General features: G+C 43.9%; 3 protein-coding genes and 1 pseudogene across 4 annotated transcripts; 2 read left to right on the top strand and 2 right to left on the bottom strand.

The window, feature by feature from the left end:
• Positions 1-3,788: 3,788 nt before the first annotated feature.
• Positions 3,789-5,046, top strand: LOC136150152 (small ribosomal subunit protein uS8-like; annotated as a pseudogene).
• A 13,951-nt stretch (positions 5,047-18,997) lies between these two features.
• On the bottom strand, positions 18,998-37,270 carry SCO1 (synthesis of cytochrome C oxidase 1). Its single transcript, XM_065910184.1, has 6 exons — positions 36,945-37,270; positions 35,647-35,737; positions 32,838-33,035; positions 32,021-32,113; positions 27,303-27,418; positions 18,998-22,065 (listed from the first exon to the last, which is right to left on the bottom strand). Exons 1-6 carry the CDS (start codon positions 37,227-37,229, stop codon positions 21,928-21,930), a joined length of 921 nt encoding a protein of 306 aa, XP_065766256.1. The 5' UTR covers positions 37,230-37,270; the 3' UTR covers positions 18,998-21,927.
• Positions 37,271-37,317: 47 nt separating this feature from the next.
• Positions 37,318-45,995, top strand: ADPRM (ADP-ribose/CDP-alcohol diphosphatase, manganese dependent). 2 transcript variants are annotated; one of them, XM_065909586.1, is made up of 4 exons: positions 37,318-37,390; positions 39,404-40,021; positions 40,879-40,995; positions 44,038-45,995. In XM_065909586.1, exons 2-4 carry the CDS (start codon positions 39,421-39,423, stop codon positions 44,331-44,333), a joined length of 1,014 nt encoding a protein of 337 aa, XP_065765658.1. In that variant the 5' UTR covers positions 37,318-37,390; positions 39,404-39,420; the 3' UTR covers positions 44,334-45,995. The 2 variants fall into 2 exon arrangements, with proteins under 2 accessions (XP_065765658.1, XP_065765659.1); XM_065909587.1 differs by lacking the exon at positions 37,318-37,390 and adding an exon at positions 37,790-37,891.
• A 240-nt stretch (positions 45,996-46,235) lies between these two features.
• On the bottom strand, positions 46,236-62,780 carry TMEM220 (transmembrane protein 220). The gene is made up of 6 exons (XM_065909588.1): positions 62,655-62,780; positions 61,946-61,975; positions 57,729-57,789; positions 55,485-55,608; positions 54,080-54,139; positions 46,236-47,420 (listed from the first exon to the last, which is right to left on the bottom strand). The coding sequence occupies exons 1-6, from the start codon at positions 62,745-62,747 to the stop codon at positions 47,285-47,287; spliced, it is 504 nt and encodes a 167-aa protein (XP_065765660.1). The 5' UTR covers positions 62,748-62,780; the 3' UTR covers positions 46,236-47,284.
• Positions 62,781-71,256: the final 8,476 nt, after the last annotated feature.

The following is a 71,256-nucleotide window of genomic DNA, read 5'->3' as shown; positions in this document are numbered from 1 at the left end:
AGATGGCCAACAGGCACATAAAAAGATGTTCAACACCACTAATTACTAGAGAAATGCAAATCAGAACTCCAATGAGGTATCACCTCACACTGGTCAGAATGGCCATCATCAAAAAGTCTACAAATAACAAATGTTGGAGATGGTGTGGAGAAAAGAGGACCCTACTACACTGTTAGTAGGAAAGTAAGCAGGTGCAGCCAATATGGAGAACAATATGGAGGATCCTCAAAATACTGAAAACAGAGCTACCATATGATCCACCAATCCTACTCCTAGACATGTATCTGAACAAAACTGGGATTCAGAAAGATACATGCTCTTCAGTGTTCACAACAGCGCTATTTACAGTAGCCAAGACATGGAAGCAACTGAAGTGTCCACTGACAGACAAATGGATAAGGAAGATGCAGCATATTATGCACGATGGATTATTAGCCATACAAAGAATGAAATAGTGCCATTTGCAGCAAAACGGATGGACCTAGAGATTATCATAGTAAGTGAAGTAAGTTAGACAAATATCATATAATATCACTTATATGTGGCATCTAAAAAAAAATGATACCAATGAACTTATTTACAAAACAGAAAAAGACTCATATACATAGAAAACAAACCTATGGTTATCAATGGAGAGAGGTGGGGGAGGAATAACTTAGGAGTTTAGGATTAATAGATACACACTACTCTAAATAAACAACAAGGACCTACTGTATAGCATGATATTTTCAGTATCACAGTATTCAGTATCTTGTACTAACCTATAATGGAAAAGAATCTGAAAAACATGTGTGTATGTGTATGTATATCTGAATCACTTTGCTGTACATCTGAAACTAACAACATTCTAAATCAACTACACCTCAATAAATAAAAAATAGAGTTGTGCTTCTCAAATTTGGCTGTACCTTAGAATCATACAAGGAACTGTTCAAAAAAAATAAATTTTGCATAACCAATTGGAAGATATGACCTCCTATGGAAGAAATGACTTCTTTAGCAGTAAATAAAATACTAAAGAACAAATTTAACAAGATATGGGCTAAACCTTAAAATTATACAAAAAGACAAATGTGTAGGTCTTCCTTGCTATTGGATAGGATAATTCAACATCATAAAGATTCCAGTTACATCCAAATTAATATATGAATTTAATGCAATCTCAATAAAAAATACCAACTTTTTTTCTGGAGCTATATAGTTAATTCTAAATTTCATGCATACAAATTAAAGAAAACGAAAACTCTGAAAACAGAAAAGTAAAAGGCAGGACATCCTACCAGATATTAAAACATACATGATAAAGTCTACAAAATGCAGAAGGTTGTACTGATGCTTGAAGAGACAGACTGATCAAAGGAACATACTAGAAAGGCCAGTAAGAGGCCCGAATACATTTGGAAATTTGATCCAGGATGAAGGGGGCATCTCAAGTCATCAAAGATAGATTCCTTAATAAGTGGTGGAGTGACAACTGGATGGCCATTTGGAAAAAGATAAATTTGGATCCATACCTTATACCACACACATACCACATATTAAACAACAAATGTATCACACCCAAGTGTAAAGAAATGAAACGAGTACTGAAAGAAAACATGGGTGAATTCCTTTCCAATTTTGGGGTGGGAGAGGCCAACTCTGACTCAAAATTCAGAGCTGTAAAAAAAATAAATAAATAAAGACAACATCATAGCAAGGAACAGAACTCCATGGGAAAAAACAAAAATTAACAGAGGACAAATTGGGAGAAAATATTTGCAATTTGCATCACAAAGGGCCAGTGTCTTTAATATATAAATGATTTTTAAAAGCTAAGAAAAGGATTTTTAAAAAACCCTCAGATAGAAATAAGTGGCAAAAAAAAAAGAAATAAGTGGCAAGTAAACAAGTAGAAAATTCACACAAAAGATACACAGGTGGTCTTTAAATGTGTGAAAAAATGCTCATCGTTATTTCAAGAGAAAAGCATATTAAAACCACAATTTCTCACTAATTAGAATGGAACAAATCCAAAAATGCTACACAAAACATTCTGTTGGCAAGCAGTGATAAAACACACACTCTCATAGTTTTCTAGTGGGTAAAAAATTGCATAGCAACTGCTGTGGAGGGGAATATGGGGGAGGGGGGACTAAATATGCAGTTTCCCTTTGACTTATCAAACCACTTCTAGGAATCAACTCCTAAGATGTATGTCCACAAATACTAAAACACTGCAAGTGCTGGGTTATCTACTGCGGTACTGTTATTACAGCAAAAGATTAAAAGTAGCCCCAGTATTGATCAGTAGAAAGTTTATTGAACACATTATGCTCTATCCATATGGTAGAATATGTGGCTTTACGGAGAGGCAACCATGTAAAAGAAGAACTTCCCTGGTGGGCCAGTGGTTAAGAATCCACCTGCCGATGCAGGGGACGCAGGTTCAATGTCTGATTTGGGAAGATTCCACATTCTGCAGAGCAACGAAACCCGAGAGCAGGAACTACTGAGCCCATGTGCTGCAACGAGAGAAGGAGCAGTGCCCTGCAACTAGAGCAGGGCCCCCCTCGCCGCAGCTAGAGAAAGTCCACACACAGCAGTGAAGACCCAACACCGCCAAAAGTAATTTTTTAATGAGTTAAAAAAAAATTAGAATGAACTCTATAAGCTGAGATGGAGACATTTCTAGGATATATTGTCCGTGAAAAAAGAAAGGTCTAGAACATTGTATACAGAATTCTAACTTTTCGTGTAAGAAAGCAGATATAAGAATATCTATATATATTTGCTCAATTTTGCAAAAAGAAACCTAAGAAAGATAAACCAGAAACTAAGAAAACAATTCCCCACACTCCATAGAATATGAATGGAAACCATGAGAGTTATGCCTTCTTACATGGTTCTGACTTTTAAACCAAGCCAATGACTTATTCAAAAATAATTTTTAAGAAAAAGGAAGGAAAAAGGCAATTCCTAAAATCAAATTTATAAAAGTACAAATAAACCCAATGCATATCAAATTAATAACCACACTTAGAAAAGAATAATTCCTGTCAATTTTGAAACGTACTCTGTACATTCTTCATAAGATGTATTCAAAGCATACAGAGAAGTATTAATTGGGAATCTTTCCCAGCAGGTTAATTGTTAGTTGCAATCTGGGTTAAAATTGGAACAACTGTATGTTTTTTAGATAATGCAAATGACTAAATAAATATATTCATCTTATAAGAACCAAGATTTTCACCCTAAGAGGGAAAAAAAAAATAAAGATGTGAGTGTAAAATAAAAGAAGAAAACCCCCATGTTAATTTGAACTGGACCTGTTCATCTGAATCAATTTGAGCATCTGAAAGAATGACCTTATTGAAATACCAACACATTGAATAAGAAATAATCTGTGAGTCCCGAGGTGAGACAGGGTTGGGGGGGGTGGGGCAGCAAGGAAGAAAAGCTCTTCCTCTTTAAAGAAGAATGCCGGTCATATATGTAGACAGAATGAGAGACAGAGGGACATTATCACCTTGCCACTGCTAATAAAATAAATGCTGCAGGCAAGGATCATCAGTGATGCTAAAACCACTGGGGAAAAGGGTTTTAGGGAAGAAGACAGTCACTGTTTTCACCAGGCAAGGAAGCAGCACCAGTAACACTGGATAGTCGGCCAGCCTGCAACAAGAAGATGCAGATGCACTACCCAGGAGCACCCCCTGGGAATGGACCTGCCGGAGGTCTCACCGGTGTCCATTCAAGCCTCTGTCCACAACTGCAGAAAGTAGAGACAGAAACAAGCGAGTGATACCATGAAGAAGCAATCAGTCAAGTCCAGAAAGTGGGATTCTCTAAGGACTGGCCTAGATAGTTCAAAGTGAATCAAATTTTTTTTTAAATGTGTTTTAGTGGAAAAGAGACATCAGAGATAGAACCGAATGTAACTCATGGGCCTTGGTTAGATCCTAGAATGGAAAAGAGAACAGAAGGGAGGGAAGGGAGAAAGAACAAACCCGAAGAGGGGACAAACTGAGAACATCCAAACATAAACTGGATGCTAGGTGTTACTTAAGGAATTACTGCTATTTTGCTTAGGTGTGAAAATGTGATTTTGGCTATGCAGAAAAAAATGATCTTATTTCTAGATATTTCATGCTGAAATATTTAGGGAGATAGAATCTTACACAGGAACTTCAAATGGTTCAGTCAAAAAAAGAAATGTATACTCACAGGTAAAGCAAATACAGCAAAGATGTAACAATACTGGTCCAGTGGTCTGATATTGGGTGAGAATCCAGTGGTGGTCCAGTGGGTAAGAATCCGCCTGCCAACGCAGGGGACAAGAGTTCAATCCCAGGTCCAGGAAGATTCCACGCCACAGAGCAACTAAAGCCCATGCTTAGCCACCAAGTCCACACGCCCTAGAACCGGTGCTTTACAACGGCAGAAGCCACCCCCACAAGAAGCCCGCGCACTGCAATGAAGAGTAGACTCCCCCTTTGCCACAACTAGACAAAGCCTGTGCACAGCAACAAAGACCCAGCGCAACCAAATAAACTAAATTTTTAAAGTAACAATAGGTTCGCTCTAAGGAAAGGGTAAATCTGCATTCTCTGAGTTTGAAAATGTTCAAATGAAAAGCGAGGAGAGCTTGTTCCGCCATCTTTCTGTGCCGCCAGAAAGGTGCGCACGTGTGTCCTGGCTGATGCTCTCGAGTATCAACAATGCCGAAAAGAGAGGCAAACAGCAGGACCTTTTAGGCTGTACTCCAAAGTCATCGTCAGGTTTCCAGCTGTGATGATGAAGCATGGTTACACTGGCGAATTTGAAATCATTGATGATCACAGGGCTGGGAAAATTGTTGTGAACCTCACAGGCAGGCCAAATAAGTGTGGAGTGATCAGCCCCAGATTTGATGTGCAACTCAAAGATCTAGAAAAATGGCAGAATAACCTGCTCTCATCCTGTCAATTTGGTTTCACTGTACTGACAACCTCAGCTGGCATCATGGACCATAAAGAAGCAAGACAAAAATGCATAGGAGGGAAAATCCTTGGATTCTTTTTCTAGGGATGTAAGTGAAAGTGAAGTCAGTCAGTCCTGTCCAACTCTTTGCAACCCCATGGACTGTAGCCTACCATGTTCCTCCGTCCATGGGATTTTCCAGGCAAGAGTACTGGAGTGGGTTGCCATTTCCTTCTCCAGAGGATCTTCCCGACCCAGGGACTTGAACCCCAGTCTCCTGCATTATAGGGAGATGGTTTACCATCTGAGCCACCAGGGAAGCCTGGGGATGTAAGACATACAAATAAAATGCCTCAGAGGTGGGGGAAAAAAATAGCAAGGGGAGAATGTAAAAACCAACAAGAAAAGGTCCCAGCCTTGCCCCTGCCCCAGACCAATCAAATGTCTAGGCTTGAGTACCATCTGTGAGGCTCCCCCATCTAGCGCACCCCAGATTCTAATGAAAACCTGCATGTGAGTACTAACCATTCAGAGTTCCAGGGGGTAAGGGAAAGAATCTAGAGTGATAGAATTTTGAAGTGAAGAGATGGATCTGAGTGCACACAGATATTCCCAGAACAGTGACTGAAAAGAGCAAGAAGAGGATGCAGAGCCAGCAGGTGTGGGTGGGTGTATGTGTCGAGGGAGGGGTGGCCCTGGAGGGAATGAGGAGCCTCTCAAAGAGCAGTGACTGGAGCTGCAGCCAGGGGCCCAGGCATGCTCAAACACTTCTCATAAAGTAGCTGGTCTAGCTGAGGTTTCTTAACCCAGACCCCATTAAGTCAGAATCTCTGGGGGCTGGACTTGGGCATGTGGGCTTCCTAAGGCTCTCCAGGTCATGCTGAGGAAGGCCTCTGGGTAGGAACTACTGTCAGACCAAGTTCTTAGCTGCTTCCAACCCTGACGGACCTGATTCCCAAATCTGGGAGGGCTGGGCGGCCCCACCCCTAACTGACCAGCTCTTTCCTTAGGAGGTGACACCCTTTCCCTAGGGAATCCAGAAGCCCTGGGGAAAAGCAGGTGGCAGGGTTGTCCTCTTCCACAGGCCCCAATGTTGTATCTAGACTCTAACACCTGCGGGGGGTGTGGAGCAGAGGTGTGGGTGCAGGACAAAACACTAGGAGTTTCGGTCAAACGTCTTAGCTTCCTGGGCGGGCGAGAGGTCAGGGCGGAGGTTGGGGGGAGGCAGGTAAGAGGAGCGAGTCAGATAGCCTTGACCTGAGACTTTGGCTCATTTTTCTCCTTACCGGACCTCAGCCCCCTCATCTGAGAAACAGGTCTCTCTGATTTCCTAGGTCCCCAAGCTCCCCTCCTTTCTCTGATTTTACCATTCTCGTTAAAGGGAAGCATGGACATGCCCTAAAAAGAATGAGGTGGGCTCTGATGTCTCACAGTATTCACTCTACCTTCATAGTAACGTGGGCAGGAGGCAGTGGATGCCGGGCACACCCCACTGGGTAGCCACCCCACAGTGGTAGCCCCTGGCCAGTGCTGTCTCCCTGCGAGACTGCCCTTGTGGAGCAGGTACCGACTTCCCGACTACAGGGAAAGGCAGAGAAGTAATTGCCACTATTTCTTCTTAACAGATTCTGACTTTGTTTACAAATGTCCACTTCCACCAGAGGAGAAAACTAAATTCTGTCACTTCACGGTAACTGAGTGGATTCCAGAAATGTTCTATCGTTTGGGAAACGGTCCATTCAGGGTACTGCCCCCTTCTCCTTCCTGTATCCCCAAACCTGCCCTCCACATGGTGGGGGGCACCTTAAGTTTCATCCTGGGGGTGGGAGAGGAGCTCTGATCTACAGTCGCCATCGTCTGGCAGGGGTCACCGCAGGGAAGGGGCCCTGTCCCTGCTCCTCCAGTCCCCGCGGCCTCCAGACTTCAGGTCAACTGACACACTCTCCAGCCCCCACCCAAAACAGAGGCCCCCACAGATTGCCGGGCCTGTGCCAGGCAGCCAGAGCCAACTGGTGAACCAGACGGACCCGAAACAGACAGTGCAACTGAGGGATGAATTCCACACCTCTGATCCTTGTGGGCTGGCTCGTGCTCAGAGGGGAGTGCAGGGAGCTCAGGAAGGAGCTGGGCGAGGCAGGAGACCTCCCTGCTCTGGCGCTTCAGGGACACCTCTGTCAGCTGCAGTGCAAAACTTCAGCCCTCACCTGTTGTGCACAAGCAACTCAGCTGCAGGGAGCGTCCCATGGTTTGTGTGAATCTCAGGGACATGGGAGGGGGAGGGGGCATCACCTTCCTCCACGTTACCGCCTCTCCTTCCAGATTCCCCTCACCACCCTCCAGCCTGGGAGCCTGAGCTCCTCCTCTCTTGGCTGGGGAGCTCGCTCAATCTCTCAGACCTGGACACAAGCCCACCTGGGGCCTTGCCCCCCACCCACCCCACCCAGGAGGGTTAGTAAACGTCCTTCCAGGCAGTTTCAAGACATCTCACGCATATCCCTACCCCCTCACCAATAACACTCCCTCCATTCCAGGGCATTCTCACCCACACCCATCTGTCTCTTATACCAGGTGGGGCTATAAGTGCCACCACCCAGCCCTCTGGCAGCAAAAGTCAGCCTCCCCCTGCCTTGACCCTCCTGTCACCAAGTCACCCATCCATTCCCTCACGGGGCCTAAGGGAGGCCCTTCCCTCCCTAGTTTCTCTTCCCGAAGTGTGAAAGCTTTCTCATCCCTGGGAGGGGCCTGGGCTGTGGACTCTGTGGAAACATGAGTCAGGCCAGGGATCATCCCCTGAGCAGAACAGCCAACTCTAGAAAAGCAAGCCGTGGGCTCTTCAGGAAACTGGGAATGACAATGAGTGAAGAGTTAATATAGAAATGATTTGGGGGACTTCCCTGGTGGTCCAGTGGTTAAGAATCCACCTACCAACGCAGGGGACACAGACTTGAACCCTGGTCCCGGAAGATGCCACATGCTGCGGGGCCCATGTGCCACAACCACTGAGCCCGCTTGCTGCAACTACTGAAGCCCGAGCACCCCCAGAGCCCGTGCTCTGCAACAAGAGAAGCCACTGCAGTGAAAAGCCTGCAGACTGCAGCTGGAGAGTAGCCCCTGCTCTCTGCAACCAGAGAAAGCCCGCACGCAGTAATGAAGGCCCAGCACAGCCAAAAAAATTATTAAAAAAAAATGGTTTGCCCTAGCCAGAGCTTGTGGGAAAATGCTCCCTTCCCCAATGTTTTCTTCTGATTGTAAAATTAATATTCATACAAAAATTTAAATTAAGGAAATAGTAGATGAAGGCAAATCATAACCTCCCACTCAGAGCTTAGTCACTAATGTTATATACTGCTTCCAAACATTGTATTTGTCTTTTCAAAATAAAAAGGTGTGACTTTTATGTATTTTTATTAAAGCAACACATGCTCACTGTAAAACCAAAATTGTTATTGCAGAAATGTAATTGCAACCACCTTTGCTTTTATTTGACAGACTGTGGACATCCTTCCTTGTCAGGGACTTTAGATTCATATCATCATTTTTTAAAATTATTTATTTGGCTGTGCTGGGTCTTGGGGGCAGTATGTGGGATCTAGTTCCCTGACCAGGGATAGAACCCAGGCCCTCTGCATTGGGAGCACAGGGTCTTAAGCCACTGGACCACCAGGGATGTCCCCATATCATTTTCAATAGGGCCACACAATTCCATTATGCAGAGGTACCATAATTTAACAAAGCTCACCTTTGAAAATATCATAGTGAGGAACACCCTTACCTCTTCGAACATTTATCCAGTTATTTCTTTAGGATAAACTTCCAAAAATAGGATTACTGAATCTAATGCTTTTGACACATATAGACATAGTAATCTGAAGGACTATATCCATTTACAGTCCCCCACTCCAACTGTGGAGGGCTCACTTCCTGTCTCCACAAAATCTGGGTATCATCACTTATTCAGGCCAGTTTTATAAGTGAACAAAGTGACTTACTGATGCTTTGCTTTCATCATGAGGCTGAATCCCACTTGCTGCTGCCGGTCATTTGTTGTTCTATGAAGAGTCTTCATGTCTTTTGTCCTTTTTCTTTCAAAACGTTAATCATTTTCTATTTCAAGAACTTTCATATATCAGAGATTTTAGTAATCTCTCATGTATATTGCAAATGTTTTCCCCATTTGTTCCTCATCTCATGTGAGCCTCACAACAATCCTGGGGGGAGGGGACTGGCAGAGCAGGTGGAATTGTCCCCACTTAATTGATGTGGAGACTGTGACTCAGTGAGGGATGCTGGCTGGTGGCGAGAGGCCCCTGGGTGGACCATGGTTTCCTTGCTGAGTCTGGTGGCACCAAGCTGTCCTGCTGCTCCAGGGGGGGCTCTGACAGCATCCTTTAGTGTTATGGGGGCAGGAGGAGGGCTGAGTTGTCCTTCTCCACGTATGGGGTGTAGGGTGAATGTCCACGATGGCATGTGACTGGGAGCCTTTGCTCCCCGGACTTCCCCAGGTGGGAATCCAGAGCTGGATCCTGGCCATGTCTCTCCTCAGACAGGTCGAACCCAAGGAAACACTGATAAGCCCCAGCGTCTCCAGGTCTTGGCTGGCTGCCACACTTTCTATTCCGCCAGCTCTATGTGAGGATCCATTTCTCCTGAGCCTCCTCCTTATTGGGCAACATTCTTTTTAGTGTTTTGTCAACCTGAGAGATAATACCTCCACTGATTTAATTTGCATTATTTGAGCACTATTGTTTTTTTGTTGGCTTTTTTTTTGTAGGTATGGCTGTTAACTATTTGATATTCTTTTCTGAACTTTTTATGTCCTTTGCCCAGCTCTCGTGGAGTGCTCATCTTCTACTTCCATATGGATTTGTAAACATTCCTTTCATATTAGTGATAGTAACTCTGTTGTATGATTTTGATTAAGTCTAGCAATGACTTACTCTATGCTTTTTGCCTTTATTGTCATGTCTACAAAAGCTTTCACTACTATTTTAGTCTGCCTTTTATGGTTGAAGTAAAACAGAAGCTCATGAAGAAACTCCGGAGAGAGGGACTGGGGTGGGGAGGGCAGGAACTTTAAGAATGGGCATAGGTGGGATCTAAACCCGGGACGCCACGGACTCCAAAGCACTCCTCTCCAGACTCGGGAGCACATGCAACAGGGGGTGTGGGAGGAAAATATTAGCCCTTCTACTTATGTGCATATAAAGATTTTACAGGAAAGCAGAACATACATAAGGTGTACAAAAATGCATTCCATTTATAGAGTACTCCTCAGGTATCCATCCCCTGGGCTAATAACACCATTTACTTGCTGTCTTGTCCTCTCAAGTTTCTTTTCCCATATGCCACCCCTGACAACCACTTGCCAAATATGTTTGCGCAGTAGACAATGAAAGTGAAAGTCACCCAGTTGTGTCCAACTCTTTGCGACCCATGGGATTCTCCAGGCCAGAATTACTAGAGTGGGTAGCCTTTCCCTTCTCCAGGGGATCTTCCCAACCCAGGGATCAAACCCAGGTCTCTCGCATTACAGGTGGATTTTTTACCAGCTGAGCCACAGGGGAAGCCCAAGAATACTGGAGTGGGTAGACTATCCTTTCTTCAGCAGATCTTCCCAACCAAGGAATCTGGGTCTCCCCAGGAAGCCAGGGTCTCCTGCATTGCAGGCAGATTCTCCACCAACTGAGCTATCAGGGAAGCCACACATATAATATATAAATCAGTAAATGTGCATACATTAGATGAGGCAGGTCAGGCTTTTGACTTTCAGTGACCGCCCCCCAACCCCCATCCCCAATCTCTGCCTGTTGGCTTCTTGCTCCACCCACAGGCTTCCTTTGCTGCCAGGTTTGCACCCAGTGCTTCAATTTGCATATGGCTGGTGGAGGCTGCTCTGGCCTCCTTTCTTTTCACTGCTGATTGGCAGGGCCTTCTTCTTCTGTCCATGTTTCAGGGCTGGCTCCGGGCTGCGGTGGTGGCGACCCTGTGGTGCAGTGGGCAGCACTGCCCCCGGGGGACCCGCATATGTGGGCTGCTGCCTTCCTGCGTGTTCATTTTAAAAGAGGATGTAGCACTGGGATTCCTTTTTTCATTTCATTAAGTTCACTAAGTTGCAGTAATCATTTTTAATCATCTTCACCAGTACAATATACCTACCACCTTTGTTATATAGTCATTTGATAAACCATGTATCTGTTTCCATACTTTTGTGATTTGATCCATCTGTTGAATGGGTATTAAGTCATCATGGCTTTGTAATGTATTTTAATAATGGTAGACAAGTCCTTTCTCCTTGCTGTTATTTTTACTGTCTTATTTTGCCTGTATCTTGAACTGTTTTTCACATTTACTTTTCCAGATTAATTTCAGAATCTTTTTGTTGAGCTCTTAAAAAACACTGCTGCAAAGTTTTAGTTTACTGAGGAGTGTATCATGTGTGTACCAAGTTACATACTCCATGCTTGGCCCTGTCAAGGGTGGGAGTTAATTCTTGCTGGGCTCCATAGCCCGCCTCTTCTGTAACTCAGCCTTTCTGAGTCTGAGCTGACCAGGAGATGAGCAGATTTAGCCTCTCCCAGCTTCATTTAATCCCATCAGCCGTTCTCATCAGCCTGACTGCACAAGGGCACGCTGACAGTCAAATGGTCCTCATCTGGTTTCAAATCAATATTTAACAATGCTCAAATGGAAACATTGCAATTAACCCTACAAAACCTCACAGGCTAACTAAATAGCATATCTCTGTTTTTTGCTGGAATTACAGGAAGTCAGTGGAGAAACCCCTGGTATCCTAAGGCTGAACAGAAGTTTCTGACAGGGAATGATGTATGTCTTTGATTAAATTTTTAAATGGAGTGATCAGTTACCAGAAAATGGAATCTGTTTACTTGAGAGATGCTTTCAAATTATGTGTTTCATGGAAGCAAAATTAATTAAAGAGCTTCCTGGTCAGGGTAAGATGAATTACTTCATTATTCCTTACTTTTCTCCGTTGGAGGAAAGTTGGTAGGCCCTGTGGTGTGGAGGTGGAAAGCTGACGTGTTGCAGAGCAGTGGCTCTCAAACAGTAATGTGCACAAGAATCACATGGGATCTCGTTAAACTACAGCTTCTGACTCGGGACACCTGCGTGGAGCCTGACTGCATTTCTGGTCAGCTCCCAGGTGACGCTGCAGGTACAGGACCACGTCTCGGTAGCCAGGTTGTAGACAGACTCACAGAAGGGTCCCCCCAGCCCTTCCTTCTTACACACCAAGGACAGACGGGATGGTCTCTACCACGTCTGATACGTGGTGACACCATGTCCTCCAGGTCACCACAGAGACCTGGGAGCCCAGCAGATGCAGAGCCCAGGGCCCTCGAGACAGGGGGGCTTGCACACTGACTACAAAGTTCAGCGTGGCCTCATACCTCTGAGTCATCCTGAAGGGAGACTGGATAGGGGCCCCCAGCTGCAGACCGCCCCCACCAGGAGTGCTTCACATGGCCCAAGTGTAGGGGCAGCGCCCAGGATCAGCAAGCACACAGACCACCAGCCCCGCAGCAAGACTGACAATGACCTGGTGCCGCTCGCTGCCCCTGCAGGGAACCTGCCTGCTCTGTCCTCTGGTTTGTCCCCGCTTGGCGTCTCGGGTCCCAGAAAGCCCCCGAAGCCTCAGGGCAAATGGCTCTGCCTCTGAGAGCAGGACTAGAGTTTGCTCCGACCTCCGTCTGCTCTCCAGCAACTCTGAGTGGGGCTGAGGAGCCCTCGTCTGACGGCCCGTTTCCCCTCCCAGTCCCAACCCATCTCTGCTTCGTCAGAGCTCTCGGAGGGTCTCCATTCACCCCCTTCTTACCTGCGACCTGGTGGTGCTGGGAGTTCGAGATCTGGTCCAGGCTGTTGCAGCGAGGGCGAGTGATGGCCGACTCCGTCTCCACCTCGCGGTGTTCTCTCTCAGCCTGGCCTTCAGGACAGCTCTTTGTCCCTTCCACCATTTTTTTTTTTTTTTTTTTTTGAGCTATAAACAATCAAATGCATACATCTCAAGTTTATACTTAACACCTCTTAGGCTACACGAGTCACTACCCAGTTCCAGCTCCGAGCACTTTCACGGCTCCTGGAAGGCCTCAGCGCCCTTCAGTCCCTGCCCACCTCCTGCCACAGATGAGCACAGTTCAGGTCTCATCACAACCTTCCATTAGTCTTCCCTGTTCTTAGGGTCTCATCTCGTCCTCTGTTTTTCCTGTTCTACAAACAACAAACCCAAGACAAGTGAGCTGGTCTTTCTGACCTGGTCCTGTAACTGAGAAGGACTCTGTGACCTTCTCAGAACAGATTACCCTTCCCCCGTGCATATCCCCACTCTGCCTCCTGTTTACAGAAGAGCTTCTGCCTCCTTGGCCTTCCCCAAGTTCCAAGGAGTAAAATTAATCCGAGAAGTGAGGACACACAGAAAAAAAGGAAAATAGTCAAGTAAGACAAAATAAGAGTTTAGCCATTAAGAAAGTTAAGGTCCTTCAGTTGCTCCTCAAGGGTGACAGATAATATTTTGAGCCATTTCCTTTGCTTTGCAGATACTGAAACCCCCAAAGGTGGAAGAAGCTGACTGCATGTTGATCACAAGCACACAGACCCCAGAGTAGTTGAAGCCAGGTTGATGGAGTTGACCCCTGATTACCTCACCACCAACCAATCAGAACAATGTCCTCCAGCAGATCACACAACCCACAACACCTTCTCCCTCGCCATGTCGCCATGTCTTTAAAAACCTTTCTCGGAAATTTATCAGAAGTTTGGGCCTGTAGAGCACGAGCTACCTGGACTCCCTGTTCAGTGCCGTGATAAACGCTGCACTTCCCTTCACCACCAGAGGGTATCAGTAGACCAGCTTTACTGCATGTGGATGAGCATTTCTGCTTTACTGACTGTGCCAAAGCCTTTGACTGTGTGGATCACAACAAACTGTGGAAAATCCTGAAAGAGATGGGAATACCAGATCACCTGACCTGCCTCTTGAGAAATCTGTATGCAGGTCAGGAAGCAACAGTTAGAAATGAACATGGAACTAACTGGTTCCAAACAGGAAAGGAGTACGTCAAGGCTGTATATTGTCACCCTGCATATTTAACTTATATGTAGAGTACATCATGAGAAACGCTGGGCTGGATGAAGCACAAGCTGGAATCAAGATTGCCAGGAGAAATATCAATAACCTCAGATATGCAGATGACACCACCCTTATGAAAGAAAGTGAAGAACTAAACAGCCTCTTGATGAAAGTGAAAGAGGAGAGTGAAAAAGTTGGCTTAAAGCTCAACATTCAGAAAACTAAGATCATGGCATCTGGTCGCATCACTTCATGGCAAATAGATGGGGAAACAATGTCAGACTTTATTTTTGGGGGCTCCAAAATCACTGCACATGGTGACTGCAGCCATAAAATTATAAGATGCTTACTCCTTGGAAGAAAAGTTATGGCCAACCTAGACAGCATATTAAAAAGCAGAGACATTACTCTGTCAACAAAGGTCCATTTAGTCAAAGCTATGGTTTTTCCAGTAGTCGTGTATAGATGTGAGAGTTGGACTATAAAGAAAGCTGAGCACTGAAGAATTGATGCTTTTGAACTGTGGTGTTGAAGAAGACTCTTGAGAGTCCCTTGGACTGCAAGGAGATCCAACTAGTCCATCCTAAAGGAAATCAGTCTTGAATATTCATTGGAAGGACTGATCCTGAAGCTGAAACTCCAATACTTTGGCCACCTGATGCACAGAACTGACTCATTGGAAAAGACCCTGATGCTGGGAAAGACACAAGGGGGGAGAAGGGGAAAACAGAGGATGAGATGATGGATGGCATCACCGACTCGATGGACATGAGTTTGAACAAGCTCTGGGAGTTGGTGATGGACAGGGAAGCCTGGTGTGCCACAGTCCATGAGGTCGCAAAGAGCTGGACACGACTGAATGGCTGAACTGAACTGAGTGGGCCCAAGTTTGATAAGAGTCTGACCTGAAAACCATGGCAGGGTGCTGCCTAGTTGTTTCACTCTAAACCCTTTGTGTCCTCCCTGACTGGGTGCAAACACAAACCCAGAATCATATATGTGATGTGGACAGGACACCCCTCCACAATGAGGTGTCGTGGCTCCTAGAAAGCAAAGGACCCAACTATAAACTTAACTTTTCACTGACTGGATATTCAGTGATATTAAGCAAAAACAGATAAAACTTTTTTTTGATGTGATAATGAGATTGTGGTTATTTTTCAAAGACCAAGAAAGATGTGCACACTTGCGGGTAGGAGGGGGTGGAGGTGTAGAAGAAATAAGCTCAGCCGTGTTGAGAATTGCAGAAGATTGGTGATGGGCATATCAAGTTCACTAAACTAGGCCACTCTTTATGTTGAAAATTTCCCACTATAAAAAGAAAGCTCAAAGCTTAAGTTTTCTTTCAATTAAACATTCACAGAGATGTTCTCCTAAAATATGACACAGGGTGAGTGACTTTTAACACCCCCTGGGGGGTGACAATGGCATCCACAGACCCCTACGTGGTCAAAGCAACAGTCATGGTGGGCGCCCTGGCAGGTGGATCAGATCAAGCACTGCCCTCCGCACTTCCAGGGCCCCCTCAACACTCGAAATAGAACAGGGTCCCTGTCATGAGCTCTGGGGCCTGACATATGTGGCTCCCAGCTCCTTCTCCAGCCCTCCTGTCCCTCAGACTCACCAACTACTGTCACACTGGGCTCCTGCTCTTGAGTGCCCCACACTCACTCTGGGGTCAGGGCCTTCGAGCTGGAAGGTCTCCCCGGATACATGGCTAATTCCCAGTTTCCAAACAGCCTTCTCCTGAAGGAGTCCTTCCATGACCAATCACACTGTCACCCACCCTCATTGCTCTCCAGGCCCTTACCTTTTCTTCTTTCCAGCACCTCTGACTATCTGACCTGCTCTATGTATTTCTCTGTTGACGGTCTGTCTGCCACACTGAAGACGAGCTCCCCAGGCAGGAAGGTGCTCAGTCCCTACCCCACCCCCTGCCCGTCTCCAGCACAGAGGTCAGACCTGCACTTGGCAGGGAGGTGCTCAGTCCCTCCTGTCTCCAGCACAGAGGTCAGGCCAGGACTCAGCAGGGAGGTACTCAGTCCCTACCCACTGCCCACCGCACCACCTCCCCCCCCCGGACCCATCTCCAGCACAGAGGTCAGGCCTGCACTCGGTAGGGAGGTGCTCAGTCCCCTCCTGTCTCCAGCACAGAGGACAGGCCAGGACTCAGCAGGGAGGTGCTCAGTCCCCTCCTGTCTCCAGCACAGAGGTCAGACTTGCACTCGGCAGGGAGGTGCTCAGTCCCCTCCCGTCTCCAGCACAGAGGTCAGGCCTGCACTTGGCAGGGAGGTGCTCAGTCCCCTCCTGTCTCCAGCACAGAGGACAGGCCAGGACTCAGCAGGGAGGTGCTCAGTCCCCTCCCGTCTCCAGCACAGAGGTCAGACCTGCACTCGGCAGGGAGGTGCTCAGTCCCCTCCCGTCTCCAGCACAGAGGTCAGGCCTGCACTTGGCAGGGAGGTGCTCAGTCCCCTCCCGTCTCCAGCACAGAGGTCAGGCTTCTACTCAGCAGGGAGGTGCTCAGTCCCCTCCGGTCTCCAGCACAGAGGACAGGCCTGCACTCGGCAAGGAGGTACTCAGTCCCCTCCCGTCTCCAGCACAGAGGTCAGGCTTCTACTCAGCAGGGAGGTGCTCAGTCCCTCCTGTCTCCAGCACAGCAGTCAGGCCTGCACTCAGCAGGGAGGTGCTCAGTCCCCTCCGGTCTCCAGCACAGAGGACAGGCCTGCACTCGGCAGGGAGGTGCTCAGTCCCCTCCTGTCTCCAGCACAGCGGTCAGGCCTGCACTCGGCAGGGAGGTGCTCAGTCCCCTCCTGTCTCCAGCAGAGGACAGGCCTGCACTCGGCAGGGAGGTGCTCAGTCCCTACCCACCACACCCCTCACCCCCGCCACGGCACCCATCTCCAGCACAGAAGTCAGGCCTGCATTCGGCAGGGAGATGCCCAGTCCCCTCCTGTCTCCAGCACAGAAGTCAGGCCTGCACTCAGCAAATGGGGAGCAGATGCATCATCAACACTGAAGGGACAGACACACAGGCTGCTGAGCACCACGCCTCCAGAAGGGTGTCCTTGGGCCAGACACAAAGAAACGCTCGCTCATGACCTGTTGATGGAACCTCAAAGGCAAGAAAGTGCCACCTTGTGAACCGAGTGTAGGCAGAAATGGCACAGAATCAAACCAACTTTGCCCGCGATGGCAGGAACTAGGCCTCAGGAAAATCTGAGCAGTGAGACACAGCGACCGGTTCCTGAGGTCAAAGTGGGAGTGACACACATTGTTGAAGCCGGAAACACGTGACAGAAAGTGTCACGGTCTGATAGAGCAGATGCATCTGTGGTCAAAGCCCTCGTGAAGCCTGGAGCGCTCCAACCACCCAATGCCCTGAGCATCACATTCTAGAACTTGGGAGAACTGCCTCCTCCTCTGCAGACTCAGAGCTGCTGAGTTCAACAGCTTCACGAGGCCCCAGCGCCCTCTCACTCCTGAAGCAGAACCTGCTCTGACCATGACCATGTGCTCATGCCCTGCTGTTCCTGTCAGGGCCAAATGCCTCAAAGGTCCTGGCTTTCCTCACAACTCTTCTTAATCTGGACACCATTTGAGAGAGTGGGTATGAACAGTTCAGTAAGGCAAGGTAACCAAACAGCTTCAGGCTCAGCTATGTGTATCAGGGTGGGGAAACAGCAAGAGGTGGGAGGTCCAGGTATTAGGATACAGGCAGGCTCAAGTGGGGTACGGGTGGAGGGAGGGTAGAACACACACACAAACCCACTGTTGAAGCCACCTGTCAATCAAGACCCAAATCACCACCCTCATCAGGACCAAAAATACCATGAACCATCACTCCCTGAGCACGTGCTGGTGTTTCACACTGCTTCTCTTACCCTCACACCGACCTTGCCACACCAGTGCTCTTAAGTTCCCAGGTTATAGGCAAGAAAAGTGAGGCTTCGAGTTACCGTAGCATCGTCAGGATTGAAATCGGACTGGCTTCAGCACACGAGAAGCTATACACGGTGGAGAGCCAGGCTGTGTGCATGCGCTGCACGCAACCGCACCTGCATGGGGGAAGCCAGTCTGGCCAGCTCTGAAGGTCCCTGGCCTGTGGTTCCCAGTTCCACGCTGTCGTCCTGAGAATGAAGTTTCTCCAACATACCTGAAATGATGGCATCATTCAGCAATGGTGAGGGATGAGGGGACAACTCAAGTTTGCCCTGAAAATGTTTTTTTTCTCCAGTTAGTCCACTACATAACCTTGGCATGATGGGGCTATTTTGGGCTACCTTTGCTATTTGCCAAATTCAATAATATAACTATAGAAAAAATGTAACAAAAATAACAGCTATGTAAAAAACTTCAGTGGCACATGTGCTAGTTTAAGTGTTCATAACTGGAGCCTGAGAACACAGCCCAAGTGGGTCCTTAGTATTCCGGAATGATACCCAGCCAACATTTAATAGCAGCTGCCTTTGAGGATGGTGGGGAAGTGTTATCTAGAGGCTTGAGCTTGACCTTGACCTGTTAACGTTTAATTTTTTAAAGGAACACGTTGGTGAATTTCCAGTACAAAGACTAAGGATGAAGATTCAAAGGAAATGCATCCAAAGTTTCCGGGTGGGGGAACAATGCTGACTTAACCATTTCAACTTTTCTGAATATTACAAATGTTTATGTTGTAATCGTGGAAAGACAAACTTTAATATATAGTCTTAAAATGAATAGAAAACCCCTAGGTTCTAAAGGGGAACATCTGGCTAAAGAGGTTATTAACTGTACTTCATTAATAGGAATAACCACCCATATCTCTACAGAGTAATGTAACTCAGAACCACAAGTAAAATGTATGAGCTCAATGGATGAAGAATGCTTGTGTGACTGGTCTTTGAAAGGGTAGCTCTCTCGCACATACACACACTCACACAACTTAAACTGTGCTATATGCAAAAATAAGAAAAGACATTATTTACAGCAGTATTGGTGATCTGAAAATTTTAATTTCTTTTAACCTTATATTTAAAAACAATTTAATTTATAATCTCTTATGCAGATATTCACAAATTCAAACCACTCATTGGGTTCACATTACCTGTCAATCCACACAGGCTTTTTACTGATATTCAGCGAGTCTCTGCTCTTACACCTGACGTATCAGTGAGTGCAGACAGCCAGGTGCACACAGTACTTTCGGGTCTGCTGCATGGACAGGATTCTTATAATTTTCAAATAAATGCCATTTCTTAAAATATTAATTCCAGTGAAGAGATCAGTGAAAACACAACCCATCCAGGTCAAGTTTGCAAGTGGTACTCTCTTGAGAGGCAGCCTTGATTTTAATTTCCTGAGGCTTACAAAGAACGGGTGCCCCACGGGCACAGTGTACCCCTTCCCCACATCAGCTTTTGTTTGGCCCCCATGAGCACCCCAGGCTTCCTTTGTGGCTCAGCTGGTAAAGAATCCGCCTGCAATGCAGGAGACCTGGGTTTGATCCCTGGGTTGGGAAGATCCCCTGGAGAAGGAAACGGTTACACACTCCAGTATTCTGGCCTGGAGAATTCCATGGACTACTGGGGTTGCAAAGAGTTGGACACAACTGAACGACTTTCACTTTCATAAGCACCTCACAGCCCTGAGACAGGCAGGGATCTGACCACAAACCGGGACCCAACTTCAAGTGCAGATTCAAGAGTGAGGCCAGCACCTAATCTCTGGGAGTGTCCCCTCCTGGGTGGAGATATTCGGACGTCATCTCTGAGGTCCTCTGCTCAACTTCTAAGCCTTTAAACTCGACACTGGAATGAAGAGCAAATAAAAGGTCTTTTTCAAAAGCTTCTGTTCCTTTTCTGGATCATGACACAGGCTCTAACCTGCAACAGCTGAGAATGAAGACTGAATTTTCTCCGGCATAAGCTGCTGCAAAGTGATCCGCACAAATGTTCTGTGGCTTAAAACAGATCATCTTTTTAAATGTCTGGCATTTCAGATACTTAAGATCTTCTTTGTTATGTGAGACTAGGCTTTTACTAGGGTTTCCACTGTGGTTCAAAGTGTAAAGAATCTGCCTGCAATGCACGGGACCCAGGTTCTTTTAAGTTTCTCACCTTCTTGACAAGGTTCCTAGGAAAGTCATCCCAAACCAATGACTTCTGCCTGCATTTAGGTTTATATAAACTAAATCTGGGTAGCTTTGTATTATGGAGCCAAAAGGGAGAATGGCACTGTGGCAGTCCACTAGGCGCTGTCACAAAGCACGACAGTCCCAGCTCTTGCACAACAGACGCTCACTGTCTCACAGCTCTGGCGGCCAGAAGTCCCTGATCAAGGGATGGGCAGGGCTTGTTTCTGAAGGCCTCTCTCCGTGTTTTCACACGGTCTTCTCTTGGCCTGTGTCCCAATCTCTTCTCGTAAGAACAACAGGGATGTTGGATGAGGGCCCACCTGAAAGGCCTCACTTTAACTTCTGAGAGACCCCGTCTCCTCACAGTCTCATTCTGAGGCACTGCGGTTAGAACTTCAACAAGCACATGAATCCAGGGGATACAGTTCAGCCCAGAACCGCTCCAGAGTTTGACTTTCTTCACACCCCTTCACGTAAATATCTGTAGTAGGCTTAACATAAGTATTGAGAAGAGGATTTAAAAACCAAAAGATAGAGCCATGTCACTTGCACAGAACTGATGTGAAGGGAAAGTTCATGTCTGATGAGGCACCACACCTGTCAGGGTGTGTGGAGACCGGCAAAGGCTCTGCAGCAGCTTCAGGTGGAGAACGGTGGTAAGACAGTCAAGTCCAGGTTCCAGAGAAGTTAACTTCTGAAGCAAAAGCCAGCGTCTCCCTTAATTGCTGTGACTCCAGCACTTTGTGGATGAACATACCAAAGATGAGCAGAGTCCTCGCCCAGATCCAAACTGCCTTCCCTACATCCCCCTGGCCCCTAAACAGCCTCTTGAGGCCCCAGTGCCCTGCCATTGCATCAGAGGAACCTGGGCGGCAGGTGTGAACGCAGCCTCTGCATCCTTCTGCAGTTCAGTGAACCCAGCCCTGGGCCCAGGCGCCTGCACTCTAACAAGTACCTACCAGCCCCAAGAGCTCTAAGCTGTCATCTCTGCACCGATGAGAAAGGCCATGCTTGCCCAAGCTGCAAAGCTGAGCACACCTTTATCTCAGACAAGTGCAGTCTAGCACAGGCAGGCGGGTACTCTGTACACACTCATGGTCCATTATCCCCACACCCTCCGGTAGGTCCCTAGAAGCCCCACACATCATACTGCTAAAAATCACAAGAAAGATCCCCAGGGAACCTGCCTGATCTAATAGTTTGTCCCAAACAACAGATTCCCTCTCTATGAGTAAAATCAGCACCCGCTGACAGGGGACCACACTGCCAACAATGACAATGCTTCTCATTCACAAGGAAGACTATACTCATGCCTTCAAGCATAAAGACTAATTACCAATGTCAGAGAGCCTGATCTGATTGCGCCAGCCACCTCAGAGAGGAAAGCAAGCGACACTCCTCCTGGAGTACAGTACACCCTGTCTGAGCAAGACCTCAAGACTCTGGAGAGGCAACCACGTGACCAGAGGGCCCCACCCACGTGGGGAGATGCCTGGGATTCGTCTTTTCCGGCTGTATCCTTCCGAGGTCCATTCCACTGGTTTTAAGACAACTGGGTTCTCTGGTCTGAAGGCCACAAGTTGGGAGACTTTTGGTTGTAATCTTTACAGTTCCAAGAATTCATCCCTGATGAACCCAAGCGTAACAGGCCCTGTCCAAAATTTATATTTTCTCCTGGTATGACGGCCTCTCTGCAGGCTGCAAGTATGTACATGTATGTACTGGCTCCTGCGGGAGATGAAGTCCTTCCGCTTTGGCAGGAGCATAGAGCATGGCCATGCTGTGTTAGTTACTGGCTCTTTTTCCTGTGTGTCCTCATGTGTGCAGCAATTGAACCAGCTATTTCTGCATTCTTCTTGTTCTGGCCAAAATAATCTAGAAATTCACCATCTGGTCCAATCAAGTACATTATGATTGTATGATCCACCTGCAGAGAAAAGGGGAAAGGGAAGGAAGACAAAAAGTTCACCAAAATAAGCTCCTTACTGTACTGAATAAATACAGCACGTAAGATGCTAACCTCTGCAATATTTCTATTATTTATGGGATGGGCCTAAGTCTATTACGGTCAATTCACAACCACAAATTATCTAAAATCTTTGTTTCAGAAATTTGCCCTGACTATTGCTTTGACACATCAAGCAAGAACTTGGAATTCTTTCAGTTCAATCCTTAACACACTCATCTACACAATTCTGAGGGAAGAACAGACTTCTAAGAAATGGCTGCTGCTGTCCTTCACAAAGCAGCCAAAGCTGTGGATCACTGATGCCCGCTTGGAAAGAGTCCATGTTCATGAGTAAAATATTTTATCTGACACCTTAACCACATCATAGAGAGATCACATGGGGTTAAAAGTGTTGGTGAGAAATTACTTTCTTTATTAAGTTCTTGGGTATGTTCTTTTATGTTTTTGGGAGAACTGGTTATCATTCATCACATCCTAAATTCTACTTACCATGTTTTATGAGAAAAAACCCAGAACACTAACCACTAAACACATAATATATACAAATTCCAACATAGTATTTAGTTATGATATTAGTGATTCAAAAGGAAACATGAAAATGAATGTTCTCTTCCCCTGGGAAGTGTTTACATTACAGTGAACAATCTCACCTAAAGCGAATTCCTCAGGAGCCATCAACACTATACTTCCCAGGAGTCCCCTTAAATCCATTATCCACTTTCCTGGAAAAGTTCTTAAAGTGTTCCTAGCTCGACCTAAAGTCCAAACCAGCCATCAATGTTTTGAGTCATATGCTTCACAAATCCAAGGTTAAATGAGCAGAAGACTTGGCCCTTGGAATCCTTGGAATTTATTCCAGGCCTGATTGCTATTCGGTAAGACAAAGACAGGAATGTGATCACACATACCAGACTGGAGACACCCCAAATATACCCGGACACGCAAGCTATGTCTGTGAAGTTGTTATGCTTTTACACACACACATTTGTAAAGAGAGAGCAAATGGAAAGAGTCACTAGCCTACTCACATCGGAAAGAATGCAGACCTGGGGGCTCAGACAACTGCTGATCTCAGGGGTCTGAGGATAACTCACCTCGGGAGGATAGGGACCTGCATTTCTCCAAACAGCTGACAGAGTCCGAACCAGGCCTTCAGGCATCTCCTGAAACCCTACTCCATAGCTCACACCTCTTCTTTTTTCACCCCATCTCTTCCTTATTACTACTCTTTCTATTCTGTTCTCTCTCCTCAAGAAACCAGAATTTCAGTGTGTGTTTGGCTTAATTTTATGAGTATCCCTCATATAAATGACATTCTAACACAGAGTAAAAATACTGTCCCACCCAAACTGTCAGACTTGTCAGTGGCCACGTCTCAGTGTTCACTGAGGTTGTGGGCAGAGCATTAGCATCTGTTTCTACTGTAAAGTTCGAGTAGTTTCTAGTGCAGAGAAAGGACACTACCATCCACAGACAAGCACTTCCACATGTCATCTTAACCCAGGACACAGGTATTATCTTCTCTGCAAGAGACAAACAGGCTCCAGGGGGCAAGTGACATAATTAGTAAGTGCCAGAGCAAGCTTAGAACCAGATCTACCCCATTCCAAACTCCATAATCTTTGGACTGCCCCACCACCGTCTCTATAGGAATGCTGGGGAGCAACCACGCAGTGTTTCTAACATGCAAGTTTGCACACATACACTCCTTCAGACCCCCTAAGTTCTCCTCAGGGAGCACCACAGCCACCTGGTCCTGCTGGATTCTTCCAGACAATCCTTTTGCATTTATCGGTGTGCCAATACCCACCTATTTTTTTTTTCATTTATTTTTATTAGTTGGAGGCTAATTACTTCACAACATTGCAGTGGGTTTTGTCATACATTGACATGAATCAGCCATGGAGTTACATGTATTCCCCATCCCGATCCCCCCTCCCACCTCCCTCTCCACCCGATTCCTCTGGGTCTTCCCAGTGCACCAGGCCCGAGTACTTGTCTCATGCATCCCACCATCTATTTCTTTTTATGCAGAAGTGACAACCCATTATGGGGTTTCCTAGTGGCTTAGTGGTAAAGAACCCACCTGCCAATGCAGCAGATGCAGGTTTAATCACTGGGTTGGGAAGAGCCCCTGGAGAAGGAAACGGCAACCTACTCCAGTATTCCTGACTGGGAAAGCCTATGGACAGAGGAGCCTGGCGGGCTATAGTCCTTGGGGTTGCAAAGAGTCAGACACAACTGAGTAACCACTACCACATTATACTTGTTTTCCCACTTGGCAATATACTGGATGTTGTTCTGTATCAGCACACGTATAGAAGAAGCCTTTTAAAAAACGGTTGCTTGGTTTTCAGTCTTTTTACAAACAATGCTGTAGGTTATATCTGTAAGGCAAATTCCAAAAAACAGGGTCTCTAGCCTAAAAAGTATTTAAATGCTTTAAATGCTGATGATAACACAAAGAGCCTTCTGAAGAGGGCGTATCAATTGACTCCCATCAACAAGGCATGGAAGTGCCAGTGGGTCCAATTTCACTCACTGTAGTATTTTCTTTCCGTAAATAAGATCTTGACAATATATTTGACCTTTCTGATCCAACAGGTGAAAGATGACATCACATTATACAACCCACACTTCTTTTATTAAGACTGAACATCCCAGGTTTGAAAGCCATGTGTATTCTTTTTCAAAAGTATTTTCTACCTAACAGAAAATAATACAACATTACACATATCACACGATGGCTTGCACACTCAGCTGTCAGGAATGTGTAGCATGTTCAGGTTATGCACAATATGGGTCTGAGGATGCCACGAGCATTCAAAAGCCAGAAGCTCCTCTCTGTTGCTACTGAGATTAAGAAAATCTCATTCCTTTACCTCTCCATCTTAAAGTACTCCCTCACTCCCTGCATGTTCTTAAATCTTAAGTTCCCCTACCATCTCCTCAAGGGACAGAATCACACTAGTGTGGGAAAAAAATCAAGCTGGACAATGTCTCCTCCTACTGGCTGACTTTGCAAGTGTATAGCAGTGAACTCGCTGATTCTTAAGAAAACAATGCATTCTACTGTAGTAGATCAGTATTTATTTCTCAAAATGGGGTCTGAGATGGTTCTAGAAGGTTTAAGAAATCTCCACAAGATTTAAATATTCACATTTTAAAGATTAAAAGATTAATACCCATATTCTGAATTATCTGCATGGCTATCTTAGGGTTCAAATCTCAGTACCTGCATTTGGTTTATGTTTATGAGCTCGCTGGCACCTTGCCTTTCATGGCTGGTTATGGTCAGACAAGAAGAGATGCACTCTTACTAAGTGAAGACCAATCTGCTCAAAGGTTTCAAAGTAACTTTATCTGTCTGTCTGCCTATCTACCGGTCTACTGCACTGATCAACCTATGGGATCTTAGTTCCCCAACCAGGGACTGAACTCTGGCCCTTGCAATGAAACCATGGAGTACTAACCACTGGACCACCAGGGAATTCCCTCAAGGTATTTTAAACAAAAAACGATGAGGGTCAGTTGACGATAGAGGTGGGTGTCTGACAGCAGTGTGACCCAAATCACATTCCTGTGGTAAGCAGTGCTCTGGGTTCAGCAAAGTATCTCTTAACATTAGCTGAATGTTTTAACTGAGTATTTTAGGTTGTTTGGTCTAATCTGTAAAATTTAACTTTAGAATTATGAGCTATAAGCATAAGACTAAGGAGTGTTAACTAGTTGACAACTGTGTGTATGTTTAATTTAATAAAGCTGTTCAACCCTGGAAGTCTGACTGACTAGCTCAAATGATCCCACTATTATCATAAGCTAAGCTCAAAACCAGTCAGTACAACTCTCTTTTACAGAAAGATAAAGAAGTCTGAAAACCTCTCCTTTCTCCTCGGCTTCTTCTCTGTTCTTCTCATGCTATTAGTGTGACAAAAGGAAACCACAGTAGGTCCTCCTACTTCGCTTAGAGTGTAAGAAAAAATGCTGATTTTTCTCTCTTTCTCCCATGAACTCAAGTTTCCCTAGGTCTATGAGGCACCAGAACTAAAAATAAGATTATTATGTGGGTTTAAGGCAAAGGGACCAGAAACAGACCTTTAATTTAGGCCAAAGCCTATGGGGCACCCACATGCTCCAGGTTCAAAGGTGGTGGGGAAATCACAGTGGGCTGCAGAGGTAGCACTGCAGTGAGATGACCCCTCTGCAAACCCTCCTGGGAGCTGGCCATGATGCTGCTGGCACACCAGTGATTCAGGGTCCTGACTGTCTTTCTACAAAACCAGTTCTGCAGCTGAAAAGTCTCTTATGATTCATCACTTTGTCGCAACAGTATTACAGAGAAAATAGAGCATGACAACTGAGGAAAAATCTTGAAATAATACTAAAATACAATGTAAGCTCTTCATGGGATAGGCAAGTATCTCCATGTTGGGAAGGAAATTGGGTGGGTAGGGGTAGTGCTTACGCTTCACTGAGAAACCACTGACAAGAAGAGGAACAAGGTGACTCAGACTCCTGGGTACTGCTGATGAATGTGAAGACAGCTCTCTAACCTAAGAGCTGCAGACGAATCACCTAATAGAATTTGTTCTTCATTTTAAAAAAGCATATTAAACACCTAATTATGCAGAGCATAGTAGTTGCAAATGCAACTAAAAACAAAATAATTTAAATGTATATAGATGGTATGAAAAGAAATCTTATAAAAAGTGTAACTGCCTATGGCTTTCTTTTCTCTTGGTTTTCAGAATTCTTACTCACTCAAACCCAAAAATGCAGGTCCCTAAGGCCTAACACTGCTTATCAAAAGGAGCATATTTCTTAAGCCTCTTCATTAGGGGGCAGAGAGAACCAATACAGTGTTTATAAACTAAAAATGAGCTTTGCCCAAAATGATTATTTTATACTCTAGTGAATTTAAGATATCCCAGATTTTAATATACTGCTCTACAATTTTATGTGCCATGAGAAAAATGGGCAATTAAACTATTAGAACAAAAAATATAAATTACTCATCCTTCAAAAACTATATACACTTTTCTATCCTCTCAAGCATCCCTAATTATTAAGGAATTTGCTACCATCTCAGATTATTTACCATTTTCATTTTGCTTTTAAAGCCAGTTGTCATGGAAAGCCTGTAAATGCCTAGACCTGGGAGCCCGCCCAGGTGCTGAAACTGAGCAGTTACTTACTATGTAGTCCTCGTCGTCGTCCTTGGGGCCAGGGCTGTAATACACTCTGAATGCTCTGGCTACTTGATCGATCTCTTCTTTCGTGCCAGTCAAGCCAATCAGTTTGGGAGAAAATTCTAAATAAAAAATGAGAAAGACAGTGAAAAAGAAGAGGCAAAAAACCAACCATCCCTACTTCAAAAACAGTTATAAAACTACTGCTACTTTCTTCCTGTGAGCCCCTAAACAGTTTTTCATGTTTCAAAGAAGAAATTCATCTAAAACAAATGAAAACTTTCCTCTGTGATTTATGTCACAATCACCAAGACAGAACACACTGGAATTAAAGCAGAGATCAATAGCAGAAAGATATCTGGAAAATCCCAAAACACATGGAAATTAAACACATTTCTAAATAACACATGGGCCAAAGAAGAAATCTCAAGAGAAATTTAAAAATGAAAATGGAAGCACAACTTATTGAATGCATATAGTAAAAAAGAAGACATAAAACCTATAAGTTTCTACCTTAGGATCTAGAAAGAGAACAAATTAAATCCAGAGTATGCAGAAGAGAATTAGAGCGGAAATCAATGAAACTTGAAACAGGGTATTAACAGAGAAGAGCAATGAAACCAAAAAAAGATCTTGATAATGTATGTCAAATCCTTTCATGACTATCTAATAAAGCTGGAAGCAGTGTATTCTAATTATTTATGTCTTATCTTTTGTTAATTTAGTTGTTTTTAAACATTTATGTGTAGTTCTGAGATATGCTGAAGTTTAAAGATATTCTTATGAATTGAGCATCACAGTTTTCAATTGCATCACATGAGAAAAAAACTTGACTGATTAGTTCATGCCAGGTCAAAATACCTGTGCCTCATTTTCCACCACATAATCTCACAGCATGCATTTGCTATTAAGTTTCTGGAATTTGTAAAAGTAAGCTGGGGAAGTCACTTACAACACCTGGATTCATCAGACCACTGAGCTGAGTCCGGCATTTAACAGCAGCACTTTCTTTCAAAGGGAGAGGAAGCCCATTATCATTCTCTGATCTAACTCATTCTAAATAGGAAAATCTGCTCAAAAACTGAAAAAGCAAGGTGGTTTGTCTTGCTTCCCCACTCTCTGAGTAAATGAAGAGAAGGTAAGTGAAGCCTGAACAAGCTGCACATCCAAACCTTTTAAAACTATTGCTGAAACTCCAGTAATTTTCTAAATGCCAACTTAAATAAATACTTAAAATTCTCCCCCAATGCAACTAGAAATGGTATCATCATCAACAACTATACTCGCTAATGAAGAATATTATCATAGGGTTTTGGTAATTCCGTTAGCAACTCAAACAAACATCTACTTATTTGGGGATACCTAAGTTTGGTTCATATGTGATGATAAGTAGAAGTCAGTATGACACATATTTAAATTTGAGGTCATTTATTACCCAATGAGTTATACCTGCTTTTAAAAAATAACAATGCTATTGCTCCAATTTCTGACAAAACTGTAAGCTGTGGATATAAATTCTGCTTATATATAATAAAAATTCTAAAACTTCAATGAGAAAACAAACCTTTGTAACCTTGGGTTAGGCAAGTATTTCTCACAGATGAAACCAAAAAAAAAAAAATCTATTAATACAAAAGAACAAACTAATAAATGGAACTTCTCCAAAATGCAAGTGTGAGGTGAAAAGTTAAAATCACTCAGTTATGTCTGTGGATATACAGTCCATGGAATTCTCTAGGCCAGAATACTGGAGTGGGTAGCTTTTCCCTTCTCCAGAGGATCTTCCGAATCCAGGTCTCCCACACTGTAGGCGGATTCTTTGCCAGCTGACTCACAAGGGAAGCCCTCCAAAATGGAAACTGCTCTTCAAAATACATGGCTGACATGACAAGCCATAGGCTAAGAGGAAATATCAGCAAATCATGCACCTGATAAAAGACCTTAATCAGGAATATAAATAATAAACAAATACTTAAGTAAAATAAAAACTCCATAAAAATGGGAAAAAGATGTAGAGACACTTTACCAAAGACATACAGATGGCAAGTAACAGCATGAAAAGATGATTAACATGAAAAGTTATCAAGGGAAATGTTTTATTAAAACCACAATGAGACCCACTAACATACCTACTGAAGCGGCTAAAATTAAAAAGACTGACCCTACCAAGTGTGGCAAAGATGTGGAGGAGCTGGAGCTCTCATATGGTGCCAGTGGGAGTGTAAAAATGCACAACCACTTTGCGAAAAAGTCTGTCAGCTTCTTAAAAAGTTAAGAACTCACCTATTACATGACCTAGCCACTCCACTCCGAGGTGTTTACTCAAGGGCAATGAAAGCACGTGTCCACACAAAGACGGGCACGAGTGCTCTCAACAGCTTTATTTGTAAGAGTCAGAGACTGGAAAGAACTCCAATGTCCATCAATGGGATACTACTGAACAATAATAATGAATAAACTATTGATACAGACCATAACATGGATGAATCTCAACATAATTATACTGAAGGTGTGTGTCTGTGTGTGCGGGTTAGCCGCTTGGTCGTGTCTGACTCTTTGTGACCCCATGGGGTGTAGCCCACCAGGGTCCTCCATCCATGGGTTTTCCAGGAAAGAATACTGGAGTGGGTTGCCATTTCCTTCCTCAGGGATTGAACCCAGGTCTCCTGCACTGCAGGCTGACTCTCTATTACCTGAGCCAACATGGATGAATCTCAGCATAATTATACTGAAGGAAGTCATTAAAAAAAACAGCATATACTGTATTATCCCATTTACATTAACTTATAAATTTGAAAATTAATCTGAAGCGGCAGAAAGCAGATAAGTGGTTGCCTGGAGGTAGGTGCAGGGGAGAGACATGAATAGCAAGGGCACGTGGAAGCTGATGGGGGTGATGGATACGTTCACTCAGTGTCCTGAGTTCTTACATGTGTCAAAAGGAATACACTATGCTGTACTTTATGTACTCTTTTTATATATCAACCGTCTCTCATTACACATTAAATAATAAAATATACAGCAGGTCTTACATAAAACACATTTGAAAATAACTCAAAGCTCTCGAGGATACATATTAGGTGTCATATGATAAAAATAATTAGAAAACTATTCATTAGTCCTTCTGATCAGTAGCTTAAATCAATTTCACCATAATTAAAATCGAAATTCCTGATTTTTAAGCACTCATGTTCCACACACTAGTAAAACAACAAAACCTGTCTGATCAGATTTTTACTCATTATTATTATTTTTTGCTTCCAGTGTTTAATCACACGAACTTTAACAAGTCATTCTTTTCTTTCCTTTTACGTATTTTCTCTTACTTGAATTATATTTAATTGAATTATGGTTGATTTACAATACTGTGTTCTCATCACCTTTTTTAGCTAAAAAAACTTGAATTCAGAGAAATTACCCAAACTCATAAGAAATTAAATTTTCACCCTTAATTCTACCATAATTTCTAGCCTTTAAAAGTACCTTCTAATAGGCTTTAAGTACATATTCAGATGTTTGAACTGAAATTCTTTCTTAAAACAGCTATGTATCATTTATACTTTAGATTTATAAAATACGCACTGAGTTCAAAAATGTGTTTATATTTAGTTATTTTTCTTTAATCTCCCAATGAACATACTCCCAGAATGCATGTTTGCCCTAATTTTATGAAAGGGAGAATGAGGTTCTGAGCTAGAATTAGAAGCAATTCACTTCAGTTCAGTTCAATAGCTCAGTCATGTCTGACTCTTCATGACCCCATGGACTACAGTACACAAGGCTTTTCTGTTCATCACCAACTCCCAGAGTTTCCTCACACTCACGTACATCGAGTCGGTGATGCCATTCAACCATCTCATCCTCTGTTGTCCCTTTCTCCTCCTGCCTTCAATCTTTTCCAGCATCAGGGTCTTTTCCAATGAGTCAGTTCTTCACATCAGGTGGCCAAAGCATTGGAGTTTCAGCTTCTGCATCAGTCCTTCCAAGGAATATTCAGGACTGATTTCCTTTGGGATGGACTGGTTGGATCTCCTTGCTGTCCAAGGGACTCTCAAGAGTCTTCTCCAACACCACAGTTCAAAAGCATCAATTCTTCAGCACTCAGCTTTCTTTGTAGTCCAACTCTCACCTCCATACATGACTAGTGGAAAAACTATAGCTTTGACTAGATAGACCTTTGTTGGCAAAGCTTCTTAATTAAAGCTTGTTAATATGCAGTTCAGGGTGGTCACAGCTTTTCTTCCAAGGAGTAAGCATCTTTTAATTTCATGGCTACAGTCACCATCTGCAGTGATTCTGGAGCCAAAGAAAATAAAGTCTGTCACTGTTTCCATTGTTTCCCCATCTATTTGCCATGAAATGATGGGACCGGATGCCATGATCTTAGCTTTCTGAATGTTGAATTTTAAGCCAACTTTTCCACTCTCCTCTTTCATTTCATTGAGAGGCTCCTGATGAATTGCTCAGAAGCAATTATGTCCTCTCAACTCAAGGCTCTCTCTTTCCTTTCTGATATATGAAGGCCAAGTTCAACCCTTCCCCGTGACAAAATAATTGACTTACCAGCCAGAGTCACACTTCTGAGCCACTTTCTATCCACCTGTACAACAAGTGATGGCACCACTCGTCCCTCTATCTCACAAGGCACTGCAAGGTTCCAGTGAGCTGATCTTTCAAAAACTCTAAGCGCTAAACAGACGTAAAGTATTGGAAATAAAACATACCTTTTACATAATTGGCGATGGCTTCTTTTGTGTCCCTCTCTGGGTCAATAGTGATGAAAAGCGGAGTTAAATTTGGCAGAGTTGGAATACTGTCTGAAAGAAAGTTCTCATTAGTCATTATTCACATTCTAAGGGAGAAGACAAGTAGCAATTACAGCAGTGTGCAGCACAGCAAAGTGGTCAGGCAACACAGAGGGACAGCTAACACCGATGGGCGAGGGAGGGGAGCCGCAGGAAGTCCAGGTACATACATGTCTGTGGTGTAGTCAGATACACATCCTAGGGAATACCCACACCAGTGGGGACGTGCTGTTACTCAGAATCACATCATGTGGACATCCTGTCTTTTAATCCAATCCAGTGTTTGTAGGATTCCCGCCCCCGCCTCCCCCCCCCAACCATTTCTCAAGTGCCAGGAAACTGTTAATAAGGTCTGAATATCCTGGAACAATTCATTTCCTAGTCTAACCAGCAGTCACCAGGGGAAACGCAATGGTACGGTCAGTGACGAAAGGCTACAAATGACGAAAGGCTACAAAAAGCAAGGAACACAAGGCAGAGTTAAGGGAGACCCAGACCACACCAACATTTTTAAGCAATCTAATATTTAGCATCAAAACAAACTTCCTCTTTGGTGGAGAATAAGGTCACAGGAATCACAGCAACTAACAAGTGCAACTGAGATTAACTGAGATTATATGTTCTCACAAACCGAATGAGTAATTAAAACCTTCCACCTACCAGTAACAAAAAGCATAGTAACCTAAGGGCATCAAGTAAATATGTACTTTTTTAAAGAATGAGACAGCTTTCTTACCTATTTCATCCACGACTTGAATCATTTTTTCTAGTTCTTCTGGACAGATATCAGGACAATGAGTAAAACCAAAATAAATCAATACCCATTGACCCAGGTAGTCCTTATCAGTTTTGGGTTCACCAGTATGAGTTGTGAGGGAAAATGGGCCCCCAAGTAAAGGCTTTCCAATGCTTCGCTGCCGTTCCTTCTCCAGTTCTTAAAAAAACACAAACAGAAGGAGAGGAAAAAAAAGTCAATCTAACCACAGGTACTCAAATGCCTGATCTATGGTTCACACTATATTAATGACTGAGGGCACAAAATGTGGAAGAAATAGCCTGTTTCCAAGAAGCTTAAAAAAAATATTTTAAGAGAAATAAGTATAAAGTAAAATGAAATGAAATGCTATTGTACATAATAGGAACTATAAGAAAAAAAAAAGCAGTAAAAAAAATTTTCTTCCTCTTCCAGAACAATTCAGCTCTTAACCATTAGGTGCGGCCCTGATGGAGTGGAGGAGGGACACAGCAGAACAGAATGTCTGAGCCCAGGTGGGAGAGGTGAGTGGCCTGGCAGTGATGTTGCAGCCTGAGTGTGCAGGAGGGCAGCTGCATGGGGACAGGACAGCAGAAATGTGACCTTAGTTACATACAGGGGCCTGATCAAATAAGTAAATATATTAAACATAACTGTTAAAACAAATGGAAAAGGAGTTAGAACAATGGAAAGAGACAGTAGAACAAATCTTGAAGTACTGGAAAGAAATGGGAGGTAGTGTATGAATTTATGGTTTCAATACATATAGATACAGAAATAAATATAGCTATAAACATGTACATCTCTTTCTTAGCTCTGTCCCCTGGAAGGACACAGGAGTGGACACACCCTAATAGCAATGAGCTCATATCCTGACTTCCAAATATCATCATCTTACACTAAAGGCAAATGAGGCTCTTTAGGGAAATGGCTGGTACCAGGGTTAGGGCAGAGAAAGTACACGATCCTAGAACATTCTACCACACTAGAATTAAGGATGAACTCAAGAGAATATTGGAGGACTGTTGGAAGGAAATAACAGCCTGTTCGAAGGAACTCCCATTGACCAATCTGGGATGATGGCAGCATCAAACTAAAGAGAATAATGGACTACAACTCACTGGCTTGCAAGAAAATCATAAGCCCACACTGACATAAGTACATAAATAGAATTTGATGGGGAACAGAATATTTACATACATAAATGGACATCACAAAACACACAATTACATCTTCAGTAGAGAAGAGTGACAGATACCACCTTAATCAAGTGATCAGACTGAACTTTATTAGTAATGGGACAAATTGAAATCATGTGACACCTGATTAATTGCAACAAGAACACAGCATCCTCAATCTAATCAGGAGAAAATACCAGAAAAACCCAAACTAAGAGACAGTCTACAAAATAACTGGCCTTAAATCTTCCAAGCTGTCAAGGTCATGAAAGTCAGGTAAAGGCTGCAAAACTGTTACAGACTGAAGGAGAACAAAGAGAGAACTAGCTATGAGGTATAGTTCTACACTGAATCCTTCTGCTGTAAAAGGAGGGCAACAGTTGGGACTTCCCTGGCAGTCCAGAGGTTAAGATTCTGCACTTCCACTGCAGGGAGTGAGGGTTCAATCCCTAGTGGGGGAACAAAGATCCCATGAGGAACGGCCAAAAAATGTTTAAAAAATAAAAGGAGGGTATCATATGCAAAACTTGAACAAGATCTGAAGATTGAACAGTAGTAATTTTCTGATTTTGTTGATGTATTCTGGTCACGTTGAAGAATGTCCTTGTTTGTAGAAAACACATAATACAGTATTTAGAGATGATGAGGCATCATGTCAGCAAATACTCATTTCTCATACTGTTTCATAATACAAGTTTTTACAAAACAAGATTATTAACAGAAGGTGAAAACTGCAACTAAAGTCAAAAGAAGCTTGGGTTTTCTAAAACTATCTCTACTATTACTTTCCTAGTTTGTCAAGTTTGTTTCATTTTGAAACTGAAGCAACTTAAGTGCATATTAAAATATGAAAATTGTAATTAGCAAAACACTGCTTGCTACATGAAAGAAATATATCTGTGTATCAATACAGTGCTTATATTCCTAAGGTTCTAAAGCCTACAAATTCTCACTCCCAGATATAAACATTATCCTTTGTATAATGGCATCAAAAGATACTCTCTAAAGAATCAAAACAGAGTTAAGTGATACTTTAAGGATTTACTAGAAGCTTCTAAAACAAACCTTAAAAGTCCTGAAATATTCACTAAAATATAAAGTTCTTGTAAACAATTTCTAAACTCCGAGTGTTAATCCAGAGCAGCTCCTGGCATTCCCACACCAGGTTCTCATTCACTTCCTTCTGGCCTGGCAGAACCTCATCAAGTGAAACCCTTTACTTCTGTGTCTGTTTCATTGTCATGTGCGCCTCAATGGCTGGACTGCACACCTTAGTCATCTTTGTACCCTCTGGACTTCTTACCATCTACATCCTAATCTGTCTACAATAAGTCTTTTCACACAGTTAGACAGTCTGCCCTGAACAGAAAGGACAGTGGAAAAACAGATGAAACCCAAATAAAGTTTGTGGTATAGTGAATAGTCATGGTGATACAAGATGTTAACATTAAGTGAAGATATGTGAAAGATACGTGGGAATTCTGTCATTTTTACAATTCTACCATAAACATAACACTATTTCAAGATACGAAGCTTAACACCAACACCACCAAGATGCTAGTCCATGGCCAGGAAGGGTTACATTAAGAGCTCACTGAATGGCATCTACTTACTCTCCGTCTTTTCTTTCTTGAAGTACTTCATTCCGGCCAATAAAGCTCCTCCAATAGCAAATGTGACGGCTAAAGACTTCCAGGAAACAGGCTACTGGGGCAGAGATTTCAAAATTAAAAATATTAGTAAAGTGCATTTAATTACACTAAATTTATTACAGTAGTTTTCTAAAATACATACACAGAGGCCTTGATCTTGTTAAACATGCAGGATGTTTCACAGTACCTTGGGACGAAAGAATACAGTTGCAGCTGAGCTCCTAACACAATTACTAAGGCACGTCTTTTCAAGGGAACGTTCCCTAAATCAATTTCTCTTCCCGTGAAAACAGGACCCAAGGCTCAAGCACCATGACTGTTAGCACGTGTGATCAAGATCCCAACTGCTGATTTTTAAATCACCTGCTTGTTAATCACCTGCTTGTGCGGATACTGAGAAATAAACCAAATAAATCTGGGAGGTGAACCAAAATCTGGTTTCCAGAAGTAACAAAGCCAAAGTAGAAAAGACTTAAAAGTGGAACTTCCTGAAAATAGCATCATTATTTCTTTGTACTTTCTTCCAAGTCCCGCGATAAGTAAAATAACTCATTGATCTTCCCCCAGCTCCAATAACCACTTCTCTTACTTATCACTACAGCCTAGTGGCTCCTAAGTTCTTTTGGGGTCCCAGGAAAAACCAAAGGGAAAAAGGTATACTCAGCACGCAACCACGACGCACATTTGCTCAGTATCAGCATACAACACAACAAGCCTCTGAAGGGAGAGTCGAGTGACAAAATTATAAAAACGTTAACTCTTTAATTATGGCAAACTTACGGTTGAGACCCCTTGAAAAAACCTGAAACTTACTTTCTTCGCGCAATAGCGAACTAAATTCCAAGTCCGGTATCTTTCTTTAACGCTGAAAGTGAAAGTCGCTCAGTCATGTACGACTCTTTGCGACCCCATGGACTGACTATACAGTCCATGGAATTCTGCAGGCCAGAATACTGGAGTGGGTAGCCTTTCCCTTCTCCAGGGGATCTTCCCAACCCAGGATCGAACCCACGTCTCCCGCATTGCAGGTGGATTCTTTACCAGCTGAGCCACAAGGGAAACTCCTTTAATGACCGGGGTACGTGCAAAACCGAGGGGAACGCGAGATGAGATTCTGTGACTCAGGTGAGCAGGCTGAGTGGAGGTCAACCTGAGGCCAGGTAGAGTGATTTCTGAGGTCATGACCAAGTGGTATGGGAAGGGCGCAGGGCTGACTGACAGCCGAGTCTAGTAAAGGCAAGGCTCTGGTATGTACTCACCCCCGGCTTCGAGGGGCGCATGGGGTCTCTGCTGCCCTTCCGTTCCGGTCCTGACGACCCGGGCGGGGGCGGCATTGCAGTGCTGAGGGGGCGGCTCCCCAGGCAGCAGGCAGCGAGCCCCGAGGCCCGCCATGCGCCCTCTGGCCTCGCGCAGAGCCGCCCCAGCAAGACCCTCGCGGTCCCCTTCCCTGGGCCCCCAACCCCGAATCCGTGAGGCAAGAAACGCCAAAGTTGGCGGCCCGGAAGCCGCATTATCCGGCCGGGCGCCAGCGACAGCCCCGCCATGAGCTCGAGAGACCGCGCCTCCTTTGACCCGCCCCTCGACGTCCGGCGCCGTTTCCACCTCCTCCGGAAGTGAGGGAGAGCCGCTCTTTCCGCTGGGCTCGATGGTGACGCGGTAGCCCATCCGGTAGCCAGGGAGCATTTCGCCGAGGAGCCGGCGCGCGGTAGGTGGTTCCTCGCGGCCGGAGGCGGGGCGGACCGGGCTGGGCGGGGGTTTCGCGCCCGGGCCGACCGGGTAGACGGCCGGGCTCGAGGGATGGGGCAGGTGCGGGAGAAGGGGGCAGCCTCCGGGGCTGGGCTTCGTGGCGGGTCCTGGGCCGAGAGGCCTGAGTACAGCTCGGGGACCCCAGGCTTCGGCGACCGCAGCAGCTGCTCCTCCCCCGGCGCCCCCAGCCTTGGAAAAGAGAAAACGGCGCCGGGAGACTGGCGGGATCGGGCAGCCCCCGTCCCCACCCTGTCGGGCGCCCTCGGCCAGCCCAGCCAGGAGGCCGGTCGTTCACCGCTTTGCACCCATTGCACTTGAAATACTGTTTGACTTTAAAAAGAAAAAAAATTGATTAAGGTGTTTGAGTAGTGCAGGTTGACAAGGACTAGTCAAGTATGACCGAACTGCCTGGAACTTATATTCCCAAGTTACAAGGAATCGAACTACAAATAACGGCACTGTACGGAGTAGTGTTTGTTCTGTGTTATATCCCACCCCTGGACTTGGTCCCCCTGGGCTCCGCGATTGATACAAGCCTATATTTATTTAAGCCCACTACTAATGAGGGGTGTCTTCCATGGTAGCTCAGACGGTAAAGAATCTGTCAGCTATGCAGGTGACCGGGGTTGGATCCCTGTGTCGGGAGGATCCCCTGGAGATCTCCAGTACTCTTGCCTGGAGAATTCCATGGACAGAGGAGCCTGGTGGGCTACAGTCCATGGGATCACAAAGAGTCAGACATGACTGAGCGACTGACACTAATGAGGGGGGAGCACTCATAGGTTTATTTTTCATTCCTTGCGAAAATTTAACTCGCGTTCAATTCTGTCTTGCCTTTGCTTCAACATCTGCTGTCTTAGCCTTCTCCATCTCTGAGGTGGATTTGCAAAATATGGAAAAAAAAAGACAAGAGAAACCGGCCTTCTAACTTCCTTAACTTTGGATTCCACTCCTTAGGGGGATTTTTTTCCCCCGGGGTTTCTACTGAGCAAATGCATCTGGCAAAGGTGACCCTGGGACATGATATTTTCTATGAACTGGCATCTTTAGCTAGTGTGTTCCTCTGCTTGCTAACCAGGAAGTTGGTGGTCTGCTATTACCCATGTTTCTTGATTCCTGAATTATGCTAGAATTCTCTAGAATATCTGCTGGAAGTAAATATTTGCTTAGCACGTCAAATCATTTTTAATTGAACAAATTTTTCTGTCTTGAACTTGCCTATGGTTAAGGTTCCTCCCCACCCCATGTCTCTGTTTGTTTTCCCCAGGGAGAAGTTACTCCTCCAATCAACAAAAAGACAGGAAAGTTCCTTGCTTATTCAGGCAGTGAGCATATAAAATGCTGTTCACCTCTTTGCTCAGTTGTAGGTTAACTGATCATACAGCTGTCAGATAGATTAAAATTGAATTCAATGTTTTTTCAGCTGGTCTGTTAACTTTTGTCAGAGTGATTCTTCTAATAGCTTGTTCCTGTGTTTGTTTACTAAAGCATTTTTATACAACTTCATATTAAATTTACAATGTTAAATAAAATAGTAACTTCTAAAACAGTTCCTGACTGAAAGAAGGTGTCCTGAGCTTTTGATAGAATTATTTGGTGTCTGTGGAAGAAGGGCATGTGTGTGTGTGTTTAAAATTAGTGTATATTTATTAAATTTGCAAATTATACCAGACTTGAATTTGACTTCACAGGAACTTGAATGCCTGTTCATTAATATGTTAATACCCTTTTGTTAATTGCTGCTCTTCTGCAGAATAGAGGTTATGTATTTTACAGCTGAGGAAGCAGAAGCATTTTGAGGATTTGATCATTTGGACTTAACCCATCAGACTTTAAAGCCCATGCACGTTTCTCTACCTAGCTACCTAGTGGATTGACTGTTAAGTTTAATATTCATCTTGGCATTTTCTTCAGTCCAGTAGGAAATTAAGACATTTATAACATAGTTACCTTTTTCATCTTCTTTATTTAGAAAGCTATTTGGAGGTTATGGATTATAAGCCTGAACCTGAACCCCTCAGTGAGAGCTCAGAACTTCTCTTCTCCTTTGGAGTGATAGCAGATATTCAGTATGCTGATTTGGAAGATGGCTATAATTTCCAGGGAAACAGACGGAGGTACTACAGACACAGTCTTCTTCACTTACAGGGTGCTATCGAACACTGGAATAAAGAAAGCAGCCGGCCCCGTTGTGTACTTCAGCTTGGAGACATCATTGACGGATACAATGCGCAGTACAAAGCATCAGAAAAGTCACTGGAGCGCGTCATGAACACATTCCAAATGCTAAAAGTCCCTGTTCATCACACGTGGGGAAACCACGAATTCTATAATTTCAGCAGAGACTATTTAACAAACTCCAAACTTAACACAAAGTTTCTGGAAGACCAGATTGCCCACCATCCTGAGACTGTGCCCTCGGAGGATTATTACGCGTATCATTTTGTGCCATTCCCTAAATTCCGCTTCATTTTACTCGATGCTTATGACATGAGTGTCTTGGGCGTGGATCAGTCTTCTCCAAAATACCAGCAGTGTCTGAAGATACTGAGGGAGCACAACCCAAATACGGAACTGAATAGTCCTCAAGGTGAATTATTCCTTTGAGCTGAGAATCTAATACATTGTCTTTAAATTCTTCAGCTACCTTTTATTCAGCAGGAAGATGGACGATTAAGGTAAAAGTATACTGTCCTGTTGTTCAGGGTCAGGATTTCTCACTCGCCTCAAGGCACATGGAGCGGTGGCAGTTGGTTCAAGATACATTTATGTAGCAGATATCTGAGGGCCTAATATTCTGGCCAGGCACTTTCACTAGGGCACCTCTTCAGAACTATAGGCAGTACTGACAGCCCCACTTTTTTGTGGACAGAGTGGAGGAAGCAAGAGAAGAAAGTGTGCAGGACAGATAATAAATGAAAGAGAAGTGATAAACGCCACCCAGAAAAGAGAGCATAATATTACAGAAAAGGACTAGAGGTACCATTGTAGTTAGTTGGCCAGAAATAGCCTCTCTAAGGAGAAAAGCATTTCAGCTGCAACCTGAGTGAGGAGTCATCATCCTCGGGAAGAGTGGGTGGAGCACAGCGTTCGAGACAAAAACAAAGGCAGAGATGCAAAGCAGAGTAAGACCTTGTTAGTAAAGAATGCACAGGGGTCTGGGGGTGAAAGTGACTTTATAGTGACTCAGTGGACATGAAAACAGTCTGTTTTGTATTCAGTGTAAACAGGGAGCAAAGGAAATAAGCAGAGGAGTATTGAGGTCAGGAGTAAGACACAGCGTGATTTACATTGCTGTAAATTCTTTTAGTTCCCTATTTTAAGTCAACTGCTGCCGAGTATTCCTGAAGAAAAAAGCTTGAGTCTCCCCCATGGTAGCTAAGTTTGGATGCCTGAGTGAGAGAAGCGTTGACATTTGATGGGTGTAAATGACTGGATTCGTTTCAGGACTTCGTGAGCCCCAGTTTGTCCAGTTTAATGGTGGATTTAGCCAAGAACAGCTGAGTTGGCTGAACGAAGTTCTTACATTCTCGGACAGAAACCAAGAAAAGGTGGTGATTGTGAGTAAGTATTTAAATGATTCTGTTACACTAGCATTTAGAGAATGGGCTTAGTTAAAGCATACTAATAATATTTAATATTGAGATGTCTCTTTTTTATAAAATAAAAGCTTAGTTTAAAACTCTGTTGAGAAATAATCTGAATATAAAATTAATGTTTAAGAATTGTAAAATAAAAAGGAGAAAAACATATATTAGACATTGTGATTTGGCCTTTTAGATTTCAAAGCAGAATTTCCCCAAATGGGATCAATTTGTGTAGCACTGTGTAAGTGAAGAATTCCAGTCAGGCCCCGGCCCACGTCTCAGCCTCAGGAGTCCTCCTGGTGGATACAGTGGTCTCTGCTGCCCACTGAAAGCAAAGCTGGAGTCCCAGGAGACCAGTGTGAGAGGATCATCTGGCAGGGCTGCAAGTAATCCTCCATGTGGCTGCAAGGAAAGAAGTGTGTTGTTTTCATTTAGAGTCATTTTTCACGGCATACTTCCATCAGAGATCATAGGAATCTGGAGATGCTTAAAGTACACTCAGATGTAGATGTTTGTGGGCACATATGCACACACGTGTACACACACACATGAACTGAATTTGGGTTGCGGTAAGTCTGGTGTACGTGGTGTGGGGGCTGAGATGAGTTCTCCTGTTGAAAACTGACGTGGCCTGAAGATTGGACCGAGGGGTGCGGGGATGGCACGCCCTCTGGCTCTTGTGTCTGTGACCCATGTGCTCTGGACAAGTGATCAGTGTACACACTGCAGTTTTCTTATGTTGTATCAAGTGAAACTATGAACATGAAGCCCTTTTGAAAGTGACAGGCTTTCAGATAGTTGGTAATATAAAATTATATCCAGGGAATTCCCTGGTGGTCCAGTGGTTAGGACTTAGCACTTCTCACTACTGAGGCCTGGGTTCTACTATCCCTGGTTGGGGAACTAAAATCCTGCAAGCCGCGTGGGCCAGCCAAAAAATAAATTAATCAGAAGTAAAAATCAGTTTTTACTTCTCTTTCACTGACATGATAAGATGGTGCACGAGATGGTGTTTTATTCTTAAATTTTACTCAGAATAAAGTGTTTCTAGAATATCAAATGTCATTCAAGGCTTGGAAAATTAAATAAAATTAAATAAGGTGCCCTCAAGGGTGACAGCCCTGCTGTGACACTGTTCGGATCTGTAATAAGTGATCTCCAGAATAAGATACTTCTTGTCTCTGATTCTTGGTTTTTGCTGCCAAAATGTACCTGTTAATTTTACCTGTACTGAATGTACAAAATGTACCTGTACTGAATGCTCTGATCTCTTTGAACCCAAAGAGATTGAACCACGTAGCTCACGGCGTGCAGCTCCTGAGACAAGCCCCCTTTGTCGTCTCCCCCTCTGTATTCCCGTTTCTTTGCCCTTCTCTCAGTGCACCTGTCTGCATTAGCTTCTGATGGGTTTCTTCCATTTTGCTGTCAGCTCAGAGGCCAGGTAAACAAACATGTAATAACTAAGTGCCTTGGGTTTTCTTTAGCAAAGTTTAAAATGGCTGATAGGCATTTTATTTTGTTCCTTCACTTTCATTTTGGCTACTCAATGGTATTTGGCCTACTCAAGTTTTGGCTATTCAGTTGGAAGGATGGAATTGCTATTAGCGGAGATATGAAACACGGCAGTAGGAGGGGTTTCAGGTGAAGAATTCAGGAGTTCAGGTTTGAAAATATATTTCAGGTGTCAGATGCCTCTTAGACATCAGGAGAGAGATTGAGTAAGCATTGTGGACATACTTGTCAGAAACTTGGAATCGAAGTTTGGGCTGGATATCTAAATGTGAAAGTTGAAAGAATAGAGCTGATGTTTAAAATCATAAATTACTAAGAGATCACTGTGCTATTAGGTGTAGATAATGTTGTGTATCCTGAGGACCAAGCATTCGGGCAGCCCAGATAGGACCCAGAGAAGTGAGATTGTAGTAAAGGAGGGTGAGTATCAGAAGCTGTCAAGGTTGGGAGAAGAGTAGGGGGATGGGGGTGTTCTGGAGCCAAGTATTTCAAGGAGAAGGGGACAACTGATTGTGTCAGACACCACTGGGACTTGATAGATGTGTCCAGCATAACATTGAGTCTAGAAAGTCACATGGCCTCCTTGGACTCTCAGCCCTTATCACAGCTTGAAGAGGGGTGGTGGTGATGGTTTGTGTGTGTGTCTGTGTATGTCTGTGTGCTAACCCTCTGTTACCGCCTCCCTTTTTTTTTTTTTTTAATAAACTAATAGTTTTTAAGCAGAATAAAAATATTCAGAATAAAATTTCAGAATAAAAACAAACAGTTAACAGAGAAAAAAGGAAAGTGATTTATTGGGAAGAAGTAAAGACCAATGAGCTATATATAGCACCCATACTTGGGTGTGAAACCGTACCTGCTATGTGATGTGGCCTCACACATGTCTTGGCATCAAGAATTTGAAGTTCTGCCTCTGTCTCATGGGGAAGCTAGTGTGACTGTTCCCTCCTCTAACTTAGTTTTCTCGTGTAAAATGGCTGTGACCATCACGACCTCCTGGAAGTGTTTAAAGTGGCACAAGTCAGTTCTTTGCAAAACATCGAGTATTTATATGAATGACATATAATCCATGGGCGCCTCCCTAGACTGTTTTGTTACTTAGGAGTAGCTCGTTCTATGTGTGTAACACTCATATACACATAGGAAAGTTGACAAGACTGGATTCCAGGATGGCATCTGCCTGGCCAGTGGCTGTCTTTGCTGACCGCCCTGCCCAGGTCCGTCTCCCCTGGTGTTTGTGCATCTTGAGACGCTGAGGCCGTAGATCTCTGACTTCTGCCTGTACAGCGGCTGCTTTCCCCTTGGGCATGAACCGTCTCCCCCCTTCTTCATGCTCTAGAGACGTGGCTGTAGAGTATCTAGTTTCTTGCGTATGTTGGTTCTCTGTGCTCTCAGTCCAGGATGAGTGGCAGTACACATTTTCTTTTTCCTGAGTACTCGTTGTTAGCCTGATTTTTGTGAAAGAGGTCTTTCTTGATTGGTTCGTAACTCTTCTTCTCTTAAACAGGCCATCTTCCCATTTACCCCGAGGCCTCTGACAGTGTGTGCCTGGCCTGGAATTACAGAGACGCCCTGGCAGTCATTTGGTCTCACAAGTGTGTGGTGTGCTTCTTCGCCGGGCACACGCACGATGGCGGCTACTCCAAGGACCCTTACGGTGTGCACCACGTCAACATAGAAGGGGTTATCGAGACAGCTCCGGACAGCCAGGCCTTTGGCACCGTTCACGTCTATCCGGACAAAATGATGTTGGAAGGGAGGGGCAGAGTTCCACACAGAATTATGAATTACAGGAAGGAATAAGCTTTCCTTCCATTTTTAGTCGGATTTTATTTGTTTACTTTTATAGGAAGAGACTGGCTTGGCTTTGTGGTTTTGTTTGCTCCCCATTCCCCAAGCCTCAGTCTCATTATTTAGGATTCTATTTGCATAGCAAATAGCCATAAATGGCTTCAATGTGTGTTAGCTCATAAGATACTCTGAAGTGTCACTTTTGGGTAATATATCCCATGCTGAAAATTGGAAAGAAGATGAATGAAAGTAGCGTGAGTAAACCAGGGAGGAGACTGAGGTGGAAGGTGGATATACTCCTCAAAACAGACACTATTTAGCCTTACCTGAGATGTTTTTAACTTTTTACAAGGAGAATGTATTCATTCACTGTGTTAGCCATGTAACTTAAAATTCACAATAAAAAAGTAAAGTAAGCCCAGGTAAACTTTTTCCGTTTACCCAGCTGTGTGAATGAGCTGTGGACACTTTTTGCTTATAGTACTCATCATATTTGTACTTTTATGGGTTTATGCTCCTGTTTTGTAAGCCAAAAAGATCACCAATTGCCTCACAGGTGAACGAATGGCACCTCCGTTCACACAGGTAGACGTGTGGTCTCCTTGCACACCTCCTGTGATTTCAGCCAAAGCAGGACTGTACCTGCCATCCTGCCTGTCTGGGCCCCCAGCCGGTGCTGGGTGAGACTGTAGTAGGTAAATGAATTTACCCCTGACTCCTTTCATAGACAAGTGGGGCGTGTTTAACTGAGTTGTCATATATTCTGAGGCTTATTTGCAAAAACCATTTACTCAGTGGCAGATGAGGACTGTTCAAGTGTAGAGAAAGTTTGATTCAGGGCCTAAGGAAGGGAACGACAAAAGCCAGGGCTAGTCAGCATAGTGTGCGTGCTGAGTACCAAGGTGCTGTAGAGTACAGCCTGTGCGTCTCCACTGGCTGCTGACAAATTTCCCCAAACTCGGCGCCATACACTGTGTGTGTGTGTGTGTTCTCTGACAGTTCCAGAGGTCGTAAGTCTGGAAACATCTTCACCGGGCTGAGAGCACCATGTTGTCAGGGCCAGGGGCTCTGGGGGATACTCTGTTTCCTGGCCATTTCCAAGAGCTGCGTGGCTTGCTGTCCTTGGCTCACGACCCCACCCTCTGCAGAGACAGCCTCACGGCCTTCTCCAGTCTCTCGCTGCTTTACTGTCACGTGCCTTTCTCCTCTTCTGTCTGTGTGGTCAGGTCACCCTTTGCCTCCCTCTTAGAGCAGTGATGGCATTGAGGGCTCACCCAGACAAGCCCCATCTCAAGATCCTTACTCACATCTGCAGAGTGCCCATTGTGATGTAAGGCGACATTCATGAGAATTGGGGTCCGGTTACGTTTGAGGCCCTTTATTCACTTTACAGACTTGGCTACAATGTGCCCTCTGCACAGTGTCAAGCATTGCTTGGAGGCTGGGTAGGTCCTTAGGGAATTTGAAAATAAGTCTGTTTCTTCATTTCTTGACTAATAGTTATATATACAAAAACCATGAATATGCACCATAAATGTACGCTAGAACATTGAAATCCTTTATATAAGGAGACAAACTATACCAGACTCATTTTCACTCTCCTGACATAGTTGGTGCTAATACTTTTTGAGTGAAATATTTCCTAAATCTCAGGAAACTTCACTACAGAGTTTGATGCCTGTGTATCATCAAACTATGGAGTTTGATGCCATCAACTAAAAGAGTTGCATCCAGATGCTTTAAAACAGCACTGACCAACAGAAACAACATGTAAGCCACCTTGGTAATTTGAAATATTTTAGCAGTCACATTTTAAAAAGCACACAGACACATAAAATTAATTTTCATAATATAATTTTATTTCAATACATCTAATGGTATTTCAACATGTAATCAATATAAAAATATTTTACATTATTTTTATACTAAGTTTAAAATGTAGTGTGTGTTTTATGCTTATAATCCATCCATTTGGACAATAACTTTTCATTGGAAAAATCTGGTCTGTATTTAGGTACAAAATTTACAGTTAAAGAAGTAGGTTCACATATTTCAGTTGTTGCAAACAAGCTTAAACCAAGTGTTCCAAATATATGTAATCAGTTTCCTCATAATCGATGTTTGTAAATTAAAACAAAAAATTAAAACTTCTTCAGTAAGTACATTTCAGGTGCTCGATACAGCATGTGGCTTGTGGTCACCAGATGGTGCAGCTCTGAAATGATCTCTCCAGAGCTACTTTTGACATTCGCTAAGGATGTGTGTATAGATTTTGGTCTTGCTTTTCAATTACATGGTAATTAATATTCCCTCTCTGCTGCTTTTTGGTCCCGAATTCCTTTATTCTAACTAACTTTCCTTTCTTTCCAAGACATAGTTGTTCACTTTGTTCACCCGAAGTCCTAATTTAATTCACGGCACCTCATTTAATTCATGGTACCAGTCCAGTCTAACGATGTTAGTTCGAGGGCACAGCCCTCCTAAACTCCTATCTATCTTTATCCAAACCCTGCTTCCCTCTGTTATCCTGTGCAGAGGACTTATGTTTGGAATGCTCTCATGTTATCTACTTTAATCTTCACAATTATATAAATAAGTAGGCAGGCTGGTATTTATAGATAAAGAATTATCCAAAAGGTAATTTCAGTTATCTTTGGAATTCTTTAATTCCAAAGAAAGTAGATTTATATATTTCTCCAAGTCACATGGATAGTGATGAAGCAGAGTTGGGATTCATCTTTCTTAACTTTCCTACTACACTATGATAAAACAGAATATCAGACCCTTCTCTTACTAGTCCCATCCAGTCCTGTGTTGTAAGCAGGCATACAAAGTTCTTAGGATTTAAAAAATAATTCATCTCTAGTAGTAACTCAACTGAAATAAATTCCTAGGAAGTCAGCTTGTTACAACCATGTTTATAAAAAATCAAGAACTCTCATTTTAGGAACAGGATTCTTCATTTAAATCACCGTCTTGCAGTGAGCTGGCCAGGAGGAGCGCATCTCCTTGTTTATATATATGTAGACCCAGGAGATAAACGGGAGAAGAGCGACTGTGGTAGCAATGGCCAGCTGAATTCTTCCACCACCTGGAGCCCTATAGACACACAAAAATGATTAGAAACAAAAATCCAATAAAAATTATGATTTGGTTTGGTAACAAACATGAAGACAATTTAATAAAACATCACTGCATTTTTGTACAGTCTTTTTAATTTTTTAAATTGAAATATAATCCTTACTTGTAGTTCTTTATATGTTCCTACTGCAAATCCTTTTTTTTTTTAATGTGTATTCTACATAGCTTTTCCCGCTCACTTAATAATGTGTTGTGAGGAACTGAGGTCATTGATTAAGCAGTGTTAAAATGGATCCTCACCTAATGATTTTAAGGTCCCGTTAAGGAAAACTTTTTCTCCTCAAGATTTTGAAGATACTAAATTATCTTTTCTAAAAGTTTCATCGTTTTGATTTTTACATTAGATCTATAATCGGCCTAGAATCGATTTTTATGAAAGTTGGAGGGGTTGTTTCTCTTTTTTCTGTATCGATATTCAATTGATCCATCACTGTTTATTGAAAAGATTATCCCAGAGTGCTACCATTGTCCTAAGTCAAGGGTCTATATGCACATGGAACTGTTTCTAGACTTTTGTTTCATTCACTTATCCTTTTGCCAGTATGGGTTTATTGTATACGGCCAAAGAATTATTTAGGTGTTCTTTATTTTAATATTGAGATCTGTAATTTCTCCCATAATGTTTTATAGTTTTTATAGTTTTGCTTGTAGGGATTTTGCATATCTCTGCTATATTTAGTCCTGGGGTGTTGATATATTGATAATGGTAACTTTTTATCATTTTCTGTTATTGCTGATTAAAAATAAGATTTTAGTAAATTGACATAGTATCCAGCAATCATGCCAAACTCACCTATTTGAAGAACATTTTAGATTTTTAAAAAATTTTCTACATGTGCAATTAATGTCATCTGTGAATAAGGAAATTTTAATTTTTCCCTTCCAATCCTTAGGCCATTTCTTTCTCTTTTTTTGCCTTATTGTACTGGCGAGGACAAGCGCCAGGATGGTGGTGAGAAGTGGCAGCTGGGGCCACTCCTCACTCCTGATCTCAGAGGAAGTATTCAGCGCCTCACCATGAAGGGTTATGCTTTGGTATAGCTACTCTTTATCAGGGAGCTCAGTGCTAAATAAGCTGCCTGCAATGCAGGAGACACGAGTTCAATCCCTGGGTCCAGAAGATCCCCTGGAGAAGGAAATGGCAACCCACTCCAGGATTTTTGCCTGGGAAGTTCCATGGACAGAGGAGCCTGGCAGACTACAGTCCACGGATTCACAAAGTGTCAGACACGACTTAGCGACTAAACAACAACCCTTTATCAGGGTAAGTCTGTTTTCTATGGGTTTTTTATTATAAGTGGCTATTGGATTTTATCAAATGTTCTTTTTGTATAGATATTTTTTTCTTTCATTCTATTAATCTGGTGAAAAACATTGGTTGTTTTTCAAATGTTAAACTAACTATTCCTAGAAAAAACCCAGCTTGGTGGTTGGGTCATGAATTGCAGGACTTGATTTGCTAATTTGTTTAGGGTTTTTCCATTCATGGTCATGAATGAGATTGCTGTATAATTTCTTTTTTTCTTTCCCTTTTTTGGGTGGTAGGAGTAACATTCTTGTCAAGTTTTGGTATCCAGATTATTCTGCCCTCAACAAATAAACTGGAAAGTATTCCTTCTATTTCTGTTCTCTGAAAGAGTTTGTTGAAGGTTGGCATTATTTCTTCTTTAAATATTAGGTAGAATTCTGCAGTTATGCCATTTAGAGTTTTCTTTTAGGAAAAGTTATCTACTCAATTTCTTTAACCGTTATAAGACCATTCTGAGTATTTCTATATCAGTTCCGACAAATTGTATTTCTCAGTGAATTTGTGCATTTCATCTACATTTTCATATTTATTGGGAAAAAGTTCTTAATAATATCTTATGATTTTTGCAGCATCTGTTACATGGGTAATAACTTTCTTTTTCTTTCCTATTATTGGTGTTTTGTGCCTTCCTTTCCTTGCTCTCACTCTTAATTATTTTTACCTTTTTAGTCTTGCCAGGGTTTATCAATATTATTAATCATTTCAGAGAATGAAATGTTGATTTTTTTTTTTTATTTCATTGGTTTCTGCTTTTGTGTTTATTTTCTCATTATTTCTTTGGGCTTATTTTACTGTTATTTTCCTTCTTTAACTGGAGAATTCTTAACTTCTTGGAAGTTTAGCTCATTGATGTTTCAGCCTTTTTTTTTCTTATACATGTATTTAAAGCTATAAATTCCCCCATAAGCATGCTTTTTAGCCCCCATCCCACAAATTTTATTGTGTTATGTTTTCTTTATCATTTAGTTCAAAATATTTTCTAATTTTCATTTTGATTTCTTCCAGATGTTCTTTAGAAGTATATTTCCTGATTTCCAAACATACAGTGGTTATATAATTATTATTTTTGTTAATGATTTCTAGCTTAATTGCACAGTGGTCAGAGAACATACTCCATATTACAGTTCTTTGAAATTTGTTGGGACTTATTTCATGCTCAACATGAAGTCTTTTTGTAAATATTCAATGTTTATTTGAAAAGAATGTGAACTCTGCTCTTCCTGGTGCTAGTGTTCTATATATGTCCATTAGGTCAAGTTTTTTATTGTGTAGCTAGTCTTCTATATCTTTATTGATTTTTTAAATCTTCTTGTTCTGTTAGTAACTGGAAAAAGCGTATTAAAGTCTCCAAAAATGATTGTTAATTTTTCAGTTTTTCTTTTTTGGCTTATCAGTATTTATTTTATATATTTTGAGGCTACATTAATTATATATGCTTTTTATTAATAAGTGGTGTTGAGATCACCAGAGAGCCAAAGGGGAAAAAGATAATATTGCATCCATTCTTTTTGCCATTATACTAGGATAAATTCTAAATAGGTCAAAGATTTAAATGTAAAAATGAAACCATACATGTATTAGGAGAAAACTTGGGTAAGTTACTTAAAACCTGAGAGGACGGAAAGTTTTCCTACCTGTGACTCCAGATCCAGAAGCAGTAAGGGAATGGATTGATCAATGTGGATACATTAAAGTATTTTTTCATGGCAGAGCATACTTTGCATGAGTAAAGTAAAAGGACAATAAAAGCAAAAACGAATGTTCATCTTATATCACTGCTGCTACTGCTAAGTCGCTTCAGTCGTGTCCGACTCTGTGCGACCCCATAGACGGCAGCCCACCAGGTTCCGCCGTCCCTGGGATTCTCCAGGCAAGAACACTGGAGTGGGTTGCCATTTGCTTCTCCAATGCATGAAAGTGAAAAGTGAAAGTGAAGTCGCTCAGTTGTGTCCGACTCTTTGTGACCCCATGGACTGCAGTTGTGACCCCATGGACTGCAGCCTACCAGGCTCCTCTGTCCATGGGATTTTCCAGGCAAGAGTACTGGAGTGGGGTGCCATTGCCTTCTCCACTCTTATATCACAGACAGGGTTAATAGCCCTAGTACATAAAGAGCTTCTAAAAGTAGAGAAGACCAACTGCCTTAGAAACTGGTTAAACCTACATCTCTCAGAGATGAACTAACATGTATAGAAAAAGAAATGCAAATGACTGTTAATTATACAAAAATATGCTCACCTTTGCTCCTGATAAGAGAAATGCAAGTGAAAGCTACTACCCGTTTCTCAACTATCCAATTAGTAAAACTTCAGAAATTTGACAATACACTCTGTTGGTACCGTTTTTAATATCAAGCGATTAGATACAGTCTGAACAGTAGAGGACTGGATGCATATACTGTGGACATATCAAAATAAGCAAAGCCAAAAAAAAAAAATAAGCAAAGTCTTTATATACCACAGAATGATCTCCAGGATGTGGTAAGGGTAAAACGAAGAATACAATTGTGTATAATGTGCTACCACTATATCTAAGACAAGCAGGAGTACCAATGAATGCATGTATTTGCTCCATTAAGAAAGCATGGATGGATAAACCACAAAGAAGAAAAAAGTTTTACCTATAGAGAAAGGGGGGAATTAGGGTTGGGGGATAGAGAAGTTAGAGCCCTTTGAATGTCCTCTGTTTTGTAAATCTATATGTGGAACCATATAGATATTTTCATAATTATAAAACAAAATATATTTTAAATAAAGTATCCCTAGAAATTTAAAATGAAATAAACTATGTATTCACTTGGTGAGATTAGCATACAAAGTAACTATTCCACATAATTTGAATGTGCATCCCTTAAAGAGATATTCCCTAACAACAACAACAACACAAAGTACCTATTTTCTGTAATTATATTATTATTCTGAGATTGTGTTTGTATTGTAGGATAAGTCAGATGAGTTATATTGAGGTCTCTGAGACTAGAGATTTTTGACATGATTAAAAGGAAATACAGACTTAAGATTGCTGATAAGTTTAAATGAAAATCTGTGTTCCTGAATTTGAATTCTAGGATCAACATGAACTCATAAGGGATTTTATCTTTAACTATATATATGTAAAAATATACATACATATAGCTACTTTATATATATTTTATATACTCATACATATGTATGCATATACATTTATGACGCACATACACATGTGTGTATACATACACATGTACATATATGTGAATTTCCTAGTTCTAACCACTAAAAAGAGTGAACTCAATCCAGTAGTAGTGAGCACCACTTATACCCACAATGTGACCTCTAAATACTATTAGCTACCAAAAGTAATGAAGGCTTTTGGGGGAAATGGTTGATTCCAGGTCTGGGGCATAAAATGTACACCTTAGCGTGGAACATTTTGTCATACCAGAAAGCAAGGAAGCAATCAAAATTTACAAAGACCAAAAAAACTAAAAGTTTACTAGGATCATGTTAAACAGAATTCTGGAGCCAGTGTGAATAAGTGCCACTGATCAAAGATGGAACAGTCTAAGCAACTGCCATGGACTGAAAAAACATCAAGTATGTTGAGATCCATGACTTTATAATGATACTGTTACATAAACAAAACTCACTGGTCACTTCTGGAAGATGCCCAGGCAAGAAAAACTCATTATTCTGAAAACTGGGCAATTAATAGAATCAACTCTTTTTCCTCATGATTTGTAGCTGAGTAGTCAAAGAATTGATAAGTAGAAGTTTTCCAGGTAATAGGCAAGAAATTATATAATTAGAGTATCAGCATTCTGCAACTCAAATGAATTTGTGGATTTAGGCAGTGGTCATGAAGATGTTATACTAATGTTACAGAGAAACAGCGAGGTGAGATGTACGTTATGATGGAAGTACATAACACCACCCATGAGGTGGTCTTGCCTGGTGGTGGTGGTGATGGTGGTGATGAGGATGACAAGAGGAGAAGGAGAAGAAGACAACAACAATGACCAGCCTGTGCCTAAGCCTGGGATCTTACCACCAGTTTTTAGGAAATATGGAGCACAGAGGAACAAGCATTTATCATATAGTTGTGGAAATGTAAACACTGGCTGGACAACTCAATACTGAATAATTACTGTTTTATTTTTGTATGTGTATTGGTAATAGAGTGGTTATTTTTTAAGTGCTTACCTTTTAGAGACACATACTGAAATATATAAAACATAAAACAATATGATGTTTGAGATTTATTTCAAAATAATCAGGATAGTGGTAGATGATACAAGATTGGATATATGAAAAATGTTGAAAATGGGTGATGAGTACATCTGATTCATTATGTTTGTCTCTCTACTTTTGAATATGTTTGGATATTTCAAAATAAACAAAAATTTTTTCATTACCAAAAAAAAAGTCCCCTACTCTAATGCTGATTTTAAAGTCTACTTTTTAAAATTAAAATGTTTATACAGGCTTTCATTTGGTTGGTATTCGTATACTGTGATTTTTTCATCTTTTGACTTTCAATCTTTCTGATTCTGTGTATTTAAGAGTTCTCTTTTGTAAGCAGTGTTTGGTTGGGTTTTTAATCTTTATCCATTTTGAAAATCTTTGAATCTTTATTGGAATATTTACATTTAATTTAATTTCTCATATATTTGAATGTAATTCTCTCTCTTAACATCTGCTTCCTGTTTCTCCATCTGTTCTCTGTGTTTTTCTCTTCTCCTTTCCTGCCTTCTGTACTCCTTTTCTCTTAGTGGTTACCTCTTAGATTATTTTTCTAAGTTTTTTTTTTAGATTATTTTTCTAATAATCTAAGGTTTTCTCTTAGATTATTACCATGTGAATCCTTGAGTTATCGAAGTCTGATATAAGTTAGTACTTTTACCCTTTTCAGATAATTCAAGGACCCCAGACTTCTTTAGCTCCATTTTTTCCCCTTCCAACTTACATGCTCAGTTGTCATGTATTTTCTTTTTCTATTACTGTTTTACAAAGTTAATATTCACATATATATACCTCCAGTTTTATATTTTATTTGCTACTCACTTTTCCTCAGTCTCCAAGCTTCCTTTTGAGATCACTTTCTCCCTAAAGGACACCCTCTTAGACTGGCAACTCCCTGTGATGACTCAGAAAACTGTGTATTGTGGTATTCACAAAAGTATGAGTGATCGTGAAACACTGAGCCATCTATTGTTAGCTTCCCTTACAAAAAGGGAAGATTTCTCTCAAAAGATTCCTGGTTACATCTGTGTCAGTATTCTCATTCACCTGCTTGAGCACATCTGATTTTAACTGATGGGTCGAAAACTTACTTTGAAGAGCTGTGGCACAAACCCAGCCATGCTGCGATGATCACGAGACCAAACAGCTCCCTACAAAACAGCAGAGATTTCATTTTTTTTTGAAGAGGCTGCAAGTGAGATGCATATCATTCCATTTTCTCCCTGACACTTGCTTCTGCTGATTGTCTGATGACTTCCTCCAAGATACAGAGCATCTACAATGACACTTGATTCTGCTGATTGTCTGATGACTTGCTCCAAGATACAAGCATCTACAAAATACTTTCAAGTCTGGCCATGACTCGTGAATTACTTTTGTCAGACCCTTTAAAACCCAATATGAAAATAAATTTCATCTTATGAGGCACATATGAACTTCATGATTGTTTCCCAATTTATAGATGAACAGAGAAACAACCAAAACAAAAACACAGATAAATCACTTACTTCATGTCATTGGGAAGAATACTACAGTCAAGAAGATAATCCCAGATTTGATCAGGCACTCTCTTCATATTGTTTTAGAGGGGTCAGTGTTAGGCAGGTTGAACTCAAATCAGTAATTCAAGTACACATCATAGGAGACCAGGTCATGTCTTAGAGGAGAGGAATGATTTGTCGAATGGGTCAGTCTAATGATTTGGGGGTGGGTATATGCTTCTAGAATTATTTGTTAAAAGGTCATATCTTCTACACAGAGTAGAACATAATTGTATTTGGCCAAGTACCACTTGGAAGCCCCTCTTTGATTTCACTAAATCTCATGGGCTTCAAGTAGGTGGGGGTTGATTCAAACCATCTGGTCTGCATTCCCATCCCCAACCCGATCTACTTTCCAAAGAGTAGGGCCTGTAAAAGCAGCACAAAACCAGTGGAACTTAGCCTACAGGACTCTTAGTCTTGGTGTTGGCAGATGTTAGCAGTGGGACAGAAAGGAAAGGAACGGGGCTCCTTGTGAGGCCAGGGAGTCAAGGGTGAGGGGAAGCAGCGGAAGAGGTGATAAAACAGCCACTGATGGTGACAGAGGGTGCAGAGGACGAGATGTACAAGGGCAAGGCTGGCAGACGTCCCCCTCTGAGGAGGCCGATCACACTTGTAAGTAAAGAGTTTGGCTTGTACCAGGACTGAACCCGAATGCTGACGGAGTTTCCTCCTCATTAGACTGGACTGAACATTACTCTATGGCATCACTGCTCATCACAAGGGGGGCCAAGGTCCAACTGCCTGATGATAACATAAGGTGATGTGTAGCATGTAAATCCTGGCTACAGCTCCATCACTGCCTCAGTTTCTTTAGCATGTAAAGGAGATAATATCTTCCCTGCCCCTCGGGGTATTGGGGGAGTTAAAGCACCACAGATAAGGTGTTGTGAAGACACACATTTCTCAGTTCTTCCCCACCCCCTCCGAAGAGCGAAACCCACCACTCACTCACCTGCCTTCCTCCTCATGCAAGAGGTTCTGTTTCTTATGAAGCAAGAGGTTGTATGCCAAGCTGATGGCCCACAGGCCACAAAGGAATATATGTATTGCAGACACACTCTTCCAAATAAAGTTACCTAAAAACAGATATCCTGGTGCTGTTAATCATGGAACCACGCCCCAGAGAAACAAGATTTCTTTGTATTGGCTTTTAATCTGCTTCAGGGAAAGCATACAGAAAAGGCTGGGGTTTTTTTTTTTTTTTTTTTTGGTTGGTGTTTTGATTTACCCTCAAATCAAAAGGTTAAAACAGGTGAAAACGATATTTATAAACTTAAGTGGACATTTATTATCTTAGTTGTCCATTATCTCCCATTCGGATGCTGACTGACCCATCTTTTCTCTGGGGACCCACCCTTCCCACACTCTCAGTCCCGGTGTCCCAGACAACTGGACACTAACAAGGTCAATGTATTCCATCCCTTTGGTGATAGTGATTTGTCTCAGGATGAACAGATAACCAATCAGGAGCACCAGCTCCATCCTGAGCTTTTGCGGAGCTATCAGGTAAGTGGATTCTAGATTCTGCTGGACCCAGCGTGGTGAAGCTGTGACCTTTGAGCGGCAGGGCCACCACGGGGAGCCCAGGGCTGAAGTGCAGCTGATGAGCAACTAAGACTGCAGAGAAGTTTGAGTTCTGAGTCACCACCATCAGCTGAAGCCAGCACCGCCCCCAGCCTTTTCAGTAAAGGATCCCAGTACATCTCACTTCAGTTTATAGGCCATTTGAGTTGAGTATTTTTTCCTTGCTTGCAACTAATGGAGCCCTAATGGATACACACCTTAAAGATGTAAGCAGAGTTCTAGGGGCCTGTACAAGAAGCCCGTATATCTGGGTGACGGGAGTTTTCCCCACCCAGGCGGGAATCATTTGTCTTTATTCTAAGGCCCTGAGGAATTTCCAGCCCCACTAGTAGAAGCTGATTTAAAGAAAGTGAAAAATAACCTGCAGGACTGATATTCCCCACTAATAAGAAAATGTTAGTAAACAATGTAAAAAAAATTTTTTTTCCTGCTAGAAGACACTTTTATAGAATGAAACTGTCCAACTTAGGTTTAGTGAATTTTTAGGGCTGTAAAAGGTGAAGCAGCTATGTTTTGCCCCTGACTGAGATTGGTGACCTATGGCCCATACAAGCCAGTTAATGTAAGTGAATATTTTATATGTATTCTCACCTGGGATGTATGTGTAAGGAGTCCAAGGAGCAGGTTATGAAACAAATACACGATAAAGCCTCTGTGTTACACAGTCATTCACTGACTCAACAAGTGTTGGGTACATGAGTTAGACATGATCCTGCTTTTAAGGGGCCTACAGTCTAGATGGAGGAAGCATATATAGAAGTATGCAGGAAATTACTGGAGTTACTGTGATGGATTCCCTGGTGACTCAGACGGTAAAGAATCTACCTGCAATGCAGATGACCCAGGTTCAATCCCTGGGTCGGGAAGATCCCCTGGAGAAGGAAATGGCAACCCACTCCAGTATTCTTGCCTAGAAAATCCCATGAATGGAGGAGCCTGGCAGGCTACATACCATGGGGTCACAAAGAGTTGGACACAGCTGAGCAACTTCATTTTCACTTTCACTGTGATGGTACACAGGGAGACTGGAAAGGGCAATATGTATTAATGAGAAATCCAGAGATTTCTATAATTGCAGACATTATAGACAGTTTCTATATAATAGTAGCGATGCAGATACATAGGTATCTGGTACAGAGCAGTTCATTCATTTTGAATGAATTCAAAATCAGAAAATGATGAACCAGAGTGGTACTGGGAGAAGGATTTGTATAGAGTAGATACATAATACACATTGATCCCCACTGAGTATGGAGACAAAGTTAGAGTTTGATTGTTGCTGATTTTCCATTAGCTTAGTGGCTTAAGAAATAAGCGCAGTGACTGAAGCCCTTCTCTCTTGGGCTACATGGCCTAACTGCTGTTCCACATTAGCATCAGAGATGCTGGGATCCAAGTGCATAAAGCCTGTCTTAGTATGGCACATCCACATCAAGTTTTCCTGAAGATGGAAGGGGATGATCTAGATTGGAATTCACCTCCTCTTAGGATCAGAAGGAAGAGGAAAGACATGGAGGGCTCCAGTTTTTTACTGGTAGTTGGGTAGACAGACTCTCATTATTAAAAGGAAATCTGATGTTTCATATCACCATTGAGAATTCAAGGTTCATACCTGTGACAAGAGGGTTAAGTCCAACAAGCAGGGTCAGAGTGGCAGGAATTGTATACACAACCTGTGAGCAGAAAGAGAGGAAATTACAGGGGTAAGAAGGATGCTCAATATAGGAGATGTTCAGAGACGTTTAGGGAGTAAAGAAAGATGATACCAGTGGTGGCCCCATGTGCCATGATTTACCTCCAGCTTTTAGTAACAACCAAGGAAGTGGTAACCTCTGCTTTTACGGCACTTACCATGTCAGGGTGTCATTTTATCTGACTTCTTCCTAGACTGTAGGCTCTTCCAGGAAAGACTTATTCATTTCCAAGCTCTAGCAGTAAGCAGAGCTCTGATCTCAAGACACAGTGACCTCGTAATCTCTCCCAAGCGACATCCATGCCTAAATGCCCTTCCCCTACTTTTCAAAAATTGCTCTATGAAAAGTAGGACCCAAGCAGCCATAATTAGCTATGTGGCCCTGCTGGGTCTAGACCCATGGACCATCCAGCCCCATGCTCCATCTCTGCAAGTGAGACCACAGAAAATTTACCAACAGTGTATGGATCACATGTGCCCAATAAGTTCAGGTTCTTCATTTCTGAAACTGGTAACTTGTTTTGGAGTTGCGAAGACTGGCCCTGAAGAGGCCTCATTCACAGCAAGTAGGCAGATTCTAGAAAAACCTATTGCTTGTGTGTCGTGGGCAGAGGACAAGCAGAGGTGGGAGGTTTATAAGAAGCATGGGGGCCTCCCCAGAAATGTAGCTGTGAGCCACATCAATCGTGATGCCTAGTTAGAAACCATTAGTTTATCTGGACGTTGTCAGGGCTCAACATTTTAAGTGATCTGCTGTCACTGTGAAAACACACCTGTCTTGACCCTGGGGAGAGATGGTATTTGTATTACAGACCATGTTCATCCCTCCCAAAGGGTCCCAAGTGATGACTAGAATATCAGCTGGTACCAACATTTGCAAGGACAACCATGCTGCTGAGGGTCAGACCAGACGTTCGAGTGCATATGAATTATCTAGAAGTCTGATTAAAATGCAGATCTGATTCCAGAGGTCTGTGGTAGGACCCAAGATTCTGCTTTTCTAATAAGCACCCAGGGGACACTGCTGCTATTGTTCCAAGGACCACACTTAGAGCAGTAAAGGGTTAGTTAGTTCCCACCAATAAAAAACTACATGACTTAGCAACTGAGGAAGAGACTGAGACAGACTGGCAGACAGAAATTAAACACATACACATCATACAGTATTTAACTGTGCTCTCCATAGGAAGTGTTTGGCAGAGATTTTTAAATGTGCATTTAAGTATAACAGATATCTGTGATTCATAGATTAAAGGGTCTAAGATCTTCTTATTTCAATGTATTGTAAACACATGAACAGGACAAATCTTTAAGTAATAGTTTCCCATGGTAGCTGTGCCATGCTAATCCTTATTTAAATGCTTATCTCTGTTTTGAATGAGATTAAGGATTCTTTTTACATGCAGAGACTGAAAGTAATTGTTTTTAGTACACAAGTAAAAACAATGCACAATATAAACACTCAGTAATGAACTCAGTAGAAGCCACATATAATGGTCTTTTATCTTTTTGTTGGTGGATTTTTTAAACTAAAGGGTATTGTAATATTTATTTACTCTATTTAGTTTAATTGAACATATAGCCACTGAGACCCATGACAGTCATTTCTAACAATGCTCTCCCCGTCTCCGTGCCACTATGAAAACTAAAAAAGCCAATTTGTTTTCTTAGCCTTTTTAACAGTGAGGTGCCATCATGTTCCAGCAATGAAATGTACAGAGAAGTCTTCTGGAGGCAAGGCTGATATGCAGAGCCCTTAACACTCAATATGCATGAGTACTGACCAAGCAGGATGAATCCTAGACCATAAACCTTATTAGTAGTAATATGTACTAACTGGATAGCAGCCTGTCTGGGGAGCTTCTTGGGAAACATTTGCTCCCTGATGAAAGGGAGAAGCAGCACAGGAGAAAAACTGGTTTTGCCTCCTGCCTTGTTTCTTCCTACTTGTGATGCTTTTGTCTAGGGACAAGATGTCTGGAGCTGCAGCAGCATTCTGTAAACATGAAAGGATATATCACCTATCCATTGAGGATTGGCAGAGAAAAAAGAAAGCAAGCCCAGGTCCTTGATGACACTGTTGACCATTAAGCAGCTGCCTCTAGACTCCTCATGAGATGGTCTGTATGTTTATAATCTGATGCTAGTCAGATATTCTGTTATTTGCTCCTGTATGCATCCTGATACAAGTATACTCCATGAACAATTTGTGGTAGGTAACATGGGCATCAGTCAGGTACAGTACAAGCCCCTAGGACCCAGTAAACTAGTATCAGTTCATCCGTGTGTTCATTTTTCCACTCTAAGAGTCAATCTGGGAAGGACTACCATAGGAAAGCTCTATCCTAGGTTGCCAAGCAAGAAGAGGCAACTGGCCCCTGACCCCTGGAAGCTGGCATATACAGAGCCAAATCTAAGGCAAAGCAGAATGAGTTAGTGCTACAGTGAAGGTTCAAAGGAAGGATGCCTGGAACTTATGGGAAAGAGGTGGAGAGATTTGGTGGTGAGATAACATTTCAGATAGACCTGGACACTTAAATAGAGTCTGACACAGGAATTCTCAGGGCAAGGCACAGAAGTACTATAGGTGGACTAGTCTTCCCAGACCAAGTTGGGAAGGTAGGTTAGGGCCATATTGTGGAGGGCCAACTTAAGACATCTTGGGAAATGACGAAAGTTTCTGTCAGGAAGCAATATGTGGGAAGAATTACAGGAATGTAAGAGATTAGAGGCAGCTCAAAGAATTAGAAAGGACCCATAAGGGTCCACATGGGAGGTAATGGGGGGCTAAACTGGAGGTGAGTGAGGATGTCTGTGGGGGTCTGGTGTTGATGCTCAAATTCCATCATCCAAGCATGATGTAAAGGGTAAAATGTACAGATACTGTACAGATAAGCAATTAGACCTATACTGCTTTTTGGTGGATTGCTTTGTTCTTCATTTTGTTTTTTGAGGGGCTCTCAAAGACAGTAGTAAGAAAACAGAGATATTAGAGATGGCTGAGGTTTTGAGCAAGGATGACTCAGAATGACTCTGCTGATAACAGAAATGGTGAGTCAGGAGGAAGAATGGGTTTTAGAAGGAAAGATGCTGAAAAGGACCTTGTACATATTTGAGGAGCCAGTGTGATGTACTGGAGGACGGATCTAGGAGTCTTTTTGGAAATTCACCATTAAGCCGGATAGTTGGGACTGCAGGAGAAATAACACTTGGAACTAAGGACATGGACCAGAGTGCTGAGGAAGAGGCCATTTGATTTGATGCAGGGGCATGAGAATCTGGATAAGAATATCAGAATGTGGTTATATTTATATGTGATATTATAATGTACTGTCATTCCAAATGCTTTCACTTGTTGCTACTTGTATAAAGTCAACATTATTCCAAAGCTTAAGATCATTTCATCAGTGATATTGTATAGTCTTAGTTGCCTCTATTAAAAGAAACAAAATCCAGATATTTCAGAAAATGTGTGGAACAAATCCCCCCCTCGTCTAAATGGTTTAGTCAGAGCATCAGTTCAGTGTATACTGTAGGTTTTATGGGCTTTAATTACTTTTTGTGGCTATAACTCACTGAATTAGCAGAACCACAAACCTTAAGCCTGCCATTTTCTGGTCAAACGTTTGTTGAAGTTTCTGGGTAGAAATTCATGAGGATTGGTTCACACGACCTTGAGAGGTCTACTCTGTCTTCAGAAAAGTGTTCTCAGCTGGCCTGTTTTATTCAAAGGGAATACAGCTGAAAGGCCCCTGTATCTCTGGAAAATTCTGAATTCTCATTGATCCTTCTCCTCCTAATGTTTTCACATTTCCCTGGTGGTTCAGATGTAAAGAATCTGCCTATAATGCAGGAGACCCAGGTTCGATCCCTGGGTCAGGAAGATCCCCCGAAGAAGGCACTGGCTACCCACTCCAGTCTGATGACCTACAGTCTATAGGGTGGCAAAGAGTCAGATATGCTTGAGTAACAAACACTTTCACTTTTCCTCCTAATATTTTAGGAAAAGATGCTTACTAAGGATTTGATTTCTAAACTTTTACCTACACGAAGCAGGGAGGAAGGCAAACAGACACACTGCATGTTTCGTGCAGTTCCCTGATTCTTTTAGGTATGGGAGAGCAGTCCATACTCACCATCCACAGTTCTGCATCCGGATCGTTCACCTGGAACGCCAGAACAGCAGCATTAGCCCCAGGCTCTCACAGTTCTGTTCCAGTATTTGGTCTGCTCTTCATTCATGTCAGCCATTTGCTAAGCCCAGCAGGAGGATACATAGGACTAAGACAGTCTAGCTGATGGGGTGTGTGGGGGGTGTGTGTGTGTGTAGGGGGTGTTTCTGGCTGGCCCCAGCACCTGGTTTGAACACACAGCCACACTTATTTGTAAAGAAGTGCACAGAGGCTCTGCGAAGTGTGGGCCAAGCCCAGAATGGGTGTTTAAACGGCCCTCCAGTCTCAAGAAATGAGGAAAGCTATGGCGAGGGGGCCCCAGATCTTACTTGAAAGGATAATTGGCTGTTAGGGTTTTTGTTCTGCTTGCTCTCCGAGCTGTGCACAGCCTTGCCCCCGGGCTGCCTTTTTATAAAGGTCCCCCGCAAAGAGACACGCGCCAAACCAGCTCCTTCCAACCAGTGAGCAAACAGGGTCATGTGACCGCATCTGTGTCTCAGCCCAGACCGGGTGGGGGCTCCCCAAGCATCAACCCTAACTCCCGCCCTCCCCGTACCGGGCCGGCTTCTGCGACCCAGCCGGTCGGTCGGTCGGTCGGTCTACACCGCAACCGGCCTGGAGTCGGAGCCCGGGGCTCCCCTCCCGCCGACCCCGCCCGGCCCGGGGCGCTGACCTGCACAAAGGCCGCCAGCGCGAAGAAGGCGCCCATGAGCCAGTTGCAGGCGCGCCACAGGCCCCGCGGCCCGCGCCCCGCCGCCGGTGCCATGGTCGGGCGGACGGGCCGGGACAGGCCGGGACAGGCCGGGCCGGGCGGGGCGGGGCGCGGGTCCGCAGGGCGGTGCGGCCCACCTCCGGCCCCTCCTCCCGCCCCGCCCGCTCGCTTGCTTGCTCGCTCGCTGGCCCGCCGGAAGGTGCGGGGCCACGGGCCGGCGCGCGCCAGCGCGTGGGGGACGCCGAGCGGGTTTCCCTGTGGGCCCCCATTCGTTCCTCCCCAAACGTGGGGAGGCGCGGGGGTCTGCCCGTTTCACAGACGCGGAGAGTGAGTCCCAGGGCGCCCGCGTGGCCGTCCCAGCATCTCACAGCTGGTCCGTGGGGGCAGGAACTTGCCCTTGAACCCAGAGAGGTGCAACTCCCAACACCAGTTTTCACTAAGGCTGTCTTCCTCATATTTAAAAAAAAAAATTAGAGGAAATTAGAAGTGAGGGAGAGAGGAGCGAAGGAATGAGAAAAGAAAAAGGTGTGTGTGTGTATGCGTGTGAGTGCGCGCCTTCTGGTTAGTGTTTATGCATTTCTTTTCAAAGCTCGGAAACTTTCAAAGCGCTGTAAGCATTATGGTAATTTCTTAGAGTGACGACAGTGATATTAGCATCTCATACAGCTCACAGCTTTTCTGAAGACAGCCTCGTTTATCTTCATGGGCTTTTATTATCGGAGGTATTTACATATTATACATATTTACAATTCTTTCCCACCACGAAAACCAACAAGATCTCCACACGTTTTGCTCATGAATTTCTTATGAACTAAAGACACTTGAAATATTCACTGTTCTCCCCTCGCTTGTTTTACGGGCCTTTTTCTGTTTTTTTTTTTTTTTTCCCCTGATTAGTTCTTCGTGGGGCTCATTTACACATCCATAGGCCTCATCATTTTTGCCGTTCTGAAAAGTCTTAATCCCTTCAAATCATCAGCGTGTACTCCTGTGCTCCTCTCCTTTTTGCTAAATCTCCTAAAACTCTTTTAGGGTTTTTTCTTTCTTTCTTTCTCTGTTTCAAAGAATGCTTATTTCAGGAACATGGGCTGCCTGGTCCCCTTGGTGTAGGGACCACAAAGGGGACTTACTGTGCGCACTCCAGGACGGTTCGAAGACTGGATCTTTATGAAGAAAATTACCGTCAAATGAGGTCACATGGGTGAACCCTTATCCAGTATGACCAGTATCCAGGAAGAGATATATACACAGACATATACTGAGTACATAGCGATAAGACAGCCGTCTGCAGATCAAGGAGAGAGGCCTCTGGAGAAAACAAGCCTGCTGACACCCTGATCTTGCCCTCCCAGCCTCCAGAATTATAGTCAGATAATAGATGTTTGTTACTTCACCTCCCTAGTGGTACTTTGTTGTAGTGGTTTTGCAAAGAAATACAGGAAGTGATCACAGTACCTGCTCTGCCAGCCAAACAGAGGTATGGGAGGCAAGAAAGAGTGGTGGGCAAATGCCTTATAAACCGTCGCGTGCTGTACCACCACCCAGAGTTTTCTATTCTCAGTGTTGACCAAGACATTCATGGCCATTGTGTGGACATCCGTTGTTTTTGCTGGTGCAGGGTTCATCCCCCTGCTTCTAGGGTCAGCATCCCAGTTATTGGGGAGGGACCCTGTCTCCCAACCTCAGGGCACATGTACTAGGAGGGCTGACATGAGACAAGCAGGTGACCCTTGTCTGCTGGCTGGCACAGCCCATCCTCCTGACCATAGTCACTGGGTCTGAGGTGGTGTGTGATTCAGATTGCCCAGATGCAGTCCTAGGACCTGTATTGGAGGGAGGATTGCCAGATAGCATACAGGGTGTTTAATTGCATTTGAATTTCAGATCAACAAGGAATAGTTTTTTATTGTAAGTGTGTCCCAAATATTTGCTAAATCCAGTAACCCTAGCTGGAACATTAAAGAGAAGTGTGTTGAGCTGGTACTGTATAAGATAGAGTTGCTGGGAGAAAGCTTTTCTGAAGTTGAGTCCAGGTGGGGGAAGCAGAGCTCAGAGATAAGGTAACATCAAGTGAGGCTCTGGGTCTAGTTCCACTGGGAACATCTCGCCACCCTTCAGCTTCATGAGTCAACACAGTCCCTCCTTCCATATAAGCCTGTGTGGGTGGGTTTTTTTTTACCACTCACAACACAGAATGATGACTTTAAAATCACAATTTGACAGTTACGCCAATGCTTGAAATCCTCTAAATCTTCCTGCTGTATGTTTGTCCAGCTTTTGCAAACACAGGGAAGGGAAAGCTTAGCCTGAGAAATCATGAGAAATAAGTTTAAGTGACTCCAGTTTCCCAGAGAGCTCTGCTTGAGAATTCACTCCATTTTTTCCCTTCTCATCTGTGGTGTTACCCGCCGTAGGGAGGATGAAGTTTGGAAGAGAGCAGCAGCCTGTCAGTGCTGGCTTCCCTCTGCAGAAAGGCTGGCAGGAGGGGCCTTCATGCTGCTGGACTGCCCCAGCCTGCCTGGTCAGTGACAGCGTCTGAGAGCAGGCGGGGCGCTGGTGTATGTGTGTGTCGTCCTTGCTGCTGGACTGCCCCACAAACTGTTGGAGGAAAAGACTATAACTTACGTATTTTTATTCCCCTCCCACAGTACCTGGCATACCTGGATACCAGTACCTGGCATACCTGGATACCACTGGTATCCGACAGTGAGTGGGGATGCCTTGAGTTGTAAGGATATTGCTGAAAACTGGGTTTGATGGTGGTGGTTCGGGGTGGGTGGGGAGAGGGGCACATACTAGTTAACAGGCATTGGGCCTGCTGGCTCAGGCAGTCATCTGAGCACCTTATTTAGGTTAACTCATTTCATGTCTACAACAGATAAATTACATAGACACTGTTATTACCCCCATTGAGTGGATGAAGAAACTGAGGCTTAGACTAGCCTTTGAATACACTGGTTGAGAAAGACCCCAGCTCTCTGAGCTTTGAGTCAGAACTGGACATCTCCAAGCCAGTGGGGAGGCTTCCTCTGGGTTTGTGGAAGCTGTGAGCGGAATGGGCCCAAGGCTCTCCCACCCATGAGAGATAAGTGGCTGCTCCTCCGGCATAGCCTGGGGAGGGGACCTTGAGACACATGCAGGAGGGGCCGTCCCTCAGGGCCTGCTTGGAGCCATCGCCCTTATTTCTTAGATATTTTCAAGATCAGAGAGATTTTCCACCCAGACCTTGGCTTGCGAGCCTGATTAAACGAGGCTGTATGTGGAGGTAGGTAGGTAGGTCTTTGCAGCCCCTTGTCTCCCATCCGGATTCTGCTTTCAGAGCGGGCCGAGAACTGTGGGTGTCCACAAGGTGGCAAGCTTCTGCCACCAACGGCCCTGCCGGGAGGAGGGAAGGAAGGGCAGAGAGGGCCGGCGGTGCTTCCCGGACTACATGTACTACGCGCTGTGATGTAGCCTTTCCAGGTGGGTATGAGGTTGGTATCAGCCTGAGGTGAGGACGGACAAAGAGAACTTTGTACCAGGAAGTGCTGGTCCCCGCTGGGGTGTTCCTGACACAGAGCTACACTTTGCCCTGTGTCCTGGCAGAGCTTCAAACTGTTTGCCCTCCCAAGATTCCAGCAAAACCAAATATACTTAAGAGGAGCCATTGCCTCTAATACCAGAGCATTCCAAAACTAAATAATAAGGAGAATAGCTGTCAAAATTTATTGAGTATTTTCTGTGAGCCCGGCTGCTATCCTTTCAGCTCCTTGACATCTTAGAGCCACAAATTCTACGTTTCTAAACCTAAATTCTTCCTCCCATCCCACAGGACGTGCCCCCCAGCCACCCACCCCATGCCCCACCCCCCCACCGACTCCGGGACTGAACCTCCTGTTTAGTCAGTCTTTGCATTGGTTGCCTGGGACTGCCTTAGCAAAGGATCCATCACCAAACCGGCGGTTGCAAACCACAGACATATGTACTCTCTCAGTTCTGGAGACCAGGAGCTCAAATTCAAGGTGTCTGCGGGGAGCGTGTCCTTTCTGTCTCTTCCAGCTTTGGGGAACTTGTGGCCACACCAGGCCAGTCTCCGCCTTTCGGGTGTCTATGTCTTCTCCCCTCTGCCTCTTACAAGTAAACTTGTCCTTTAATGTGGGTCCACCCAGGTAACGCGGGATCATGTCATCTCAGTCGTACCTGCAGGACCCTCTTTTTAAGTAAGGTCACATTCACAGATTCCAGAGGCTGGGACATGGACATGCCTTTTCAGGGGACCGTCATTCAGCTCACTGCACTTTAGGAACCTAGGAGCTGCCCTTGACAATGAACCTAGGAATTGACACCTCCCTTCCCCTCCCACCTCGTGATGTCCTCCACTGATTCCGGTAGATTCTTCTGCCCGGTGTCTCTTCACCATCACTGCCAATACCCAGTCCACGTTGTCAGCACTTCCGCCCTAATCTCCTGACTGGAATCCACAGGCCCACCCTGCTGTGGACTGAACTGTGCTCCCATGCCCCCATTCGTGTATTGAAGCTCTAACCCCCACCGTGACTGCATTGGGCAAAGGCCGTTTAAGGAGATGCTGCTGTCGCTGCCGCTGCCGCTGCTGTTTAATCAATCACTCAGTTGTGTACAACTCTCTGCTACCCCATGGACTGTAGCCTGCCAGTTTCCTCTGTCCATGGGATTTTCCAGGCAAGAATACTGGAGTGGGTTGCCAGACCTCCAGGGGATCTTCCTGACCCAGGGATTGAACCTGCTTCTCCTGCATTGGCAGGTGGATTCTTTACCACTGAGCCACCTGAGAAGCCCCAACTAAAGTTAAAAGAGGTTGTGAAGGTGGGGCCCTAGTCTGAGGGGACTGGGGTCCCTTTAAGAAGAGGAAGAGGCACAAGTGATCTCTCTGCCCACACGTGCACCGTGAAAAGAATGTGAGGACCCAGCGTAAGGCTGACCGTCTGCGAGCTTGGAGGAGAGACCTGGTGGCACCTCCATCTAGGGCTCCCATCTCCAGGGCCCTGAGAAGATGCGTTTCTGTCGCTCTAGCCCCAGCCTGTGGTGTTTTGTCACGGCAGCCCGAGCAGCCCCAGCAACAACTCTGAGCTTCCCCCCCGCCCCCTCACTAAGGCTTCATGAAAGACCTGCATCTCAAACCTCTGCTGGCTGGCCTCTCGCCCCTTTGCCCCTCCTCAAATCCGTGCAGGCGCAGCTCTGAGTGGGAAGGATGAAACAGGACAGTCTCATGTGATGCCGCCCTGGCTGCCCGTGGCTCTTCAGGTAAAGCCCCACGTTTTGAACACTGTCCACGGAGCCTGGCCTGTCAGCCTCCACGTATGCCCCATCCCCCTCCTTCCCCACCAGTGGCCATGTGCAGGACCGTCTGTACACAGTGGGCATCGGCTCCTCCAGCGGATGGCTCCCACCTGGAAGGCTCTCTTGGGCCTGCCTCGCTCTGGCTCGTACGACACTCTCAGCGCCTTGAGCGCCTCTGTCAGCTGTCACAGCCCGCCTTGCAGCACTGAGAACAATGGCAATTAATTAATCGTGCAACTAGTTGGTTGGTGTTCATGTTGCCCGCTGGACTGAAAGCCGGTGAGATCTGGGCCCGCTTTTGTTCCCCATTGTTTTCCCAGTGCTTAGGGAAGTCAGAATAGCAGACACTTGTTAACTGCAGTTCATGAGTGAGCCCGGGACCAAATACACGGCTCCGATCCTAGTACACATCTCACATCCTTTAGATTCTTCTGCTTCCAGTGTTGAGATGTGAGAAGCAGGGCACGTGCATGTCTGTAACCGGCCCAAGCAAGGGCTCCTGGTTATCACAGCTGGAGCTGAACTCGGAATCCAGAGCTTTCTGATTTCACAGACAATTCACAGCCACAACTCAGGCCCAGTTTGCTTCAGACGATGAGCAAATGCTTAACAGAAAGGCAGAAGCATCTTAACCAGAAATCCATCAAACGGTAATTTCCTTTATTAAGATAATCATTGCGATCAGCAGCAGGATGGCTGAATCACCTGCGATACAGTCATTAGTGGAACACAAGTATCAGGAAAGGGAAATGGACTGCCCATAACCCGCTATTGCATCCACCAACTGCAGAAACACTATGCTGAGCTAAACAAGGCAGACACAGAGAGTACACACTCTAGGATTCTATTTGTGCAAAACCCTGGGAAAGGCAAAGTCATCTACAGTGAAAAGCACCAGATCAGCAGTTGCCTATGGGGTGGAGCTGGGAACCCACTGGGCAAGGGGGTGAGGGAACTTTCTGGGGTGTTAAGGAAACCTCTGCATCTCAACAGAGGTTTCAGTTACCCAGGTGTGAATGTGTTTGTCCAAGTTCAGCATATGTATGCATGATGGGTGTTGATTTCTCTGTTTTTGCAAAATTTATCTTTAAAAAAACACCTCTTAGCAGATAGTGAACTCTCGTTAATGATAAAGTGTTCAGAGGTGAAGTGTACTAACATCTACCTCTTACTTCAAAATGCCTCAAAAAATAAAATCAATTGATAAATAGATGGGTAGATGGGATAAGGCAAGTAGAAAAAAATGTTACATGTAGACACTAGATGGCGGTATATTGGTGGTCACAGCACAATACTTTCAACTTTGCTCTGTGTTTGAAAATTTTCATAACGAGCTGTTTAAAAAAAATAACATAATCTGGAAAAAAATGTATTTCAATGGTAGCTAATGTTTGCTGTAATCCATAAGACAATCCAAAGATGCAGGAAAAGAAAATTACTCATTGTCGTTTCGTGTTAGTTTCAAGGGGGTGATAGGCACAGAGAAGGGAGACAGCGGCCACCCGCTCCCCTAGTCATCAAGTGGGCAGCAGAGTTAGCCCTCAAAACTAGCTCACCAAAAATTGTCCAGTTACAAATGATAACATTTTTAAGATATCATCTCGAAGCTAGGCTAAGAGAAGACCTGGTAAGTTTTAGGAGTCTAAACAATGAAAACGAAATGCCAGACTCGTGTTTTGAACCATGCCAAGCTGCTTTCTAAAAGGACTGCCTGCTGACACCAGCCCCTTGGCAGTAAAGTCAGGTCTGTCTTCTCAGGGGCCACAGGAGTGAGGAGCCTGGATGTCTGGGGTGTGATGACCTTGATGGGGGCACAGATACGTCCACACGTCAACCCTCTCACTGCTGACGTGGCCTCGGGGGCACCGCTGAGCCTCCCTGGCCTGTCTGCTCAGTTCCAAGGTCAATCCCTGGTTTTCCGTTGCTCCATTTACCAGCAACTTATGACACGGCTGATCCGGGCCTCCGTGGAATACTTGCTGCCCTCAGGCAGGGGTCACCTGTCTCTCCTGGGTCCCTCCCAACCTCCCTGGCACTCTTTCTCAGCCTCCTTTGCCCCATCCTCACCTTCTCAGTCACACGATGGATCCCCCCGGCAGTTAATTCCTCAGCCTTTCAGTCTCCCTGCGCCCAGCCCCAACCGTGATAACCCATTTGAGATCAAATCCTGGATCCACGCCCGCCCCTCATGGGCTCCGCCCCGGAGTCTTCAGCGTGTCAGTGGCGCCACCAGCTCTCCCAGGTATCCAAGTTGAAATCCTTGCAAAATCATCCTCCACTTACGCTTCTCCTCTGTTCTTAATTCAGCGACAAAACCTGTTACTTCTGCTTCTAAAATCCATCCACAGCAGCCCCTCCTCCCCGCCCTAAAATCTCTCACCTCGACGACTGCGTTTGCTGCCTCACTGTGCTTCCACTTCCACTCTTGTCCCAGACTCTCCTTTCCCCTCAGGAGCCAGAACCGTTCTTAAAAAAACAAAAAAACAAGATTCTCCCCATCTCACAACTCTCCAATGGCACTGGAATAAAGTCCCAAATCTGGATCCTTCCCACGTGGCCCATGACCTCCCTGGTCCGGCGTTCTACTGTCTCCCCTTTGCTCGCTCTGCACCGTCCCTGCTGGCTTCCCAGCTCCTCCTCTAGCAAACCAAGCAGGCTGTCACCTTTCCAGACGTGATTTCCTCCACTCAGATCATCCTTCCCTCTCCTGTGGCTTGACCTCTCAGTTCCTTTAGGGTTCTCTCAAATGGTATCCCATCCTAAAGACTGTACAACTGTCAGAAATGGCATCTCTTCACGTTCTATCCCTTTACTCTGCTTTGTGTTTCTCCTGAGCACTTCTCATTGCTCGATATTCTGTATTTATATGCTCATTTTAAATGACCTGTCTCTTCCCACTGAGAACCCAGGCTTCATGTATTTTATCCCTCACTGTCGCCCCAACACCCAAAACAGCCTGGCATTCAGTAGTTGGCCAATGAAGAACTATAGGATGAATGAACAGGTGAAGAGTTGCCCAGCTCAGCGCTGGCCTGGAAAATACACCCACAGAATGATTTTTCATTACTATAATGATGGTCCTTTAGGGAGAAAAAGGACAACATTTGTGGGGGAGGTCTCAATTGTGGTCCCAAAGTTGGGAGCTGAGTGGAAAAAATCCTTAGTCCCTTGGTCAGGTTCATTATGGGTGTGGATCAGATGTTGCTTTGGTGAACTGGGAGCTAGAATGTCACATGATCCAGAAATGGCTGCCCCCACTTCCTGG

This window comes from Muntiacus reevesi, chromosome 18 (assembly GCF_963930625.1).
Source record: "Muntiacus reevesi chromosome 18, mMunRee1.1, whole genome shotgun sequence".
Lineage (NCBI taxonomy): Eukaryota > Metazoa > Chordata > Mammalia > Artiodactyla > Cervidae > Muntiacus > Muntiacus reevesi.
Note: the sequence above shows the minus strand (reverse complement) of the source record. Positions and strands in the feature narration are given on the sequence as shown.

Coding starts and splice junctions, on each gene's coding strand:
- SCO1 (XM_065910184.1), bottom strand. CDS start 37,229: ATGGCGGGGCTGTCGCTGGCGCCCGGCCGGATAATGCGGCTTCCGGGC. Junction 35,738..36,944: donor TGCGCCCCTCGAAGCCGGGG/GTGAGTACATAC, acceptor CTGCCCCAGTAG/CCTGTTTCCTGGAAGTCTTT. Junction 32,114..32,837: donor TCAAGTCGTGGATGAAATAG/GTAAGAAAGCTG, acceptor ACTTTCTTTCAG/ACAGTATTCCAACTCTGCCA.
- ADPRM (XM_065909586.1), top strand. CDS start 39,421: ATGGATTATAAGCCTGAACCTGAACCCCTCAGTGAGAGCTCAGAACTT. Junction 40,022..40,878: donor GGAACTGAATAGTCCTCAAG/GTGAATTATTCC, acceptor GATTCGTTTCAG/GACTTCGTGAGCCCCAGTTT. Junction 40,996..44,037: donor AGAAAAGGTGGTGATTGTGA/GTAAGTATTTAA, acceptor TCTCTTAAACAG/GCCATCTTCCCATTTACCCC.
- TMEM220 (XM_065909588.1), bottom strand. CDS start 62,747: ATGGCACCGGCGGCGGGGCGCGGGCCGCGGGGCCTGTGGCGCGCCTGC. Junction 55,609..57,728: donor ACTTAACCCTCTTGTCACAG/GTATGAACCTTG, acceptor ATCTGTTTTTAG/GTAACTTTATTTGGAAGAGT. Junction 54,140..55,484: donor TTGCATGAGGAGGAAGGCAG/GTGAGTGAGTGG, acceptor GCTGTTTTGTAG/GGAGCTGTTTGGTCTCGTGA.